This window comes from Chenopodium quinoa, unplaced genomic scaffold, assembly GCF_001683475.1.
Source record: "Chenopodium quinoa cultivar QQ74 unplaced genomic scaffold, ASM168347v1, whole genome shotgun sequence".
Taxonomy (NCBI): Eukaryota; Viridiplantae; Streptophyta; class Magnoliopsida; order Caryophyllales; family Amaranthaceae; genus Chenopodium; species Chenopodium quinoa.
Window position 1 is genome coordinate 1267421 of NW_018742441.1, and position 72089 is coordinate 1339509.

General features: G+C 35.3%; 5 protein-coding genes across 6 annotated transcripts; 4 read left to right on the forward strand and 1 right to left on the reverse strand.

Annotated features, from left to right (window-relative positions):
- The first annotated feature begins 12113 nt into the window (after positions 1 to 12113).
- Positions 12114 to 17975, forward strand: LOC110716469 (protein trichome birefringence-like 38). 2 transcript variants are annotated; one of them, XM_021895110.1, is made up of 5 exons: positions 12114 to 14213; positions 14879 to 15053; positions 16334 to 16507; positions 16752 to 16910; positions 17566 to 17975. In XM_021895110.1, exons 2-5 carry the CDS (start codon positions 14983 to 14985, stop codon positions 17855 to 17857), a joined length of 696 nt encoding a protein of 231 aa, XP_021750802.1. In that variant the 5' UTR covers positions 12114 to 14213; positions 14879 to 14982; the 3' UTR covers positions 17858 to 17975. The 2 variants fall into 2 exon arrangements, with proteins under 2 accessions (XP_021750802.1, XP_021750794.1); XM_021895102.1 differs by lacking the exon at positions 12114 to 14213 and having other exon boundaries at positions 14228 to 15053.
- Positions 17976 to 19513: 1538 nt separating this feature from the next.
- Positions 19514 to 21658, forward strand: LOC110716840 (dirigent protein 22-like). Its single transcript, XM_021895490.1, has 2 exons — positions 19514 to 19661; positions 20967 to 21658. Exons 1-2 carry the CDS (start codon positions 19514 to 19516, stop codon positions 21434 to 21436), a joined length of 618 nt encoding a protein of 205 aa, XP_021751182.1. The 3' UTR covers positions 21437 to 21658.
- Positions 21659 to 25710: 4052 nt separating this feature from the next.
- LOC110716114 (dirigent protein 21-like) lies at positions 25711 to 26524 on the forward strand. Its single transcript, XM_021894748.1, has one exon. It carries the CDS (start codon positions 25783 to 25785, stop codon positions 26350 to 26352), a length of 570 nt encoding a protein of 189 aa, XP_021750440.1. The 5' UTR covers positions 25711 to 25782; the 3' UTR covers positions 26353 to 26524.
- Positions 26525 to 30321: 3797 nt separating this feature from the next.
- LOC110716486 (dirigent protein 21-like) lies at positions 30322 to 31255 on the forward strand. The gene has a single exon (XM_021895121.1). The coding sequence runs from the start codon at positions 30587 to 30589 to the stop codon at positions 31160 to 31162; it is 576 nt and encodes a 191-aa protein (XP_021750813.1). The 5' UTR covers positions 30322 to 30586; the 3' UTR covers positions 31163 to 31255.
- A 5333-nt stretch (positions 31256 to 36588) lies between these two features.
- On the reverse strand, positions 36589 to 37611 carry LOC110716851. Its single transcript, XM_021895501.1, has 2 exons — positions 37162 to 37611; positions 36589 to 36900 (listed from the first exon to the last, which is right to left on the reverse strand). The coding sequence occupies exons 1-2, from the start codon at positions 37609 to 37611 to the stop codon at positions 36589 to 36591; spliced, it is 762 nt and encodes a 253-aa protein (XP_021751193.1).
- Between the last annotated feature and the right edge of the window lie 34478 nt (positions 37612 to 72089).

Genomic DNA, 72089 nt, shown 5'->3' on the forward strand with positions numbered 1-72089 from the left:
CAATCGAAGTCCGAGCCTCAAAGTGAAGCAAGGGCCCGATCAGGCAAGTGTTAGCACGATCGGGCGTGGCATGCTTAGTGCTGGGCGTGGCTTATAGCGCGCCCGATCGTGCGAGCGTCTAGCACGATCGGGCGATGCTGCTGAGAAGGAGCACCAGGAAAAAGGCAGGCCCGATCGGGCGGCCCTTCGCCCGATCGGGTGCGTGTTTTTAAGGGATCTGATTAGTTTAGTTTTAATTTTGTTTTAGGGAACGTTTAAGTACGAGATTTGTACGGAATTTTGATTACCTTCTTTTTTAGACTTTCTCTCTCTACTTAGAATATTTTCTCTCTCTTAAATTTTCTCTCAAACTTTTGTTCTTAATTACTTCCATTAATCTAGTTTTTTTTTGGTAACAATTTCTTCCCTTTTAATTTCAGCTATTTTACCTACTTCTTTGATTATGCTTTCATTTATTTATTTGATTAGTTTAGTTATGATGATGTGTGAGTAGTTTCATTCTAGGGTTTATGGGGACCCATAATTAATATGAAGGGATAATTCGTTATTATTGATTATTGGTATTGCATGATAATTTCTTATTGAATTGTTTTAATTCTTTGCAATTAGATTATGAATCGAGCAGATGTAGTTTGATTGTAAATGTTTAGCAGTATTGAATTGATGAATTGAACAGATGTTAATTTAATATTAAAGGATATTTTCAATAGGAACTTAGATCTAGTAAATTGCGAGAGCCTGTTAGATCTATGTTGATTAATAAATTGCGAGAGCCTGTTAATCATGTTATTTGTGCATTGTTAATTATTAATTACTTCGTTTTATCCCGGAATATTAATTATTGGTGAACCTGTGACCCTAGGCTTCCTTAATATTGTTCCATTTCTCCCTAAACTTATTCTTCGTAGTATAGAATTTATTCCTAAAAATATTGGTTACTTAGATAATTTAGATTATAATAAATAATTAGGAGTAAAAAGACTTGTTTCCCTGTGGAGTTCGACCCTACTTCCCTATCTACATTAGTTAGAAGATTTAGCTATTACTTTTGATTAGGGGATATGACCCTACCGTGTCACTCACATCTCCCACTCCCTTACCTAACTCCCACCCACCGCAAAAACCCACGAAATCCCCTCCCTCTATACGTAAACCCACGAAACCCCCAATTGTCCATTTGCCCACCCGTGAAATCCTACCGGCTAGGGTTTTCAAGGGTGGGAGAAAGAGCAATTGTGGGGCTTTATGGGTTTTTGCAGGTATGAAGGGGGTTTCGTGGGTTTTCATCGGAAAGAAAAGGGATTTCAAGAAGGGGGGTTAGGTGATGGTGGTTTGGGGAGGGCGAGGGAGACGATAAGGCGGGCTGCCTAGGATGGCGACGACAGGGCTCGGTAGCGCCGGCGGCTGGCGCCGCTTAGGTTGGAAGTAGGGGAGGGAAGCTGCTAGTGGTGGGGAGGAGGAGTTGATGTTGGTGGGGAGGTTGAGTGGCTTTTTTTTTCCTAATTATCAATTAACTATGGTTTTAATGTTAGTTAATTTTTCATCAAATTTAATTGTTAAATGAATTTATTTAAAAAAAATTACCGGTCATTTAGGTTGTAGGTAAAATGACCCGTTTAAAGCAGATTCCCCTAAAGTTTGTATTATTTAGAAATAATCAAAAGTTTGACTTATTTTTGGCGGATCACTCACAATTTGTATTATTTTTGTCAATTTTTCCTTTATTAAATACTTTATTAATAGCAAAACTGTAAATAATATTAAAACTTCTTTTTTCCATTCTTCGCTTTCTTCACTGTGTTATACAAATATACTTCCTCTTTTGCCTTCATGCTCAACATTCTTCCCCATTTTATTCCCTTGAGAATTCATAATTAATTTCAATAATGTAAGAATTTTATTTTACCCATTTCTCTTTCTCCTTTGCATTCCTTTCCTTCCTCCTATTTCCCACCCTTCGTTCAACATTTCAAAAGAATTTCCGATAAAATATAATACTTGTATCATGGATACAGCGAGAGTTCACGAGATTGAAGCTAAGATTAAAAGTTAGATATGTAAATTTTTTAAATTGAATGTGTAGTATTTTTCTGGAAAATGCGCATATTTTAATAATTATATGTGCGTTATTATTAATGGAAATGTGCAAATCAGTTGTACTAATGATGCATATTTTAAGAATTAAATGTGCATAATATTGAATATTATCTAAATGAGCAAGGTATGTCTTCTATTTATGATTTAAACTAAAGTCTGATTTTTAGGAAAAAATTTTAATTACTACCTCAAAAAAGGGGGTCTTTGTGAATTATTACCCCTAAAAAAAGTTGTTAATTACTACCCTAAAACTGATGAATTCTATAGATTGCTACCCTTTTTCCTAATCAGCCCCTAATTAGGTGATTTAATCTATTAATGATATCATTATCCGGCTAATTTGTAATTAGTTACTTTTAAGGCATGATTAATTAAATAAACCCTAACACCACCTCTAAACCACCACTACACCACCTGCTGCAGCCCCCTTACCCCATCCCCACCATCTCCGACAGCCTACCCTCTCCCCGACATCCACCCCACCTCTACACCACCCATTGCACCACCTCTAACCCCCCCCCCAACAATCCCTTCAACCCTCGAAAAAATCCCTCCTCCCCACCCACCGGCGACCTAGCCGCCTCCCCCTTGCCAGAGAACCCTAATAGGCCCTCCCTAAGCCTCCTCCACCCCCTTCCCCACTTTAATCACCACCCTAATGTTCCAAAATTAAAACCCTAAAGCCCTAAAATTGAAACCCTATGGTGGTGATTAGGGGGGAAGGGGATAAAGGAAGATTGGGGATGGTCGAGCAAGGTTTTCCGGCGAGGGGTAGGGGGTCAGGGCCGCCGCAGGTAGGGGATGGGGGTATCGTGAAAGGAAGGTGGTTTTAGGATGGGCAGATGGTGGTTTTGAGGTGGGGAGTTGAAGGATGTAGGTTCGGTAGTGGGTGGAGGGTGGCCGGAGGTGGTTTGAGGGTTTAATTAATTATTTAAGGTTTAAAAGCAACTAATTATAAATTAGCAGGATAATGATATCATTTATAGATTAAATCACCTAATTAGGGGCTAATTAGGGAAAAGGGTAGCAATCTATAGAATTCATCAGTTTTAGGGTAGCAATTAACAACTTTTTTTTTAGGGGTAGTAATTCATAAAGACCCCTTTTTTGAGGTAGTAATTAACAAATTTCCCTGATTTTTATACTCCTTCGTTGCTAGGTTATATAATATATCACTTCAGGGTTAATGCATTTACGTTGTAAATAGTATTTATAGAGTTTTCAACGCCACGAGTTCGAGATTTTGATTCAGCATAAGTTTTCACCTGGGCATTGAGGCGTATAAATACTTATTTTCGAGTTTGCAAGTTACTCATATCAAATTATCAATAATTATTTTCTCACCTCTAAATATAAATGAAAAGTTAGAACATTGAATAAAATTTAACGGAAAAGAGAGATATACAGAGACAATACAGAGGCAAAATGAAACTAGCTAAAAATGAATATGCATAACTTTTCTACTAAATATGCACAATTTTTGGGCTAAATGTGCATTTGTTACAACATCAAATGTGAATTGTCGGATGCAATTGTATGGTCAAGATTCCTTCTCATTCTTCTCATTATAAGATCCTTCTCATTGGATCCTAACCCCTATATAATATAATATAATATAATATAATATAATATAATATAATATAAAGCAGATTAAGATAACTACTAATTATTTGAGAAATATAATTATTATTAATAAATCCTCAACATGATTATTGGATCTAGATATAAATGGACTCTGTCTCACCTATTCTATATGAACCACTAATAAAACTCACTATCGATCTTCGTAATAATACACAACTTCACTTTCTTTTCATCATCCCGCCATTTTAGCGGCTTTTTTTTTTGTTTATATTTTGTTTCCTTCTTTACTCCACTTTTCATTTTTAACCTGATTCTTTTATTTCTTTCTCTATTACAATCCTTTTTAACAAATTCTTATTTTCTCTCTCCTCTGTTCTTTGAATTTTTTTTCCATTAATTTTTTCCATTACTTTGCTGCAATTAACGTGATGAAAATCGCCGAAATTTCCAAAAAGATTAATCTAGGTTAGCTATTTTGAATTCATTGTGATCAATATTGATTTATTTTTTGAAATGAATTTGTGGTTTTAATCCTTTGTTTTCATTAATTTGATCAATTTCTTTGATCATTTTCATTAATTTGATTTATTATTTGTATATTTGAATGTTATTTTTAATTTATACTTGCTTATAATAAATCAATTCATAATTAATTATGAATTTTATGCTCATTATTTCATTGAAATGTGGTAATTTGGTAATTTGTAATGTGAATTCGATATTATGTTTAATTGTGTGAACGATTTATTCTGCATATTTGAACACTTTGTATATTATGAACATTCTTCATGTTTTTATGAACATATTTTTTATATTCATAATAATTGATATTTTGACGATTTATGCTACATATTTGAATACTTTGTATATTATGAACGTTCTTCATGTTTTTTATGAACATATTTTTAATAATAATGAGTATTTTATATTTCAGTTAGTAAATATGTGGTTTATTATGTATTTTTAATATTATGGCATTTAATATGAACATATTCCTTATAATTATGAACATAGTTAACATTTGTCGTCGTTTTTATTATATTTCAGTTTGTACAGATTCAATTGCTTTTATTGAAGCCAAACAGTCTGAGTTATACTTGAAGCAAGTTACATGTGATGCTGAAGCGTATGATTGTACAATGATTCATATGCTTTTAAATTTGGCTTTAGTATAAGGAAGGCGAAAGTAAGAAAAGTTGGTAGAACTTCTACTTGGCGGAGTTTTGTTCAAATGCTAGTTTGAAAGACCATTCTAACTAAGTGGGATGTCAGAAGATTTGAGAAATTGGATATTCGTACAAATTGTCTAGCTTATGTTGAGTGTATTATTTATGATAAGGGGATGTGGATTGCTACAAAATATTTTATAGAGCATAATCATGCCATGATTCCATTAGATAAGCTACATCTTCTTAGGTGTAGACACCCAAATGTGTCTCCCCAACCAAACCCACTGATGAATACCTTTCATGTCATTTAATTATCGAACAAAGCGAAAGTGTGAAAAGTCGAGTGATGAAGATGTTTTTATTAAAATATCTCTTCTTTCTATTTTTGAAAATATTTCTTTTCTTACCTTATATTTGAAAAACGTGCATTATAGTTTAGTTTGGTCCATGATAAGGGTCCAATAATGATGTAATTGGATGGGGTTTGAAAAGACCTTTCCAACGATATATTATAAGCCCAATTCCGATTAATATTGAGGAAGTTATGGCCAAATTACTGAACTGGGCCCGGTTTGAGCCTTATATGCGGATTAATGATTTAGAGGAGGGCCTAATATGGATTTATCATTCCTAATGCAATTAGGAATGGTTTTAGTCTTCTAGATTCTTCTAGAGGGTTCTTTTCATTCCTAATTCAATTAGCATTGATAAATTGACTTTTGTTGACTTTTTAGAGTTTTAATCAGAATAAAAGAACGTTTTTGAGGAAAATACGATTTTATCCTCCTGTACGGGAATTTCTATCTGATTTTAAGGAAACGCATCAAAAACTTAGTCAGCGCCAAACGCCAGCATTAGCGTCTGACGCTAAGCTTGGCGCCTGGCGCTAGCGTTAGCGTCTGGCGCTAATGTCAGCGCTGGCGCTAACCTCGTTTTACGCGTCAAAACTCTGTTACGATTTTTTATCTTTCCGACTGATTTTCTCTATAAATAGCTTCCTAAAAAATCCGTTTTCATTCACCAATTCTCACCAACTCTCATCAAGATTCTCTTGATTAGCGTCTGACGCTAAACTAGCCTTCTCTCAAATACAAAATTCCGCATTCACAAGGCTTAGATACACCTAGCCATATTCGAAGTTGCCTTCGCCCTAGACGTGAAAGGTTTTAATTTCTGAGGGTTTGGTTCCAAATCTTTATTTCAATTATTTGATTTAATTGTTTGAATTATTATTTTCCTTGAAGTTACTAATGCGTGTATTTTGTTATTAGAAAGAGATACGAGGCATCCAAGTAAGTGCTTTAATTGTTTTATTGATTTTATGATATAGAAATCATGTTTAGATTGTTTTATTGATTCCTAGTATCATGTTTAGGACGATCATATTATCATGTTAGGATGCTTTCTTTAGTATGATATTTAGGGTGATTTGCTTATATCAATCATGATTCCTGCGATGCCTTTTATTTTCTTTCCTAATATTATGTTAGTATCATGTTAGGGCTAAATATTTGATTTTTAATGTTTAGTGACATGCTAGGGTTTGATATTAATCTTGTTAGTAACATGCCTAGGATCTTGCTATTATTATGGTTTAACATGAATATTATGTTATTACGATTTTTATGATGATTATTTATTTTGTTGCTTTATATTTATTGCTATTGCTTGATCACGCCTTTTATACATGTTTAAAGGGAATTTGTACTTGTAATCACGCTTAATAAGATAATTAATAATCTTGTTTAGGGTTAATATGATTATAATTCAAGTGATCGCCAATAATAGATTTATTTGTGCATTAATATTCAACCAACATAGATTAAACAGGTTTAGGGTTAAACCTATTGATTGCATGTTAGTCAGAAAGGGCACATGAATATGATCAGAATAAAGTAGAGGCCTATTATTAGGGCAGGTTCAATCTCTTTTTGGTTGGATTTGTACCTTCATCCCTGAACTACCAGTCATGGTTCCAGACCTATTGGAGTTGACGATCTCTTGGATCGTTAAGGGGTGTAACCTTAACCTCGTGAACGGTTTACAAGTTCCTAAAAAAAACTTGTTGGCGACTCTTTTGCTCTATCTTCCTTCCCTTTGGACGCCACCGTACTTTAGTGTATGTACGATCACAGTGGGGTTCAAGCTAGGGGTTAACGCTTGAAATATTCCCTACATTAGGTCTCAAAGAAAAGTTAACAAACAACATTTGAAGTTCATTACTTTTTCTATAATTATTCTTTATAATTTATTTTATAATCCATTTACATTTAAATATGTATAAAACAATACTTTGTATTCATATATATAAAAATATATATATTTTATTATTTACGACTATGATGAACTGTATTTAACAATAAATGAATATAGTAGACAGGAAAGATGAATAAATACTAAATTATGAAAATCACATGTTTATAATCGAAAAAAATTTCATGTTCCAAATAACCACTTATATATAAAACTAAAGTACACTTGTATCGGTTCAGAATGCCAGCTTCTTAGTTCTCAATCCAAATTTCAACTTGCCTCTTCTTGCTTTCTCTTGGTAGTCATTCTCACTCTGTTCCCTTCCCTGTTGGGTTCACTAAGTTTAATTTCAGCACAATATCTTACTCTTAGCATCCTTATTTGATCAACCTGAAATCAATAATATGAACAAGTGACATAATAATATGAACAATTAATGTTTATATATGAACATATTAACCAAAAGAATGTTTTATTTTGAATTCTTACACCATTAGCCTTCAAATCACAAATCCACTTTTGTCCAAAGTCTGCTGTGTATGTGTCCATGTGCTTAAATGTGAACTAAAATATTTTTGAACAATTATCACGAATTATATGAGCTAAAACCACAAAATATTTTAAATTATAATTTATAAATGAACATATCACAATATTATTTTATAATCAACAAAAAAAAATAACAATATCAATTTTTGAATAGTAATCACGAATTATATGAACTAAAACTACAAAATATTTGAACTTATAATTTATAGATGAACATATCACAATATAATTTTATGATAAAAAAAATAACAATATCAATTTTTGAACAGTAATCACGAATTATATGAACTAAAATCACAAAATATTTGAACTTATAATTTATCAATGAACATATCACAATATCATTTTATAATAAAAGAAATAAAAATATCATTTTTTGAACAGTTATCACGAATTAAATGAACTAAAACCACAAAATATTTGAACTTATAATTTATAAATGAAATAAAACAGATCACAATATCATTTTATAATCAACAAAAAAATAACAATATCAATTTTTGAACAGTAATCACGAATAATATGAATTATAACCACAAAACATATGAACTTATAAATTATAAATGAACATATCAACATATCATTTTATAATATAAAAAAATAACATTATCAATTTTTGGACAATAATAACAAATTATATAAACTAAAACCACACAATATTTGAACTTATAATTTATAAATGAACATATATATCAAAATATCAATTTATAATCAACACAAAAAATAACAAATTCTCTTTGGTGAAATCCAACATTTTAATTTTCTAAGTGGTAAACGTTTTTAAATTTTATTATCAATGGTAAACCTAATTTTTTTATATTAAGTCCACTATAACATTAATTATTAATTTTAACTAGATATTTAATCATAGTTAGTTAGTTTTTTTAGAAACATTTTTTTAATAAAGAAATAACCCAACCTCCCTACTACCCTTTCCGCCAGCCACCCCTCCCTGTGCCGCCGGCTATCCTCCCCCTCCCTCCTCCTGGCGTCGGTGACACAATGGCGCCCGACAACCCCTATCTCCTGCCTCCACCCTCGACACCTCCACCCCCAAACCCTAAATCAAATTTTCAAAACCACCAAAGTGGGTTCAAGGGTTTCGTTTATGGTGGTGGTAGGGGTCGGATTTAAGGTTCGAGGGTGGAGATTTCTGGGAGGCGAAGAGGAGGGGGCTCGAATCGGGGTGGGGGTCAGGGGAGGGGGGGCAATTCCGACCAGGGAGAGGGTGGTGTTGGAGAAACGGGTTTGGGTTTTGCGATGGTGGGAGGTTATTTTCGAGGGAGAGTGGGTGGTTTTTGGGGTTGGAGTGTGCTAGTTAGGGGTAGTTTTTGGGGTTAAGAGTGGCTTGCCGACCGTTTTCGGGGGATAGAGGAGACGACCGGCCGTTTGCCAATGAGATGGGGATTGGTCATGAGGCTTTGCGGTGGCGAGAAGGGAAGGAGATCGATTCCAACAGGGAGAGTGGATGTAATCCCCCGTATTTTTAAATATTTTATAAATGAAAATTTATTTTATTTATAAGATTTATTTGAATTTTTCCGGAATTTAATTTCAAAAGTTTCAAATTATTAAATTGGATTGAAAATTATTTTGGTACAAATTATTTTATGAACCTTCATTATATAATCTATTTCAATACAACTAAAGCTTAGTCCATTTCATTCATTTGGCCCATTAATTTTATGAGGCTCAATCTTTCTACTTACCCTACAACATTCTCCTCTATAAATACCCCATTAATCCCTAAAATTTTGCCACACAAAAGGTTAGTTTTATTTTTCATTCTCCTTTATTTTATTTTATTCTCCTTTTCCTTTATTCTTCCTATCTTTTTTATTTTATTTTTTTTCTTTTTTCTCTTTTCTTTTTCTTCTTTCTTCCTCCTCTTCCTACGTGAGAATTAACTTACTGCTGTCCCCACCTGCTGCCGCCGTCGCCTGGTCGCTGGCGACCACCCAGCCGGCAACCACCTTTTCCCCCTTCTTCCTCTCCTTCTTTTCCCCTTATTTCTATTTCTATTTGCATAATTATATAAGTATTGTTTTGGGTTTTTGATTTAATTGTTTGAAATTGATATAATTAGTATCAAATCTATATTTTGATGGTCAAAGGTTATAATTTCAGATTATATACATGTTTTAATTTTTAGATTTCCGTTCGTTAATATTAATCCCGATCAGGTTATGAATTCATCCGATTTTGATAAAAAAAAAGTAGCGTTTTCCATGTGGAAACAACGTTTTAAGATAGAATCATTACCTTTGGTAGAATGCACCACCCTTCGTGGCCAAATTCAGCCTCTAAATATGATTTTCGGGCAGTTTTTGATTTTTAACAAAGTTTTTTTTTATGCTTTAAATTTTATCCTTGAGTTTAGAGGGTAAGAGATAATTTAATGTTTCTATGGATAATTTAAGTATAAAGATGTTTATAAGTTTTAAAGGATTTTGATTGGTTAAAAATGCTGGAATTTTATTTAAAGTAGTATAATTGTGATTTTAATAAAAGGGTGTGATTACCCATTAAAAAGGGAGATTATTAGGGGTTTTAAAATAATTTTCAGATTTTTTATTAGACTTTAAACTTGCTGTAATTTCATGTATAAGAGTGTATTATAAGGTTTTATGAAGAAAATTTAAAGAACTATATATAAGCCTTTAATTTTTACTAGGAAAAATGGAAATAAATAATCCCACCTTTGCCTGATCTGACAATAACAATCCCACCTTTTGATTATTACGAGGCAATCCCACCTTTGTATGTCATCTTCTTTTAATGGACCTTGACTGGTTAGTGACCGATTTTTATAGGTTATATGCCACGTGTTAGATTTTAATTGGCTCATTATATTTAAAAAAAACAACAAAAAAACTAAAATACAGAAGAAAAAAAAACGACCCACCACCTATCAACCCTCCACAAGCCACCGTAAAATCCTTACCCCAACCACCACCAAAGATCGGTCGACCTCCCTCCTTAACGTCCGAAAAGCGCCGGCCGACACCCACCTACCCACCAGGTGACGTGTTTTTAGGGGCTGAGATGGGGATTTTCGTGGCTAAGATGGGGATTTTCGGGGTATTTAGGGAGGTTGAGTGGGATTGTCGGTGGTTTTTTGGCAGTTGTAGGGGTTAATCGAGGATGGGATGGAGGTTTTCGGTGGTAATAAGGGTAAATCGGGGCTGGGATGGGGTGTTTTGTTGGTTTTTTTCGGCGGTTGTAGGGGTTTATCGGGGCAGGGCTGACGGTATTCGGTGGGCATAGGGCCGGGGTTTTCGGCGGCTGGGTATTGTTTTCAGGGTGGTGGTTCTGGTGTCGGAGTTAAATTTGGGTTAGGGGTGATTTTGGGGATGACTTTTGGTGGTTCTGGTCGGCGTTTTGGGGGGTTTAGGCTGGTATCCGGCCGTTTTTAGGTGGGCCTAGGGTACGGGGTAAGGGTTTCTCGGTGGCTGGGGGGTGGCCGGTGGGTTTTTACCTTTTTTTTTATTTTTATTTTTTTTACCTTTTTTTTTGTTAACTTTTATTATTTTGTCCAATCATCAAGCCAAGTGTGGCTTTGAAAATAATTAAAAAAAATGTTAACCTGTTTAATAGGTTGTAGGTAAAAAAGCCTATTAAAAGAAGATGACACCCAAAGGTGGGATTGCCTCGTAATAATCAAAAGGTGGGATTGTTATTGTTAGATCAGGCAAAGGTGAGATTATTTATTTCCATTTTTCCTTTTTACTAAAGGGAAGGTTTTAAAGTGTTGTTTGATTTGGATTATGAAGGTTTTAAAGTAAGTTAGTATTGTTGTAAATTTGATTGATTGGGTATTGATTATGTAATTGTTTGGTTTAGGAGAGGACTTTGTAGAAGGCAACTTCTAGTTTTAAAGTGGCCAACTGAATTGTTTACCCAAGGTACATACAAGCTACGAAACCTTGCTTGTAGGTGCATGTTTAAGGACGGATCGAGAACTTAGTATCATGTATAGGGATGACTGGGTTAAATTATTTGGTTATACATTGTGAATTTCATATGATGTGCACTATTTTATATTGCAAGTATTATTTGTGCTCTAATTATGCAAGGTGCGCTTAGAGGCAAAGGTATGTGATTGGTGTAAAGATTAATTTAATTATTACTCATTCATGATTATGCAAACAGGATGAGTAAAGGAAGAATTCAAGTCTTATAAGACGAGGTTAAGGTTTTGGGGTGCCTTATGCACTCAAGGTGTTTATACACCGAGGTAGTAAAGGAATAAATAATAAATGTTGTTTGTCACTAATAAATCAATAATTGAAATTGGAAACTTGCCTTGTTTGATTGAATTGTGTTTGGAATGTTTTTATTGTTATGCATATGAGTCATCATCAAGTTTAAACCTGTAAATCACGTAAAGTGCAAGATGGATGAGCAATAAAACTCTGGATTGGTGCACATCTGGAGTAATGACAATCAGGGGTTGGGGTACATGAGGTATTAGCCGTGTACTTTTCTAGAGGCCATCTGATCTACGAATCTCTTATTTCAAATTTTATTTTTAAAACTAGGAGTTAGGTGAGATCTCATACTAACTATGATCACGGAGTCGCGTCCGTAGTCGTTGGATGCTTATTGATGTTTCCGAAAGGAGGCATGGGATTTTTCTTTTATTGATGTTTCAAATGGAGCATGGGTTGGACAACCTTGTCTATTGCGTAATCCAATGAATAAAAATAAGGGAAATTCTCAATGGTAGCCTCCTACTATTGCTTATTCTCAATGGTAGCCAATTTTTTTTTGAATTCTCAATGGTAGCACTCTACTTTTTAAAACTTGCAACCGTAACCTTAATGATATTTTTCCGTTAAATTTCTGTTAAATCTAATTTTTTATTTTAAGAATCTAACTTAATTTAAACAAAAGTTAATTTTTTTTAATAAAAAGTAAATAAATAATAATACCCACCCCTTCCCCTTCACTGCCCAGCCACCCTCCCCCTCCCTCCAAACCACTTTCTCATTCCCCCTCCACGGTTCCACCAATAATCCACCAGTGTTTCTCCCTGTCGTTCGACACCCCACCCGGCCTTCCTCTTTCCCCTATCCCCTCTTTGCATGCTTCAATTTCATCTTCCTCTTCATCTCAATTGTCGTCGCCGTTAAATTTGAATTATATGCGTCAATGTGGCCGAAATAGGGGATTGGAGAGAGAAATACACAGGAACTTGATTTGAATCCAACGTTGAATCTGTGCGAGAAAAAATGAAGATGATTTTCATCAAATTCTAGGGTTTTAATTGGGGTTAATTTTTATGATTGTGATTAAAAGAAATTGAGGATTTATCGACCTCCATTTTTGTTGAATTTCAAGCAGTTGAGGTGCGGCGTTGGGGCTATGATAGTGGTGTTGGTGTGAAAGCCGCAATTTGTGTGGCCGTTGTTGTGGATTGGAGTCAAGAGAGGTGGCAAATGGTGGTTATTGTAGGCTGCTGTAGTTGTACATGGTGGTTGTTTATGTGTAAGTATTGATGTTGTTGTTTTGGGCTGATTTAGTTGACTTGAAGGGGTGGCATTGCGGTGGAAGTAGGACATAGAAGGGGTGGGTGTATGTGGACTGTGGAGGGTGTTGTGGTGGAGGGTTTGGGGTTTGAGATGGCTGCCATGGAATGAAGGGGAGGAGAGAGAAAATAGTTAAGGTTTAAGAGAGATAAAATGTTTGATAATAGTTAAAGTTAACGGATCTTTAACGGTTTAGAGGTAATAAGGTTACAGTTGCAACTTTTAAAAAGTAGAGTGCTACCATTGAGAATTCAAAAAAAAAATTGGCTACCATGGAGAATAAACAATAGTAGGAGGTTACCATTGAGAATTTCCCTAAAAATAATGATTTACCTATTATTAATTAATGGAGTCATAGTGATGTAAATAGTTGAGTCATGTGTCGAGTCTACAAACTAATGATGCGTGATGATTGATTATTAGTAGCATGCTAGGGATTTCTTATTATGTTTCGCAGCTTGTATGTAATCAGCTTTGCTTTAGGTATGTATTTCTTTAGTTAGGTAGGTATTATATAGATACAAGCTTCATACAATCATACTCATTTGTGCCACCACCATTACATGCGTGCTAATTCTACCACTTTTTTTTTTTTTTTTCTTTTTTTCACTCACTTTCTTTTTACTAGATATCTACTATTCACTTGCTTTAGGTATCTACTATTCTACTACCCTTTTTTTCTCTAAAAAATGGGAACTAAAAAACAGAGCAATACTCTGCATTTTGCGATTGTTACATTGTTAGCCATATCTTCATTCATTAGCCTAAATGCAACAACCAATGTCGTGTTACAAACGTCGATCCATCGACGTCAAGATCATATAGTTAACAAGTTGATAAAGCAAAAAAAACTAGAGCTAAAAAACTGCAATATTTTCCAAGGTAATTGGGTTTGGGATCCTTCTTATCCTATGTATGATTCCTTACAATGTCCGAGCATTCGAAAGGAGTTCGATTGCCTGAAATATGGCCGCCCCGATAAGTTTTATCTCAAGTTCCGGTGGCAGCCTGAACAGTGTGATCTTCCCAGGTTTGTCAATTTTTTCCAATGTATCTTAGATATATATGAATTATGTGATTTTTTTTTTTAGGTTGTATGGTTTCATAATTTATGTTACTATTTTATTATTAATGACCATTTATAAAAATGATATTGAGTGGTAATGAAAATTAGTAATAAATTATACGCGTATGAAAATGGAGTTTTATTTAATTACGAAAATTTTAATATCATTATGAGGTAACAATGAGTTGCTATGACAAAATGCCTATTACACTAGAAAATATAATTAAATGTAACATAATTATATTATAGGAATTTGTTTTTGTTTTTGTTTTTCTATTATAAAAATACAGTTTATTCTAATGATGATAGTAGTTTGATGTGTGGTAGATCTGTTGGCTTTGTTTTTGGATAATATATTAATATGATTGATGTAAGGTTTGTAACTTTACATCACATAAATCTATTGGAGTGACATTTTACAAGAATGGTAACAAAGTTTATATAATATACGCCGCACCAACATACATGCGTATTGTCCCTTGTTATTGTAAGAACAAGTGTACAACATTCCCTCGATTACTTTTTTATTTGTCTCATAGTTTTACGGTATCTTCGTAATTCAAATTTATTTATTTTATTTTTATTTTTTATTTTTTGAGTTGAATGATGGTTGATTATTATTGATGCAGGTTTGATGGAGTGGATTTCCTAAAGAGAATGAGTGGAAAGAAGATAATGTATGTTGGGGATTCACTTAGTCTTAACATTTGGCAATCACTAGTTTGCCTACTTCATGCTGCTACTCCTAACTCCAATATCAAACAACAACAAACTGTTGGTGGAATTAAATCTTGGATTTTTGAGGTAAACTTTTAACATGCACTATTTTTTTTTGACAAATAATCAAACTAAAACTAATACATTTAGTGTCATTTAAGTATTATGAAGAGGCAAAACGAGGATGTTGTCACCTGATCACATATTATGGTAGTGAACTTTCTCAAATTGATTTTACAAATAAAATTGATGACAAATAATTAGGATGTTACTTATTACAGTACAAGTATAAGAAATCAGATTCTACTTATTACAGTACAAGTATAAGAAATCAGATTCTACTCAAATTGAGAGCAACATTTAGGATATTGTGTGATCGTAACATGCCTCTACTATGTTAACATTTTTTTTTACAAAAAAAGAAAAAGAAAAAGAAATTAGGCGGATATAATTGTAAAGATATTTATAGTAATGTGGCCATTTTTTGTGTTGTCATGTATTATTGATAGATTATACAAACCGATCCTGAACTTCGACTATTAGCTTAAGTGTTTGGTTGATTTGATCCCCTAAGAATTATGAATAATTTCAGATATTCCCAACTAATTTAACTCTTAGTTAACCCTAAGGAAAAAAAGAAGATTAGAGAAGATTAGAGAACATTTATAGTCAAAGTCATTTTGTTCTCCCTTTAATAAGATTAGAGAAGAGTATTGCATGTGAATATTATCAGTTTATCACCGCCTAGTGGCAATAACAAGTTATCACGGGAAAAAATTAATAAGAAAGTGACAAATAAATCAATGTCAATTGCTTTAGACTTTGGTTGTTATGTGACTTCAATTTTGTCCAATATTGAAAGCCTTAGCCCTTAGGTGTCAAATCATGTGTTGAGCCTAGTAGGCAACCAACTTATGAAACACATACAGTATTATTGGCCTCTTTAGACATTTATTCTTCTAGATCTTGGCCAAAATTTTGGCTTCATAATGAGGTTGAACAAAAAGTTGTTCATGTCAACAAGCTGTTTATGTGCAATCCAATTATCCAAAGTACATGAACTCTACTCCAAATCTATAGTGAGTTTGAATTAACTTGAATTGTGACCCGATTCAACAACTATTGCCTAATATGAGTGTGATTAATGTATCATAATAAATATACTAGAAATAGAAGTAGACATGAACCAACCGAACTGGAGCTTAAATTTGACTCGTGTACAATTTTGAAGCCCGAACAATGACTTGATTTGAATTATTGGCTATGGATTCCAACCTAATTTGAACGACCTAATTGCTATTTCTCAATTTCTTCAACAATTAGAAAAGCCGCCTTGTCATTACTAACAATTTCTCTATTAATTGTAGGATAATAATGTCAGTAATGCTATATCCTTCTTCATACCTAGTCGACATTGAAAACGAGCAAAAAGGTAGAGTATTGAAGCTTAACTCAATTAAAGGTGGCGAAATGTGGAAGGATATGGATGTTTTGATTTTCAACACGTGGCTTTGGTGGAGTCGGAAGGGGCCTAAACAACCGTACGTTTGTACTTACAATAACCCTACATGATCAACTAGTTTTTTTCGTTTAAATCAGTGATCTTGTCAACAAAATATATATGTAGTTAAATTAGCGACATGACTATTAATTCTAAATGGAGATAATACATTATACATATAGGAAGTAGTTCATAACTTCACTATGAAATTTTTATAAATTATTGTTCGAAATTTTATCATTTATAATTAACTAATGGAATTTTGTGGTGCAAAAATTTTGTAGATGGGACTATATCCAGGATGGGACGGTGACATCAAAAGATATGGACCGCATGGATGCATATAGAAAAGCATTAATGACTTGGGCAAAATGGGTTGATTCAGAAATTGATCCTATGAAGACTAGAGTTTTCTTCCAAGGAACCAATCCTTCACATTACAAGTAAGTTTGGCCTTCAAAACGACCGCCACTTTATTCTATGCTTTATAATTAAAAGAATATAAGGCAATAAGTCACATTATTCATATGCATCATAAATAAAAGAATATGACAATTATAATAACACATCCTTTATCATAGTTTGCGTGTTGCAACACTCTACTTGATCATTTATAGGAATAGGAATAGGATGATAAATATGTAAAACTCTAAGTAGATTGTTGATCTGATATTAGATTCTATTTTAATAAACTTATTTTTACCTATTTCAGGAAAAATAGTTGGTTCCAATTTATGTGACTTAGTTAAATCAAAATAAAACTAATTCTAGAAAAAAAATAAAAAATAAAGAGATATTCATGCTTAATTTACAACTTAAATAAGTCTATTAAATTTAGATAAGTTTAACTACTTACGGAGTAAAAAAATCAATTAGGCAACAAACCTAGAGAGTAGGGAAATCCACATTAAAATAGAATTACTCGTATTAATTGATTTAAGGATGAAGCCTTGTTGGACTTACAAATAGTTTAACAATTCTTCTTATTGATGAATTTGGCCCAAACTCAATCATTGTAGTAACAAATGATGATAATATGAAAATCAAGTCAATTTCTATGTTCTTGATGATTTGATTATGCAATTTTCTTGAAATCAGTGGACAAGAATGGAATGCAACAGGGGTGATGGATTGTTCAAAGGAAACAATGCCTATGAAAGGATCAACATACCCAGGTGCATTACCACCAGCATTAGAGGTGGCTAAACAAGTTATAAGTACGATATCAAAACCCGTTTATCTACTTGATATCACAACCCTCTCACAACTAAGGAAAGACGGGCACCCGAGTTCTTATAATGGTTTTAAGGGTATGGATTGTACTCATTGGTGTGTAGCTGGTCTTCCTGATACTTGGAATCAACTTTTGTATACAACTCTTATCATGTAAATTTTAGCAATTGGTTAATTGTTGTATGTATGATGTTGTAATAAAAAATTTATGGGAGTATGTCATTGCAATTCCCGTTTTAGTTAATGTAAGTTCTTATTAGATTTGTAAAAACTATTCAATGATACAGTTATTTATTGGATTCTTAGTCGAATATCATGAAAATATAAGATAATCCAATTTAAAACACTAGAATGTTAGAGTACACATGGCTTTATCCCCAAACAACATACATGAGTGTGATTTGACAAGACTGTCCTCTTAATGGCTTGGCCAATTATACTGATTTGGTCTGATTTGAAAAAATTATGGTTTAAATCGGTTTAGATACACATTATTTTTAGTGAAAAACCCAAATCCAGCCTAGAAAAATTCAAAATGCTTGCTTCGGCCTGACAACCCACACTTTTTGTGGATGGGTATGAATTTCATGATAAGGCTTAGCCTGACCAGAATTTTTATCAGACTATTAACTAAACATATATTAATCATCCATATATTAACAATAATTGATTTACAATGAGTATTTAGCATAATGGGCTTTCGCCTAGCATATCTATTAACTATTACTAAAACAAAACATACTGACATCATTAGAGGACACTTGCCCATTTCTTATGAAAATTTTACCCGCCAAAGCTATTTTTGACATCATAATTTTTTTCTCTATTTTTTTTTCTCCTAAGATCTTAAACTAAACAATTATAATATTTTTAATTCAAATTACAAAGAAATCATCAAATTTGTCCAGTCATCATAACATTTTCGTAATTTCACCGACACTTGTGGGACCCATTTTTTAATTCAAATTCATTAATTTATTTACAGTGGCCCTAAGAATATAATTTTTAAGGTAAGATAAAGAATTTTTAGAGAACTCTCATCACAAGGAGAATTTCTAACATATCATAATCGAGAATACTCTGTAGTAAACAGAATAAAACTATTATTAATGTAAGTGTAAAATTAGTGAAGTAATATTCTTGCAAATAAATTTTGTGTTGCCAACAGTCTAATCTTCGAAGCAAAGACATAATTTATTGGAAAAATTGACATTTACTACCAGCCAAAGCACCATGTATCAGATTTACTACCCATTTAAAAAAATATTTTATATTACTACCACCCAAAATCACATAATTAAAATTTCACTACCACTTAACGGAATCCGTTAAGGTTCCGTTAGTTTATTCAAAAAAAAAAAAAGATTTTTTTTTTAAAAAAATTAACCCAGCCACCGCTCCCCCTCAACTGCCACCCCTTCCCCCCCTGCCGTCGACCGGCAGCCGGTGCGAACCCACTCCCCTCCCTCTCCCCCACCCCTACGCAGCCAACGAACCCCTCCTTCCCTTTCCCCGTTCTCGCTGCCCAACCCCCACCCCAAATTGAATTACTTCCATTAATTCCGGCGTTTTCGACTTCGGTTCCTAGCATTAAAGCGTCGAAAATGGATCGAAAAGCCATTGAAGTGATTTGATAGAAGATTTTAATTGAAATTAAATCACAATTGAAGCAATTAGGGTTTTGAAAAGGGGGGAAATTTTTGTGCGGCGATGGTGGTTTACGGTTGACGGAAATGGAGTCCAAGCATTATCTTGCATCAATGGGGGCATTCATCTTGTATCAATAGCAGCGACGTGTATTCAGCTTCAATTGATGATCGTGCGGGGCTGCTGGTGGAGCGAAGCTTCTTGCGGTGGTGCTCGCTGCAGTGTTGCGGTGGGGGTTGAAGTGTTGGCTGAGCTTGGTAATGTTGGAGAGAGCAGGGGATCGGAGTTGTGGTGTTTCGGCGTTGTGGGTGACGGTGTGAATGGAGGGGTCGGGGCAGCAAGTACGGGAAAAGGGAGGGGGTTGGTTGTGCAGGTGGGGGAAGGGAGGGGGTGGGGTCGCGCCGGCTGGGGGAAGGGGGTGGGGTTGCGCCGGCGTCGGTAGGGGGAGGGGGTGGCAGTGAAGTGGAGGGGTGGCCGCAAGGTGGTTGAACGGTGGCTAAACCCAAGTAACGGAAACAGTAACGGTCTTAGTCTTTGGTAGTGAAATATATATTTTAGGGATTTGTGTGGTAGCAAAATAAAATATTTTTTTAAATGGGTAGTAAATCTAATACGAGGTGCTTTTGGTGGTAGTAAATGTCAATTTTTCTTAATTTATTTCGAGTATGTCATTGCATTTCTCCATACGCTATTTCATATGTGTGTATTACAAAAAATGAAAAGCAATGAAAGGAATTAAGGGTGCCTTTCTTATAGAATATGTACTCGACTACTCGGAACAAAAGAAAAGAAAAACATTTGATTGACTTTCTAACATGCATTAAGTATGTGAGCTATCTGATTGAGTAACGAAACTGATAGATTATTAAACATATTCGACCTTAACCATTAGGTTAAACTTTTAGTTTAGTTGGTTCTTTAACATAAGCTACTAAACCTCAAGGACACTTTTATTTCTTATGTGAATTAAACGACCATTTATAGTGTTGAGTGTTTAATTATTTATTCTTGTGATTAATTGAACCCATAATCAATCAATCAAAGCATTGTACCTTGTCATTGGAGATGCTCTTATAGTCTAGCAGTAATCATAATTTTATCTCTTATTTAACTTGTCTATATTCAACAATTGTATAAGCATCACATTGGCTAATCACATTGGCTAATGAGAAAGTATGCATGAGTTTGGGCTCGCTCACAATAAGACTAATACGTAGTATAAGTTATTAAACGTTTTATATTTTTTTTTAAATTAAAAAAGTATTAACTAGCTTTAAAATTTAGATGGAAGACATTTCATGTGTGTTTTGAAATAAAATTCATACGTATAGATTATTAAACTATTAGTTTTTAAAATTTGATGTTGGGTGAGTGGACTCATAGTGAACCTGAGTCACCTAAGCTAATACTTTGTGTTGGTGAATATATAATTCTATTTTGTTCCAACAATTATTAATAAATCATTGATAAGCCCTTAAATTATTCGACAAACCCTGTATCCTCTCCACTAGCTCACTTTTACAACATGCTTGATGAAGAGTAAAGTTATTGAAACAAACCCATAATTGGACCCAACTACAATGGTACACTACATCATGGTTCACACCATTACAATTGAGCCACCTACACTATATCCCGAACCGGAGTCGAAAAAATGAGCCACCTACATTTCTTCTTCCAAGATATAGTAAGTGGCAAACGCCCAACCGCGGTCCAAATAGCTAGCCCAAACCACCGTTATGGTTCAAATTTTGGGGATATGTTCATGGCAGATGATCCATTAACCGTTAGGGCGGATCGAAGGTCAAAGATCATAGGGCGAGCCCAAGGGGTGTATGGGTTTGCATCTCAAGAAAATGTTGCATTGCTAATGGCTATAAATTATGTGTTTACTAAGGGAAAATACAATGGGAGTAGTATAACTATAATTGGTAGAAATCCTCCAATGCAAAAAGTTAGGGAGATGCCTATTGTTGGTGGAACTGGGCTTTTTCGGTTTGCTCGTGGATATGCTTTGGCCCATACTGTTTGGTCCAACCCACAAGGAGATGCTAGTGTAGAGTACCATGTTTATGTGCATCACTATTAGATAATCCATTAGTGTAATATAGTATTTCCTTCGTTTTTTAAGTGCATCATCAAAGTAATATTTTTTTTATTTTTTAAATTTTAATTTTTTTTTATTGATTTCGCAATTCTTTTAATCAATATTTATGCAAAGCATTAATAATGCAACATTAAGATAATACAACTTTGTTTAATAATACGTAGTGGCTTGTTTGTACCCTTTGTGGTAATGTAATCTATTACTCCCTCCGTCCCCGATTGATAGTAACTTTTGAAGAAAAATCACGGGAATTAAGGAGAATTAAAGAAAGCACATTGAAAAAGTAAATTTACATTGGATATGCAAAAATGTAGAGAGAGAAAGTAATTAAAGTACATGGGAAAGTAAAATTATATTGGAAAGTTAAATTTGCACAAATATTTTTGCAAATGTTAGAGAATTTTGGTAAAAAAATAATATTAATGGTACTTGAAAAAAGCAAATGTGACTAACATTTTGGGTGCCCAAAAATGACATAAGTGACTATCAATCGGGGACGGATGGAGTAACTATTACTAAATAAATGTTGCTGATATCATGACTGTTCACATTGCATTCGCTCTCAAAAAGATTTTCCACTTAAATGCAAGTATGACTACAACCAATCAATTTATCCTTAAAAAAAATGAAATACTTTCAAGTAGCACACTAATAAAAAGACTCCTACATTGAAATATGTATTAGGCGATGCAGGTATTATATCATAATTTTGATGAAAATCTAAAATTTGAAAAGTAAGGATATTTTTGTACAAGGCGCATAATTCTTATTTATATTTATCTATTTTTTTAAAAGAAATTTAAAAAATGATAAAAATAGATTTTATATAAGTCGTGCATCACACAAGTTCTAACCTAGTATTTACTTTTTTATCTTTTGTTTTTTATAATTTAAATGAATTACCAATTAATATAGATAATTTATGTTAATGAAGAAGATTAGTGTAAGATAAATTTTACTTCTTCCTCCGTTTCATAATATATAACTGCAACACTTTGATCGGCACATATGCCAATGCACAACTTTGACCATTAATAATTGTAATTATATATTATTGAGATGTATAGAAGCTTGATCTAATGAAAATGTAGATAAAGACTAATACAAAAATATTTTACATGACTACATATGATTTTGATATATTGATCAAAATTATAGTCAAAGTAAGTATATGAGTAGTGCAAAAGTCAAAGTGTTACGATATTACAAAATAAGAGAGAGTATTAAATGACGAAAAAGTGTAAAAACGTGTGAGAGAGAGAGAGAGAGAGAGAGAGAGAATGTGTTAAAAAAGATGGGAGAGTATAACACAATCGTTTTCGACCTGGTACTAACCGAGCATAGCCCGAGTTCGATCCAGCCCATTTTGATTCGTTTGATTCAGCTCAACCAGCATAACCCATTTTGACCCACCCAACTTGACCCAGCTCGCACAACTTAGCCCACCCTGCATGCCCAACACGCGCGGCTCACGACACAACCCACCCTAAACGCCTGACCCACCCAACCTACACAACCTAGTGAACCCACGTACAGCTAGGGCTGGCAAATAGATCAGTTCAGGTCACTTTCGTGTTCGGGTCATTTCGGTTTCGGGTCAAAAATTCCCAACCCTAACCTAATCCATTTAGTTTTTCGGATTGAAAAGTATGACCCGACCTGATCTGATTAGTTTATTTTCGGGTCAACTTGAAATGACCCATTTAACTTTTTTTTAAATGATTTGTGTAACCCAATTTATTTTGTTGCTTTGGGTGTAAAGTGGGTCAACCTAAACATATTAATTAGAGTATGAAGTTAGCGATGTTTATATATAATCATTGATTCAAGAATCATTGGCAAATAACAACACACAACCAATTAATAAAAGAAAAAAAATAAAAGAATTAATATTGTGTTAGGGTTTGTTCTCATACGATTATTTTCAGTTCAGTTAAGTTCAGTTCAACTCTAATAAGTTTAGTTTAGTTTAGTTCAGCTCCCAATTTCATTCTCTTATAAAATATTCATTTCAGTTCAGTTTAGTTCTGCTCAGCTCTAATAAGTTCAGTTCAGTTCAGCTTTAATAAGTTCAGTTTAGTTCAATTCAATTCAGCTCATTTCAGTCAATGGGAACAGACCCTTAGATTGATAGACGACGACCAGGTTGAGACTTGGAATTGATTGACTTTTCACCAAGTAGACAGAAGTGGAGGTAAGTTTGTGATGGTCGGTGTTTTTTGTGGAGTAAGGAGCAAACAGTAAAGAGATGAAATATAAAAAAGAGATGGGATTTGAGGCAGCCACAACATTTGAAGTTTGAGAAAGTGAGAACACCGGAAAAAGGAAAGGTTATATATAATTAGGGTTCGTTGAGAGTTTATTTTGGGTTGAATTTGTTGCCAAGTTGGATTAGTTTTACACTTGATTTTGACCTATGATTTTTTTTGGGTTACATGGGTCATTTTTGGGTTGAAATTTTAAACCTTAATCTAACCCATATAATTATCAGGTCGGGTTCGTGTCAACCCATTTAAGTTTTCGGGTTAAAAACCTCAATCTAAACCCGTTATTTTCAGGTCAGGTTCGAGTCGGGTTTTTGGATCGTGTCATCTTTTGCCAGACCTATGCACGACCTACTCTATCTAATAGTTACATTCATAGCTCTAGTTTCACTTCACATGCATGCATGCAGTGCTAAACGAGTAAACGACTAGTTTTTTTTAAAAAAAAAAAAAAAGAAAAAAAAGACTGATGACATAAATTTTTCGTATGAAATTAATATGAAAAATTTAAACCAATTTATCAATGAATATGGGGATCGATCAGATAGATTACGACTTAGGGAGATGGGCAAAATATTAAAATGTCTTCGGACTCCAGCTCCACCATAACCTTCTTCAACCAATCATCGAATTCAGCTATGCCACCTCCATCACAGCCAACATTTCAACTTTCGTCCGTTCTTGATAGCATGAAACGTAAGTGACTCACTTATTTTTAGTGGATTTCCAATAATTTATGAAATCGCTACTATTCAGTATCAAAGCTGAAGGTTTGGAAAATCTTATAGAATTTTAATATTATTGTTTAAGTATCGATTTTGATGTTAGTCAATATATTAGTTAATCCAAATCTGTTTTGGAGGTCTTTATGATCATTATGCATCTATTTATAGCTCTAATTCAGCTACACCATCTAGTAGTTATGATTCTAGATTTGGTGCTCTTCTTGACAAAGTTATGAAAATAAACACAAAGCATCTACATCATTTTCATCAACATCTTCTTCAACAATAACTATTAATGATTATTTGTCATACCTACACGAGGCCAACAGAAGCTTCCAAATTATATGATTATTTTCCACTTTCCTTGATTCCACTCTTCCTCCAATTCTCTCATACTTTTTTCCCATCAACTAGACAACCACCACGCTTATTATGACCTATGAGAGGATTGCATAGTTACGTGTATGTGATAGAGTATAAAAAACATATTTCTGGGCCTCAACCATCAGCTTAAGCTTTTGGTTAAGTTGGTCCTTTAACATGGTATCAGAGTCGGGCCCACGATATGGGACCTTAAATGGCTAAAGTTCACTAGGCCAAGAGTTGGTCCTTGTGAGGGGGAGTGAAGAAACACTCTAGCCCAAAAAATCACATGAGACAAAGATAAAAAGGGACCTTACATGTGAGGGAGAGTGTTTGAAGAATAGACCTCCCAAGTATCATTACATATAAGTGTCTCACATTGGTTGAAGAAGAGAGAGTTAATTACTTTATAAGGCTAAGGGGCTACTCCTCCTATTGCCATATAGTTTTGGGATGAAACCTCCTTTGAACTTGTAAAATGGACTCGCACTCTTGAATTGTGGGTACAGCCCAGACCCGTATTTAACAACGTGGCATATATAACTGTTGTATAAGAAATTTTCAGGATGGAAGTGGTAGCTATCAAAATGATACGAAGTAATAATAACACCACTATTGAATCTACTTTGGTCCAACAATTCATAATAATAATAACGAACATTGATAAGCAAATCGACACTCCTTGTCTACTCTCCGCTGGCTCACTTGTATAACTTGCTTGATGAAGAGTAAAGTTATTGGTACAAATCCATAATTGATCTCAACCACAATAGTACACAACATCATGCAATGGTTCCACTAACAAATTATATGACTTTTCACTTTAAAAATAGAACTAGTAGTTAGTTCCATGTGTAAAAGCATAACTTATATCTCATTATTAATTATCAACCTAAATCATCTACTATTTATACTCTTGGAGAGTTACATGTATATGATCACAACCAACATTGGCAAAGTCACACAATAAAAGAATATGGCATCATATTTTCCAAAAACTAACACTTTCTTGCTCTTACTAGTCTTATTTTATTACACCAAATTAACTAATGGGCAAAATTTCTCGGATCAACACCACCCAATATCCATATCCCAAACCCGAGCCGAAAAAATGACTCACCTACACTTCTTTTTTCAAGACATTGAAAGTGGCAAACGCCCAACCGCGGTCCAAATAGCTAGCCCAAACCGCCGTTATGGTACAAATTTTGGGAATGTGTTCATGGCAGATGATCCATTAACCGTTAGGGCGGATCGTAGATCGGAGATCATAGGGCGAGCCCAAGGGGTGTATGGGTTTGCATCTCAAGAAAATGTTGCATTGTTAATGGCTATAAATTATGTGTTTACTAAGGGAAAATACAATGGGAGTAGTATAAGTATAATTGGAAGAAATCCTCCAATGCAAAAAGTTAGGGAGATGCCTATTGTTGGTGGAACTGGGCTTTTTCGGTTTGCTCGTGGATATGCTTTGGCCCATACTGTTTGGTCCAACACACAAGGAGATGCTATTGTGGAGTATCATGTTTATGTCTACCACTATTAGATAATAATCCTCTTGAATTTACTACAAGTATAACATTTAATAATTTATTAAATGACTCGGTTAATAATGTAATTTCTTTATTTTATAGAATTTCTTTATAAATTTTTTTATATACAATGATAAGAAAAATGAAAACATTAGGAAGCCCTCCTCACAAGGAGAATTCCCACAATTCCTAATGCGTCTAAAAAAAGGATGAGAATTTTTCTTACTGTTTATTTCCTGTTATTTACGCATGGATTAATAATACTTGTATACAATTTTGTTTGATTTTATGTGTTGTTTTAATATTTATTTAATAATTGTTCCAATCACTTACTAAGTATGTATAATAGATTACTATTATCTCTGTTTCAAAATAAATGACACTTTCACACTATTCAAATGCATCACTTTGACCACCGTTATTTCTTTATACATATGATTAAATATAGTCATATTGGTATTTGATACAATCGTCTCAACGTATGATTTCTAAATTCTAACTTTTTTTTTTAAATTATACATAATTTTAATTAAAAAACAATTCTTTAAAATTATGCCAAAAATATAACAATCAAAGTGTGACCTTCATTCTAAAAGAGAGGGATGTGGGAGTATGTATTAGACGAATGACTATAAGAAAAAGTTAAACAAAGGTAAATGTGGGTGATTGTAATCGTGTAAGGTTGCATAAGAGGCCAGGGAGTAATTGCTAGAAGAATAGAAGATGGTTAAATGTAAAGAAAAGTTGAATAAAATATACTCCATAGTCCGTACAATAAAGTGTTTAGAAAAGGCCATATCGAGTAAGACTGTATGTTAAGGGAGTTTAAAATAAAGTTATTAGAAAAACAAAAAGTATAGAACTAGTAATTAATCATTAAAGAACAACTCTCATTGACATCATTTGTCCTAAATTTGTGATTCTATCTACAACAAATTAAAACACAATATTTATCATTTTCATATTGGTCACACACTCGCTTGACCCAATAACGACTTCCAAGTTCCACATTGTGATCAACGAGCCTCTAATAGGAACAAATAGAATTTGATAAACTTCTGGGTAGAACGGACTCACGGTGAGTCCATCATCTTCATTCTTTAGTTCTCCTTATTTCCCTTTCTCTCTTCTCAATTTTCCACTCCTCTCCTCTCCACTCTCTCTCTCCTCCCTTTTCTCTGGTGACCTCTCCCTCGATATTCACACTCTTCCCAGGCCAATTCCCATCTCCATCATCAACCCTAATACGAAAGCCCCGAAATTTCCGAAATTGACCCCATTAAAGGTGCTCTTCTCGTTTTTCAAATTATTTGGCCTTTCTTAGTTGGATGCTAATAATAAGTCAGAATCCTAAGCTACGCTGTGATATCATGATAATTCTTAATTATATTGGATCATACACAAGTGACAAGTCTATGCTAGCTAGAAGATTCGAAAAAGTTTCTTTCAATATTTAAGAAGATAAAAAAATTAAGGAAATATTACAAAAACTCACCTTTTTTTTATTTTATTTTATTTTTTTTATTTTTTAATCACCTTTTAAAAAAAAGTTGTAAAGACTATCAATTTTAAAAATTTTATTGCAACTTACCACTAGTTCAATGTAAAACAATTGGTAAATTTGGCTAAAAAAATGATAATTTGTAACAATATTTTCAAAATTGGTGGTATTTTACAATATTTTTTTTAATAAATTAGTTATATGCATAAAAAAAAAAAATAAAAAAAAAAAAATAAAAAAAAATTTAAAAGGTGGTTGTTTGTAAAATTTTCAAAAACTAATAATTCACACAAATTTTAACCATAACCAAAGCTTACACACTTGAGTACTTAGATAGTGCTCTAAAATTTTGTTTCTTTTTGACAGAATGTGTAATGTAATCCATATACATGCCTTCACTTATAATGCACACAATACGTATTAATTATTGGATCACAAATCTTCAACTATTATTACGGTGATGCTTTTCAAAATGTCAATTGGTAGACATGGTAGTAGGTGAAGTGTATATTATTTAATTATATATTGCTCTTTGAGTCTTTGGTGATTTATCCACTAATAGTTGTTTGGCTAATAAAATGGAATCAATTCATTTTAGCAAAAGTCTATATACTCCCTCCGTAACTTTTTACTCGCAACAATTACTATTTTTAGCCGTAACACATTACTTGCAATAAATTTATTTTTTTTCTTTTATGGTAAATTTTTTTTATATGATTTTACAATATTACCCTTACTTTTTTTCCTAAGTACCCTAATTAAACTACTGATTATAACTTAATAATTTAAACCCTTACATTAACTAACTTAATTATTTCCCCAAAATCATTACTCTCCCATCTAAATTCATTCTCATCTTTTGTATAAAAAAAGTTCTTTCTCATCTTGATTGGGAACCACCACTAGTCCACCACCAATCTCCATTCTTTGTTCATCATCCAAAAATTCACCTCAGTACACCACCGTCGCTGGAAGTTGCTGCTGATGTCCCTTTTGTTGCGGTCGCCTCCGTTTTCTCTCTCTTCCTCTTCTTGTTGTTTTGTGAATGAGGTGAAACACGTATTTGAAGGTTTTATGGTTAAATTTAACCATGAATACTCTAGATCTGGAGTTTTGATGGTTAAATTTGACCAATTAAAGCTTTAATTGATGATAGAGAGTTGTGGGTTTCGGATTTTGGGGTTATGGGTTTGGGTTCGAGTTCGTGGGTTGTGGATTTTGGGATTGGGGGTTGTGGGTTGTGGGTTTCAAGGTTGTGGACTTGTGGGTGGTGGATTTGGGTTCGTGGGTTGTGGGTTTCGGGGTTGTGGGTGGTGGTTCTGGGTTCTTTGGTTGTTTGGTTGGTGGTTCAAATTTTCTGGGTTAGCGGGTTGGTGGTTTGAATTTTCTTGCTTCGTGGGTTGATTTGGTTGGTGGTTTGAATTTTCTAGGTTCGTGGGTTGGTGGTTTGAATTTTCGGGGTTGTAGGTGGTGGTTTTGGGGTTGTGGATGGTGGTTCTGGGTTCGTGGGTTACATTTTGGGTTTCGGGGTTGTAGGTGGGCGAAATCGGGGGTGGTGCTAGGTGGTGGTGGTGGCATGGTGCTAGGTGGTGGTGGTATGGTGCAAGGCGGTGGTGGTGTTGGTGATAGGTGGTTGTAATTGTTTTTTTTTTTTATTTTTTTTTAATTTGGGTTGGATTAATATTAAACACATGCCCTTATTTTTTGTTAATTACACTTACCATCTTTTGCTAGGAGTCCGCAAACTACTAGTTTGTTGCGAGTAAAACGTTACGGAGGGAGTAAATTAGTCTGATGACCTTTAATTTTTTTTGTTTTCTTATTATATACTACCTCCATTTTTTATTTAGTTGACACGTTTTGACTTTTGTACTATTCACACACCTCCCTTTGACCGTGTTTTGTGCTTTAGACGTAATGAAAAATATAGTCATGTGGGATTTTGTTAGATTCGTCACGTAATATACTTTCAAAATATCAACTTTTCATAATTTTTGTTTATCGATAATTAAAGATATTAATGATTGAATAAGTGCATTGACAAACGTAATTAAAGAAATGTATCAACTAAAGAAACGGAGGAAGTATATGGTATTTTAATTTGACTTAGAGGAAAATTATTGTAACCAAATAAAAAACAAAAATAAAACAAAGAATAAGAATTTGAAGATCTAATCTTATTATTGGATCTTTGAGTCTTTCTCATTAATAAAAAATTGTAACTATTGACATAATCTTTTAATTCTTGCTAGAGTTACTGAGGTGTGCAGGAATTCATTATTTTCCTTATTTTCAAAGGCTTAACCCGATCACTATCTTAAACCAGATTGATGCATACTCTTTTTTAAAGCAAATACTTTTATTTTAGTGTTCTACGATAGTATGTAGAGTAACTAATGATTTATAGTTTAATCATCCTCCCTCTAATTCTTTTTACTACCTCCGTAATATATTAGTTGTAACTTTAGGGTATTATTTATGAGACACAAAATATTCTAAAATTACAACTAATATGTAAGGGAGGTAGTATGATTTATAGTTTAATCATTCTCGCTCGAGTTCTTTTTGGTGGGACAATATTCCCAATTCATGCGTGGTCGAGTGGGTTAGTATAAATTGACTTTTCAACAACCAATAAAAGCATCCAATAAACAACACTAGCAAAAGGAGCAAGAAAAGAGAGCAACACATAAATACAAGTTGAACTCATAAAATTAGTTATCTAATTACACAAAAATTTCAACTTTATGGCTTGTAAACTCTCCATACTTCTACTAATTTTCTCCCTTACATTCTTCATTATTACACAAGCTCATTTATCTGAAAAATCCTTCAACATTAACTTAGCCAAAAATACACAAAAATTAACCAAACTTCACTTTTACTTCCATGACATACCAAATGGAAACAACCCTACAGCAGTTATAATAGCAAGACCAGCAAACCAAACAACTATTGGCTTCGGCACCCTAGTCATGATCGATGATCCTTTAACCGAAGGGCCCGAGTTAAGCTCGAAACTCGTTGGTAGAGCTCAAGGGTTGTATGGTGAGTCCTCTCAGGGTAAGTCAGGCTCATTGTTGATGACCATAACTTTGTCTTTCACTCAAGGGAAGTATAATGGGAGTAGTATTAGTATCTTGGGCCGGTATCGTGTGGTTGAAACCGTAAGAGAAATGCCTATTGTTGGAGGCACCGGTGTTTTCCGGCTTGCTCGAGGTTATGCTTTGGCTAAGACATACCAGTATGATGTTAAAACCGGAGCTGCTATATCTGAGTACAATTTGTTTGTGTTACATTATGATATTCCCTTAGTTGAATAAGCTTATTTTGTTCCATTTATAATGTTTGCAACTTTATAAATTTTGAACTTGGAAAGCTTCTAATGTATGTTATGTACTTGGAACTTTAGAAGCAATTTCATTACAACTTTTTTCTTATACATTTATATTTTAAAATTTTTATATAAAACTACTCTAAAGATGGACTATTTTGTAAACAACTATCCGTTATTTATTTATTTAAAATATGTTTTTTATTTTATTTTATTTATATAGAACTATCCATAAGATGACAAACATTTTCTAGTACTACCCATAAACGGTTTTTGTCCAATTGAGTCGTTTGTGGGCTCACTCCTACGGGTTTTCGTCCAATTAGCTCCCCTCTTCAACTACCTCTCTCTGCCTTCATTTACTTTCCCTCCATTTTCACTCCTCATCTTTGAACTCCACCTTTCACCATCTTAATTTGACCTAAGCAAATCTCTAAATCCATCCTTCTTTTAAGAAAAATTATGAAATTTGTGGCCTTTAAATTATAAATTGTTGAACATAATAAAGTTAATGAAGGAAGAGACAAATGAGTGAAAAACCATAGGAGTGGGCCCCACAAACGGCTCAATTGGACGAAAATAGTCTATGGATAATGTGCTAGACAAATTTTTGTCATCTTATATGTAGTTCAAAATATTTTTTTTTTTTAAAAAAACGGATAATTATTCACAAAACAACTAATCTTTAAGTTAGTTCTATATAAAATTTCCTTTTCATTACACAAGTATACATATCTAGTCTTAAGGAAAATGTATGTTAAATGTAATTCTAGTTGCAATACGTGCAACATGATATGGCTCACCAATTTACACGAATGTAACTAGCCATTTTTAAAACCACAAATATGTTTTCTTAACTTGGTTAAATTCCGTGACATACACGGTGATCTATAGTTATAATACCTCCTTTTCATATTATTTACACAATATGAACTTTATACATGTTCATATATATTATTGTTAGTTGAAACGAACACTACAAGAGGGGGGGGGGGAATTGTAGTTAAGTTCCTAATGACTACTTTTGCAAATTTAAAACAGAATATAAAAGGAACTTGATAGTGCACACACAGTTTTACGAGGAAACCTTCCAGGGCCCAACTGGAAGTAAAACCTCGACCCTTCTAAGGGATTTCAACACACAAACAATCCACTATAATAGGGCAATGAAGAAATTACAAACCTATTATAATCCAGACCTTTAAACACAAGTTCCAACTAGAACTTGTAACACAGTAGGACTCAATCCTACCCAATCCAAGTCCCCTGACTTGAATTCACCAGTACTCTCATAGTACCAATGCACTCTTTATTACAAAATAATTTCTACTGTATGTGATTAAAAATCTCATGCAAACTCACCCAATTACTTAATCAATTACAGTAAATAAAATGTCTAGAATATGTTAGGCAAGGTATGAATAAAACCCGAAACTAATATGACAAGATAAAGCTTGACAAACTTACACTTTGATAAAGCTCACAAGATTTTCTTCACGCATAAACTTACAAAAATCGAAAGCAGTTTTACCTCTACTATTTATACAAGTATAACTTGTATAGAAAGTAGGTTTTCAAAAGATAAAAATGTTAACTTTCCTTATCTCAAAATATGATTTTTGGTAAATCATTTTATTGAAGAAAAATCCTTTCCGAAAAATACAAGAAGATATATATAAGAGAATAATATCGTTATGCAACTGATTTTAGGAAAATAAATTAAAACAAAATATTTTTTCCTAAATCTATCTTTTTATATTTTTCCAATTTTATCTTTTTTCCAAATTATCTTGTCACGTCTCTAATAGATTTCATGCATATCTTATTAATATATTTAACAATAAATCTAGAAGATAAAATCTTAACTAAATTAATATCTCAATGCCGCGCTTCTGTAATTCTGAATATCTTGGGCTTCACGCAGGCCGGGAACAAGTTCCTGCTGTCACTTGGTCTCAAGTTCACAACTGGAACTTCGCAGCCTAAGTTCCTTGTGGAACTTACTGTCTTCAGCTTACAACCTTCAAGTTCCTGTTAGGGAACATTCCTGTTAAGGAATTTAGTTCTTGTTAGAGAACTCTTCTTCTATTGATAAACTATTTAAAGATTCTTCAAGTCTTCATAATACAAGATGTTCTTCCTTTTCCAAGGTCCATTTCTCCTATACTTAAACACTTGTAAACCTTTAGTTGAGTTTGCTTTAGTTTAAGTTCATCATCATCAAAACTTATAAGCTTCAATAATTTCCCCCTTTTTGATGATGACAAACTTAAGGAAACTCTTAACAAAAGTTAAAACACATAGAAGGACGTATTTTTGTATTTTTGATTTTTTGACAGAAAGTAGACACACAAAAAAAAGAAACAAAAATAAAAAAAATAAAACAAAGAAAACAAAGAAAAACAGAACATGAAATAACTAAGCTACCAAAACAAAGAAGTTTTGATACTTTCTCAACTGGAACCTAGAACGACTGAAACCTTAAAGTTTGCTTCCTCTTTTCCCCCTTTTGGCATCATCAAAAAGGCCTGCTTTTTCAAGAATATTAAGCTTCTGACAACAGCCCCACAAGTAATTTATCGAGTGTGGGAAACTGAAGGCAGCGCTGCTAACTTACTTCCAATAAGTTCAACTTTTCTACATAAGCTTTCACAATATAACACACACATGGTTGCACCAAGTTCCAAAATGTTTCATTAAAGTCAAAAGAAACTTCCTGCTTAGTTTTCCAAAATATTACAATATTAAAAGATTACATTTCTAAAACAAAAATTGAAATGTAACAAGTTCACGACTGAATTAATAAAACATAGAGAAGCAAAAGTGAGGCTAGAGATAGGCTAGACAAAATAGGATGGATGAGGCTGGTCTTGTTTAAGTTTCAAGGAGTTTAAGGATCTTCTTGTTGTCTTCAACGTTCTGCTGCATATACTTCTCTTGCTTATCTTGAAGACTCTTAAGGTCCTTCTAGAACTCCAACTTTTGTAGTTTGAGACTACTCTCAAGACCTTGAACCTTCTTCTCAAGATCTTGTATTTGCTCTGTGGCTGTCTTCAACTGCTTTTCTGCAATGTCAGCTCTGTCCACCAGTTCAACCACTTGTCCTGCAATGAATTTGTCCTCATACTCATCTATCTCAAGTGGTTTCTCCAAGCTAGTTTTAGGAGCCTTACCAGCTGAGATCCTCCTACTCTTCCTCACAGCCTTTTCTGGAACTTCCTTCCCTTTTTTTTTTCCTCCCACTGTTTTCTTTACTCCACTTTTTCTGACCTTTCCATTTACTACTTCAAGGTTTATACCTTGAAGTGTTTCCCCATTAATCACATCCTCTGATTTTTCCTCCAATCCCTCATAAACTCCTTTGAGCTTCACACCTAGAAACTCAAACACAGTAGACAACAATGCACCATATCCCACTTTGTTCTTTCGTGGAATATAGTGTGCTAGGTGTTGATACATTAGGGATGGAAAGTTGATTTTGATTTCCTTGGAGAGATAGAAGATGACAACCAAATCCATCAAGCATGCTTGGCTTCTCTTCTGAGTTCTGGGCAATATGGTTTTTCTCACCAAATTGAACAACAACTTATTAAGAGGGCTAAGATCATTATGACTCATAACATTGTTCCCCCTTTTTCCTCCCAAAAATTCAACTATATCTCCACTTAGATAGTTTCCTACCTTCACAGTATTCTTCCCCTTCACATACAATTCAAATCCAGCAGTAGGTACTTTCAAAATTTTACCTAGTTTCTCAACATCAAACTCAATTTTCTTTTAATTTACTAAGCTAGAAATCTTCCCTTGTTTAACTTGAAATTTTGCTCAAAATTTATCCATAGCCACAGGATATAGCACATTATTAGAAGCAATAGATAACATATACTCCCACCCTTGAAATTTGATTAAATCGAAGAATTCTAAAAACCTAGCCTTCTTACACCATGTACTATCAAGTCTGTGACCAGTAACATACCTTCCCGCTCTTGCAAGAAGTTCCACTTGGTCATCATCTTCATCAACCTCTTCTTCCTCTTCCTCTACAGAGGCATCCGCTTCACTTTCTCCCTGATTCTCTTCTTCTTCCTGATTTTCCTCTTCGCCTTGATTTTCCCCCTTTTCGAACTCATCAACTTCCTCAATTTCCTTTTCATGTGACTTTTCTTTCTCCCTCTTCTGTTTCCATTGACGCAATTTATCGAGTACACTTGAAGTACTGTACTCTTCTTCAACATTCTTGCTCTCAACTTCCTTAGGGTTTGAGGGTAAAGGTTTCGGGTTTTCAGAGGGTTTGGGAGAATTAGAGGTACTTTTGATTGATTTTGGAGAAGGTTTATAATTGACCATTGCTAAAGGTGAAGTTTCTTCTAGAATGGTGTGTTCGGTGTTTTGGGAATTTTCAGAAGAAACGATTTCTGTGATGATAACCATGGTATTCGATTGTGATTTTGATCTTGAGATTTTTACTGAAGAGGGTGAATGTGATTTGACAGTGGAGTGAAAAGGTGGGTGAAAGATGCTTTTTATATTTATTGAAGCGGTGCAAGGGAATTGAATGGTTTTACTGTTCATTCATTTAATTGAAACACATTCAATTAATTTGTAAAATCATTTGGCAGGATGTATTTTCAAAATTCACTTTCTTTCCAAATTCATTTAATTTCACAAATCATAATTTCTTTCTAAATATACACATATTGGAACACGGTTTAAACACATATGCACAGTATATTATTAATTGCTTACATAAATAAGTGTTTTAGTGAACTTACCTTTAGTAATTAACAACGGTGACACTTCAGCTATGTTTGTCACACTAAAGTTGCGCCAAAAGCTCTTTAAACTTTATTTACACTATTTTTGAATCAACCATATCTTGGAACTTCAGAAGCAATCAAGTAAGATTTTGATCATCCCAAGTTCCAATCTCAATTTCTCAAATCTTTCTCTGTTCAAGGGTTTGGTTAGTGTAGGTCTATGTGCTAGGTTTCAAGCAAATCCAAAGGAATCTCACCTCGTAGCAGTAAAGAGAATTATTCGTTACTTAAAAGGAACTGATGACTTGAGTCTCTTCTATCCTAGAAGTGACTCATTTGAATTAAATAGCTTTACTGATGCTGATTATGCAGGTGACTTGGTTAACAGAAAAAGTACTTCAGGTATGGTTCAGTTCTTAGGACCTTGTCTGGTTTCTTGGGGATCCAAGAAGCAAAATACTGTTGCATTGTCCACAGCTGAAGCTGAATATGTGGCAGCAACAGCATGTTGCTCACAAGTTCTATGGATAAAACAACAGGTTAGAGATTTTGGTATTATTTTTTAATTTGTCCCTATTTACTGTGACAATACCAGTGCTATTTGTATTTCTAAAGATCAAGTTCAACACTCAAAGGTAAAGCATATCCACATTAGGCATCACTTTTTAAAAGACAATGTGGAACAAGGGAATATTAAGTTAGAATAGAGTAAAGAGCCAATCATATCTCTATACATAGTTTGATCTATGCAAGTTCCAGTTGGATCTTCATCCAATCTAGTTCCAATACCCATAGGAGTCTTATTGGTTTTTGCATTTTCCATCTTGTATTTCTTGATCAGTTCCTTAATATATTTTTGTTGATGGATCATGATTCCTTCTTCAGTTTTCTTGATTTGCAATCCGAGAAAGAAGTTTAACTCTCCCATCATACTCATTTCGAATTCTCCACTCATTAGGTTAGCAAAATACTTACATAGAGATTCATTAGTTGCACCGAATAAAATATCATCAACATAAATTTATACAACTAATATGTCAGTTCCATTTGATTTTAAAAACAATGTTTTATCAATTTTTCCATGTTTAAAACCATTTTTCAATAGGAACTTTGACAGTCTTTCATACCATGCTCTAGGAGCTTGCTTCAGCCCATAAAGAGCTTTGTCAAGCTTGTAGACATGGTTTGGGAATTCTGGATTTTCAAATCCAGGAGGCTGTTCCACATAGACTTCTTCATCAAGATATCCATTCAAAAATGCACATTTAACATCCATTTGGTACAACCTAAATCCCATATAAGCAGCAAATGAAATAAGTTGGCGTATAGCTTCTAACCTGGCTACAGGAGCAAATGTTTCTTCATAGTCAATACCTTCTTGTTGATTGAAACCTTGTACTACAAGACTAGTTTTGTTCCTGACAATAATACCATGCTCATCTAGCTTGTTCCTAAACACCCATTTTAATCCAATTGTCTTCTTTTTCTTAGGTCTAGGTTCTAGATGCCATACTTTGTTTCTTTCAAACTCGTTAATTTCGGCTTGCATAACATTAATCCAGTCTGCATCAGTCAAAGCTTCAACATGGTTCTTAGGTTCCATTGAAGATAGGAACGCATAAAATGCACAGAAGTTCCTAAGCTGAGATATGGTTTGAGTTCCTTTTGTGATATCACTCATGATTGCATCAACTGGATGAGATTAATGATGTGTTCAAGGCTTTGGAGTAAAGTCTTTAATTGGATACAATCTTTCTTCATTGTTGGTGACTGGTTCAACTGTTGGACTTCATCTTGATTTTCAGTTTGAACTTCTTCTGGAACTTCTTGATCAACTTCGTTCTGTTCTGGAACTTGAGGAGTTCCTGTTGCATTTTCTAATGTAGGATCTTCATTTGCTTCTGTATTTGCCTCATTTTCTTCCAACTGCTTTTGTAATGATGTTGGCTCTTCATCTTGATCCATCTTGCGAACAAGTCCTATTTCAAAGTCATCATCACTTTCATGTACATCAATCAATTGTTCAGTTTCATCAAATATAATATGTACAGATTCCTCAACACACATTGTTCTCTTATTATAAACCCTATAAGCTTTACTATTTGAGGCATATCTTAAGAAAACAGCTTCATCACTTCTTTCATCAAACTTTCCTAAGTTTCTTTTACCATTATTATGAACAAAGCATTTACAGCCAAAAGATCTGAGGTGAGAGATGTTAGGTTTTCTCCCTTTGATTAGCTCCTAGGGAGTTTTGTTGGTGATGGCTCTAACAGATACTCTGTTGAGAATATAACATGTTGTATTAACTGCTTCTGCCCAGAAGTTTCTTGGCAGACCACTTGAGATTAGCATTATTCTAGCCATGTCTTCAAGACTTCTATTCTTGTGTTCCACCACTCCATTTTGTTGTGGAGTTCTTGGTGCCGAGAAGTTGTGATCCATACCATGCTCAGTACAGAATTCATCAAATTTAGAATTTTCAAATTCTGTGCTATGATCTAACCTGAGGTGAATCAGTGGGTTACCTGTTCTTCTCTGTTCTTTCTTTACAAAGGCTACAAATTCATCAAATGTTTCATCTTTGCTAACAAGAAAGAAAACCCAAGTAAATCTTGAAAAATCATCAACAATTACCATTACATATCTCTTACCACTTCTGCTTTGGATTCTCATAGGACCACATAGATCCATATGAACAAGTTCCAAAGGTCTTTTGGTGCTTACCATTTTCTTGGATTTGAAGGAACTTCGAGTCTGTTTTCCTCTAACACAAGCATCACACACTTTGTCATATAGGAACTTGATGCAAGGGAGACCTTCCACAAGTTCCTTAGCTCTAAGTTTATCGAGTAGTGTAAAGCTTGCATGACCAAATCTTTTATGCCATAATAAAGGATCATTCTCAATAACACTGAAACATGTTAGACTGCTTTTAGGAACTTCGTTAAGTCCACAACATATGTGTTCCCTTTACGAGTTCCTTCTAAAATAATGTTCCTAGTGTTATAATGAATGATTCTACATTTATTTGAAGTAAAACTTACTGAGTTTCCTTTGTCACAAAATTGTGAAATGCTCAACAAGTTGTGTTTGAGACCCTTGACCAAAAATACATTATCAATAGCATGGGAACTTGACCTTCCTACTTTGCCAATGGAAATTATATCTCCTTTCATATTGTCACCAAACGTCACAGTTCCTCCATAGTAGGCATCCAGTGAGAGAAATCTAGATGTGTTTCCAGTCATGTGCTTCGAACAACCACTGTCGAGGTACCAAGTGTTGTTCCCCCTCACTAGAACCTGCATGAAGAATTAAGCATTAGTATCAGGAACCCAGGTTTCCTTGGGTTCCTGTGTAATAGGAGTGGGATTATTTTTCATAATCCAAATTTGCTCAACATAATTTTAATTTTTCTGTGTACTATTTTTTCTCTTTAAACAATTCATCTGCTTATGTCCAGTTTTTCCACAGAAATGACAAACAATACTACTAGGCAAATTAACATACTTCTTTTCCTTTTGGAACTTCTTCTTGAAACCTAGTCGTTCTGTTCTTTTGGTCTGAGCATTAGTAATCCAGTTAGGAACTATGTACTCAACAGGTTTCTTACCTTTCTTAGCCTTCTCAAGTTCCCCCTCAAGTCTGGCTTTCTCCATTTTGATTTCCTCTAAATTCGATTTCAATTTTTCAAAATTGGTGATTTGAGTTAGAGATGGAACTTCAGAATTAGGTGAGTCTATTCCTGATCTTAACAAAGAAAGTTCAACATTTAAGAGTATGTTATCATGCTTTAAGTTTTCTAAAGTTTCTTTTAGCACACGATTGTCGTCAAAAAGACTAAAGAATCTATATTGAATGTCAAATTTCATGTTGTCAGCCCACTCACTATTTTCTTAGCAAGTGATAAAAGCTTTATCACTTTGTTGTTTGGCTCTATGCAATTCTTTAAGCTCTTCTTGAATATCCAAGACAACATATATTAGATTCTTTTAAGAGAAATGTTTTAGATCTCTTTCAGAAAACCATACCTCAGCTTCAAGTTCCTTCAGCTTAGCCTTTTCATCTGTTTTTGCTATTAGGCACAGATAGGTTGTTTCTTCAGGAGGTTGATCTTCTTCTTCTTCTTCTTCTTCTTCTTCTTCTGTATCAGTATCTCCCTAGGCGGCTAGCATTGCTTTCTTCACATTGTTTTTGGTGAAGTAAGGCTTATACACTCTAGATTCCTTGGATTGCTCCTTAGGATTGTTCTTACCGTCCTTGAGTGGACAATCCTTAATGAAGTGATCTTTTTCTCCACATTTGAAACAAGTAGTGTCTCTGGAACCAGTGGGCTTCTTGCTTCTGTCAAACCTTCTATTATTCATCATCTTTTTGAATCGTTTGACTAGCATAGCCATCTCCTCTTCATCAACTTCAGATTCCTCTGAGTCTAGAGCCTTTAGAGCAAGACTCTTGTTTTTGGAACTTTCGTTATTGGAACTCAGATGCAATTCATGAGTCATAAGTGATCCAGCTACTTGTTCCATATTGAACTTAGTGAAGTCCTTAGCTTCCTGCATGGAAGTAACTTTGGATCTCCAACGTTCATACTGTGGAAGACTTCTCAAAATCTTTCTAGCCTGTTCATCAATAGGAATGTTCCTACCAAGGGATTTTAGTTCATTAATTATGTCGTTAAATCTAGTAAACATTTCTTCTATAGTTTCTTTAGACTGCATTTCAAACCTTTCATATCTAGACATCAGTAAATCAATTTTAGAATGTTTTACCTCGTTTGTTCCTTCATGAGTGACCTTGAGTAGATCCCAAATCTGTTTAGCAGTCTTGCACCCTATGATACAATTATGTTCATGAGGTCCAAGACCACAATGTAAATACTTTATTGCTAAAGCATTCATTTCGAGTTTCTGATAGTCTTCTTTGTCATAATCACAAATAAGTTTAGGAACTACCTCATTTTTATCATTTGTTGCGTTTACCTCATAGTCACCAGCTTCAATAACATGCCAAACTTGGTAATTTTCAGCCTTAATGAAAATCTCCATTCTGTTCTTCCAGTAGGTATAAAACTTACCGTTAAACATAGGAGGACGTTGGGTTGAGTATCCTTCTTCAAGTTTTTCCTTGTAGTTCATTTCTCCTCAAGATCTTACTCAGCAAAATTTTCTGCTTACACGTGAGAACCTTGCTCTGATACCAATTGCTATTTGAAACTAACACTACAAGAGGGGGGTGAATTGTAGTTAAGTTCCTAATGACTACTTTTGCAATATAAAAACAGAATATAAAAGGAACTTGATAGTGCATACACAGTTTTACGAGGAAACCTTCCAGGGCCCAACTGGAAGTAAAACCTCGACCCTTCTAAGGGACTTCAACACACAAACAATCCACTATAATAGGGTAATGAAGAAATTACAAACCTATTATAATCCAGACCTTTAAACACAAGTTCCAACTAGAACTTGTAACACGGTAAGACTCAATCCTACCCAATCCAAGTCCCCTGACTTGAATTCACCTGTACTCTCACAGTACCAATGCACTCTTTATTACAAAATATTTTCTACTGTATGTGATTAAAAATCTCATACAATCTCACCCAATTACCCAGTCAATTACAGTAATAAAAATGTCTAGAATATGTTAGGCAAGCTATGCATAAAACCCGAAACTAATATGACAAGATAAGACTTGGCAAACTTACACTTTGATGAAGCTCACAAGATTTTCTTCATGCATAAACTTACAAAAATCGAAAGCAGTTTTACCTCTACTATTTATACAAGTATAACTTGTATAGAAAGTAGGTTTTCAAAAGATAAAGATGTTAACTTTCCTTATCTCAAAGTACGATTTTTGGTAAATCATTTTATTGAAGAAAAATCCTTTCCAAAAAATACAAGAAGATATATATAAGAGAATAATATCGTTTTGCAACTGATTTTAGGAAAATAAATTAAAACAAAATCTTTTTTTCCAAAATCTATCTTTTTATATTTTTCTAATTTTATCTTTTTTCCAAATTATCTTGTCACGTTTCTAATAGATTTCATGCATATCTTATTAACATATTTAACAATAAATCTAGAAGATAAAATCTTAACTAAATTAATGTCTCACTGTCGCGCTTCTGTAATTTTGAATATCTTGGGCTTCACGCAACTGGAACTTCGCAGCCTAAGTTCCTTGTGGAACTTACTGTCTTCAACTTACAACCTTCAAGTTCCTGTTAGGGAACATTCATGTTAAGGAATTTAGTTCTTGTTAGAGAACTCTTCTTCTATTGATTAACTCTTTAAAAATTCTTCAAGTCTTCATAATACAAGATGTTCTTCCTTCACCAAGGTCCATTTCTCCTGTACTTAAACACTTGTAAACCTTTAGTTGAGTTTGATTTAGTTTAAGTTCATCATCATCAAAACTTATAAGCTTCAACATGTTCATATATATTATTTTAATTAACATGTGTCTTTGTACGACTAAAAAATTGTTGTAAGATAAACAACCCTTTCTATTTATTATAATTACATTATACATTTAGACGAACCATTAAGGAAGAGAATCACCTCCATCTAAAATTGACTTAAGATAATTCAACGTCCCTATGTGGCCAAAGTTACAATTATGTGGTCAAACACCTCCTTGAACTTTGAAATTTCTCTAATTAAGTATTAAGGTCATCTGTTCGTTCACTTCAAACTCAAGTGAATTGAATGATATAGTTTGCAGAACGGCAACCCTCATTTCATGAATATGAAAATTTTGAGGAATACCCGGTCAATCAGGCTGATTGAGAGCAAGTTTAGCACCAAGTCTTAAGACTTGGATGTGACATCATTTTTGGTGGTCCCTATTGAAAAATGATGTCATCAAATTCTTGTTAAGACTCACTAAGACTTATACAAATTTATCACTTTAGCCTTGAGACTTAAATATTTAACATATTATATGTAGAAAAGTCTAAAAATAAAAAAAAAGGATAATAAAAATAAAAGTGAGGTGGGTGAAGTGGGTCCCAATCTCAAGTCTCAAGTTGAGTCTTGGAATTTCAAGACTCAACTTGAGATTTGCTTGAGATTTTGGAAGAAAAATGAGAAAAGTCTTAAGCATATGTCTTAAAATTCAAATTGATGATGTCACCCCAACTTGCTCTGACGAAATATGTAAATCAGTCCCATTTGTGGGCCACTATCTGTCAGAAGAAATAATTAAATAATGTCTTGTGCGGACGTTAATTGTAAGAAAGCAACGAAACCAATTTGTAGGTTAGGAACGGACGTTAATAACGTCGTTTTTTTTTTTTCCTTTTCTTCTTTTATGAAACACCCAAAATTTAATCCTAGCTAATTTACTCCATAGAAAAAATTATTGTTGCTCCTTGATCCTCACCTCGGTCTTCGTTGGAACACTGGTGTACTCCTTCCCATTTCGTGGGATGCCAGAGTAAAAGTTGTCAAAGTAATTAGGGCTCAAAGCTTCATAAGATAACATCACAAGATATTCTGAGTATTATCTTGAGTGAATTAAGGCTAGAAATAAGGAAACTAATTTATATGATAACAATAAATAATATTCTCCTAATCTTTCCTAACACCTCCCTCAAGTTGGAGCGGGTGGAGTGAAGACGCCCAACTTGGGAAGGAGATGTTCAAATTGCGATTTGCCCAATGCTTTGGTGAAGATATCGGCTAATTGGACATGAGTAGAAACATAGGAGGGATCAATGAGACCGTCTATGATAGCATCTCGAACAAAGTGACAGTCAACTTCAATATGCTTTGTTCGTTCGTGAAACACGGGGTTTTTTGCAATGTGCAATGCAGACTGACTATCGCAGAACAATTTAATAGCTTTGGGATGCTTTACACCTAAGCTCGAAAGAAGACCCTTCAACCAATTTAGTTCACAAGTAATGGCATACATGGAACGGTACTCTGCATCTTCTGAACTAGTAGCAACGGTCGGTTGCTTTTTAGTCTTCCAAGAAATAGGCGACCAGCCATCCTGTCACAGATCTGCGTGTTAAGGGGCAAGCGGCCCAGTCTGAATCACACCAACCCTGCAGGGTGAGTGATGTGTCTATTTTATATAGTATTTTACCCCCGTCCCTTGGTCATAATTAGTATTGTTTTTGGCTCTTTAGAGCCACTTTTATTACTAATTGGTGTTTTCTAGTGTTTTCGTAGATTTGGTTTACTTTTGCAGGGATTTATGCTTTTGGAGTATTTTCCCGAGATATTTTGGAGCAATCACGAGCATTGGAGAAACACGACCAGATTTTATAGCCCAGGGCCGGTTAGAGCCATCAACCGGTGATTAAGGGCTCGATATAGGTGATACCGGGGCATTTGGACCGAGTATTCAAGACCCAAAGAGGAAACCCAGATTGGCCCGAAGAATTGGAGCCCATTCGTAGTCCAAATAGTGGCGCAAGAGAGCCGCCCGGCCAAAAAGGCTAGCGCCCGGAGGTGCGCCCGGCCGGGCGGGAGAAGGAAAGGTCGGCGCCCGGCCAAAGAGGCTGGCACTCGGAGGCGCGCCCGGCCGGGCGAGAGAAGCAAAGGCTGGTGCCCAAAGGCGCGCCCGATCGGGCGCGTGTATTTATTAGTTGACGATTAGCGTCGTTTTAGTTTGTTTTAGTTTAGGATTCTTACGGATTATAAATACTTCTCCGTAAAACGAATTTAGTAATGTAGGGAGTAATTCAAGCCTTTAAAATCCCACTAGCTTGAACCCTACTGTGATCATACACTAAAGTACGGTGGCGTCCAAAAGGGAAGAAGATAGAGCAAAAGAGTCGCCAACAAGTTTTTTAAGGAACTTGTAAACCGTTCATAGGATGAAGGTTACACCCCTTAACGATCCAAGAGATCGTCAACTCAAGAAGGTCATGAACCAAATAAGGGTCCGGGGATGATGGTACAAATCCAACCTAAAAGAGATTGAACCTGCCCTAATAATAGGCCTCTACTTTATTATGATCATATTCATGTGCGCTTTCTGATTAACATGCAATCAATAGGATTAACCCTAAACCTGTTTAATCTATGTTGGTTGAATTTAATGCACAAATAAACTATCATTGGCGATCACTTGAATTATAATCACAATTAACCCTAAACAAGATTATTAAATATCTTATTAAGCGTGATTACAAGTACCAAATTCCCTTTAAACATGCAATAAAAGGTGTGATCAAGCAATAAATAAATATCAAGCAACAATAATAAACAACCAATATCATGAATAATAATTATAATCATAATAATAATAATCATCATCAAAATAATAATAATAATATTCATAATCATCATAAATTATAACAATTATAATAATTATCATGTTCATGTTAACATTAAAGCATAATAATTGCAAGATCCTAGGCATGATACTAACAAGATTAATAACAAACCCTAGCATGTCACTAAGCAATAAAAATCAAGTCTTTAGCCCTAACATGATACTAACAATCATAAATATTAGGAAGAGAACAAAAGGCATCATAGCAATCATATTTAATATTAAAATACCCTAGACATGATACTAGGAATATCATAATAACAATATAAACATGATATCTACATCATAATATCAATCAAATCAATTAAAGTACTTACTTTGATGCCTCGTACCTCTTTCTAATAACAAAATACACACGTTAGTAACTTCAAGGAAAATAATAATCAAAACAATTAAATTAAATAATTGAAAGAGAGATTTGGGACCAAACCCTCAGAAATTAAAACCTTTCACGCCTAGGGAGAAGGCAACTTCGAATATGGCTAGGTGTTTCTAGATCTTGTTAATGCGGAATTTTGTATGAAAAAGCAAGAAAGAATTGAATGCTAAAGAATACTTGAGAATGAGAGAATTGGTGAATATAGATGTAGATGATCCATGAAAACGGAGTTTTTGATACGATATTTATAGAGAAAATCATCCAAAAAAGATAATTTAACAAAACAGAGTCTGAAGATCACAAAAAAGGATTGGCGCCAACCCTGGCTAGCTGGCGCCAGGCACCAGTGGCTAGCGCCTGGCGCCAAGCCTGGTTCCAGGTGCCAAGGCCTGGAGTTGGACGCCAAACTGGATTTCAACGCGTTTTCGAAAATCTGATAAATTTCCCGTACTGGAAGATAAAATAATATAATTCCTTCGAAAATGCTATTTGATCTTGATTAAAACTCTGAAAAGTCAACAAAGTCAACTTTTTAATGCTAATTGAATTAGGAATGAAAAGAACCTTCTAGAAGATTCTAGAAGACTAAAACCATTCCTAATTGCATTAGGAATGATAAATCATATTAGGCCCTCCCCTAAATCATTAGGCCGTACATAAAGCTCAAACCGGGCCCAGAGTAGTAAATTGGCCATAACTTCCTCAATATTCATCGGAATTGGGCTTATAATATATCGCTGGAAAGGTCTTTGCAAGCCCCATCCAACTAAAACACTATTGGACCCATATCATGGACCAACCAAACTGGATTGGCTGTTGTTTTAAAATAAAGTTTTCCAAAACAGGGAGAAGAGAAAAGACATAAAACTTTCCGCAACACTAGACCTTTCCACACTTTCGTTTCATTCGATTATGATTCGACGTGAAAGGCACTCATCACTGGGTTTGGTTTTGGGGAGACACAAATGGGTGTCTACAAGTACTTCTTTTCCTTCTTTTTACTCTTTCTTAATTTTTCTGAAACTTTCTCTCTCTAACTCTTTTCTCTCTCCTCTTAAACTCTTAGTATTATTTTCTCTCTATATAACTCTCGGTTTAATTTCAGTAATTTATTCTCTTTCTTTGATCATGTCTCCTCTAATTGTCTTGATTAGTTTAGTTTTAATTATGTGTGAGTAGTTTTAATCTAGGGTTTATGGGGATCCATAAATAATATGAAGGGGTAATTTATTGTTGTTAATTATCAATGCTAGATTAATTTCCTATTGATTGATTTAATGCTTTGTGACTAGATTAGGCCTGATCTTTTATGCATGAGTTTGACAATATTGATTCGAGATTCGACAGATGAGAACTGATGTTTAGGTCTTGTTTCAATAGGCAAGTTAATTTATAAATGGTTAAGTCGAGATTCGAGAGATGAGATTTAATACCGGTAAATTAATTATGTGATTGTAATACGTAGCGAAAGCCCTTTACAATCTGGTTAATTGATGATTGACTATTATTGATTATTGGTATTGCATGATAATTTCTTATTGAATTGTTTTAACGTTTTACAATTACGGCTTGTAAAAGTATATCAATATTGAATTGATGAATCGAGCAGATGTTAATTTGATATTAAAGGCTATTTTCAATAAGAACTTAGATCTAGTAAATTGCGAGAGCCTGTTAGATCTATGTTGATTAATAAATTGCGAGAGCCTGTTAATCATGTTATTTATGCAATGTCAATGATTGATTACTATGTTTTACCCTGGAATATTATTTATTGGTGAACCTATGCCCTAGATCCTTTTATATCTTGTTTTCTCCCTAATCTCAATCTTAGTAGTTTAGTTCCTTATTCAAATATAAACTTTGGTTACTTCATAATCTAGATTATTTTAGTTAATTAGGAATAGAAAGACTTGTTTCCCTGTGGAGATCGACCCTACTTCCCTATCTGCTTTAGTTAGAGGACTTAGGAATTATTTTTTATTAGGGGATACGACTTTACCATGTCAGTGAGTTCACTATCAGATCGTAACAAAATCCCTTGACCTGGAGTACCTTTTAGATACCTAACAACTCGCAGAGCTGCTACCCAGTGTTCTTTTCTCGGTTCCTGCATGAACTGAGATAAAATATGGACCGAATAGGCTAAATCCGGCCTAGTGACTGCAAGATAAATCGTACCTACCGACAAGTCTGCGATACGATTCAGGATCAGAAAGTACGGGACCACTTGCTAGACCCAACTTGTGGTTTTGTACCATAGGAAAATCGGCGGGCTTGGAACCTAACAATCCTGCCTCTGAAATAATGTCAAGAGTATATTTTCTCTTGCACAAAAACAAACCCGAAGAACTACGGGCAACTTCTATGCCCAAAAATTATTTCAGAGTGCCAAGATCCTTCATATGAAAACAGTCACTGAGATATGCCTTGAATGCCCTTAGAGTAGCGGAATCATTCCCAGATATAATTAAATCATCAACATACACAAGCACATTAATTTGTGTGCCACAATTAGTGTAAGTAAACAAAGAATAATCTGAGTATGACTGGAAGAAACCATATGCCTTCAAAGCAGAAGTAAGTTTAGCAAACCAGCATCGAGGAGCTTGTTTTAGGCCATATAGGGATTTTCTAAGGCGATATACCTTATTAGGGTGCGAGGACTCAAATCCCGGAGGGAGTTTCATGTAGACTTCCTCTTCAAGATCACCATGGAGAAAAGCATTGTGAATGTCCATCTGATGAAGCTCCCAATTTTTAGAAGCGGCAATAGCTAGAAAAGCACGGATAATGACCATTTTAACTACAGGAGCAAATGTTTCGGTGTAGTCAATGCCCTCCTTTTGATGATTGCCAAAGACAACCAATCTAGATTTCAAACGTTCAATACTCCCATCCGAATTATATTTGATCTTGTACACCCATTGACTCCCTAATGGACGCTTGCCAGGTGGAAGATCTTCCATTGTCCATGTGCCATTTTTTTCAAGAGCCTGAATTTCGCTTTGCATAGTTTTTCTCCAATCTGCATCCTTCATATCCTCCTTAAAAGACCTTGGCTCTTTGCCAGAAGTAATAGCTGCAATAAAATTTCGGTAATATGGAGAAAAACTGTCACAATTAATATAATGCGCTATAGGATAGGGAGTACCTTAGGGATGCTTTGGAGATGGAGTGTTAGGATGTGGAGATGAAGGATTGTTAATAAGGTCCTTATGAGTCACATAATCCCTTAAGAGAACACTTGGATATTTGTCGCGCATACCACGACCCAACTGGCCCTCATTGGTTGTTGTTTCGGGCAGATTTAACGTGTCGGAGCTGCTTGTTTGCTGGTCGAGAGCAGCCGAGTGACTCGGTGCTGCTTGCTTCCCCCTGATCGCCTCCCCTTGAGGGCGTTGGAAACCCATCGGGTGAGGCAGAAGTAGCAACCTCCTCGGCCATTGGGCATCCAGTAGGCGTTGATGAGTGTGGCGAGGAGGGCTGATTCGGGGTGGGCTGATTCGAGGCTTGCTACTGGAAGTTTTGGCGTGCCACATTACCATAATCAACCCCAATATTCTCCAAATTCATATCAACAAAATCAAAATCAACGTCATTGCACATGGGCACTATATTGTCAGGAACAATATTTGATGAAATTGGATCATTAAAGGGAAAGGCATCTTCGAAGAATTTTACATCTCGTGGCACAAAAAATTCTTTTGATTCAAGATCAAATAAATTCCAACCTTTTGGTAACCCACAAACACACATTTATGACTCCTACTAGCAAATTTATCTCCCTTAGTTTTCTGATTATGTGCAAAACAAAGACACCCAAAGGTACGAACAGTAGTGTAGGAAGGAGAATTACCAAACAAAATTCCGTATGGGGTTTTATTTTGCAAAAGAGAAGAAGGAGTACGATTAATTAAATGGGAGGCAGCTAAAACACTCTCCCCCAAAAAATAAATTGGTAAATTAGCCTGAAATCGCAAAGCCCTCCCTACATTGAGAATGCGTTTATGTTTCCTCTCAACCGTACCATTTTGTTGCGGGGTTCCCACACACGAGGTTTGGAATAATATGCCAGTGGAATTGAAAAAATCAGGCAAACAATTAAATTATGTGCCATTATAACTTTGAACAATTTTAATTGTTTGAGAAAATTGTCTATCAACCATTGCCACAAAAGACATAAACATACGAAACACCTCAGTTTTATCAATGACCAAATATATCCAAACAGCACCAGAAAAATCATTCACTATTGTCAAAAAATAACGTGCACCACAAGACGATGCATGCCTATATGAACCCCACAAATCACAATGTATTTTTTCAAAGATTCGAGTAGTTTTATTCTCACTAATAGGAAAACTATCTCTAGGGTGTTTAGCACGAAAACAAACTTCACATTCTTTATTTAAACGACCCTTACAGTTTCGAACGGGAGAGAGAAGCTTAACAACTTTTTCCGACGGATGACCCAATCGCTTGTGTCACAGTTCTAACAAATCAGACGACTCAGATGTAGCCACATGTTGTACGGAGGCCCTTCCTTCGAAATAAAACAGTCCATCTCGCCTAACACTCGTTCCAATCAGCTCCCTCGATTGATCCTGTATAGGACACATATTTGAGTAAAATTGGACAGTATAATTTGTATCATCAATTAATTGCGATACCGAAATTAAATTGCAACGTAAATCAGGAACAAATAGCACATGAGTAAGAGTAATTTTTGAAGATAGTCGAACCAAGCCTTCCTTTGTGGCATAAACAGTTTTGCCATTCGGAAGACCCACCGGGCAATTAGAGATGGGTTGAGTATCAAAAAGCCACTTGTCACAACAAGTAACATGTCTAGAAGCACCGGTATCCACGATCCACAAAGCACTATCAAACTCACCATCAAACGGTCATTGGGAATTTTTGTGTTACCAATAAACCCTGCAATCGCCTTCCATTGATCCGCGGTGAACATTTGCGAAGAACTGGCAGCAATGTCCGTATTAGGTGGCTGAGATGTAGACCCGACAGCAGCAACGTCTGCTCGAGCCTGCCCACGACCCTTGGTCCCTGCCTTTCCTCGCTTCGACGGGTTTGGCCACCACTCCGGAAACCCCTTCAATTTAAAGCAACCCGAGAATAGATGTCCTGTTTTCTTGCAGTGAGAACAGAGCATAGCTGCCCTGTCCGGTTTGTCATCGGAGGCGGCCTGTTTCGGCTTCCCTTGACTTGTTCGGAGAGCAAACCTGTAGACACCTAAAAATGTCTCCCCAAAACCAAACCCGATGATAAATAACCTTTCACCGCCACTTTTGGCCGGGTTTAGTATTTAATCCCAAGAGTGCTTAAAAAATCGTATTTTATTAAATTCTTATTTTTGAAAGGTCTATGGATTAGTCTTGATGTTTGGAAAAAGCATAGTTTTAATTTTAGCTCAAACTTGTTAATTATTTTTAAGCCCGACCCAAACCTTTTTATTTTATTATTTTATTATTTATTTTTGGCCCAAACATTTTATTTCATTTTATTTTATTATTAAAGTCCGAAAAATAAAAGTCAGAAAAAAAACCCGAAATTATCAATCGGCACTTAAAAAGCCGAAAGAAAGTAGGGTTAAAAATGAATTTAGACGGAAAAATGGACTGGAACTGACCGTGTCACGGTACAGCTTGACCGTGTCACGGTACAGCTTGACCGTGTCACGGGAACTCTTCCCGTCTGACGGTGGGACTTCCCGTGACACGGGAGGTCTGCCGTGACACGGGAAGTTCCGTGTCCTTTCCGCGAAAACCCTTAACGCGTTTTCCGTTCCGTTTTCTGAAAATTTCCCGCGTCACTCCAAAACTGACCGTGTCACGGGAACTTATACCGTCTGACGGTACAGTCTGACCGTGTCACGGTACAGTCTGACCATGTCACGGGATACCTTTTTAGGGTTTTTATCATTTTAGGGTTCCGTGTGCTCCCTCAGCACATTTTCCCTATAAATACCCCCTCATTATTGATGTACGGGGCAACCAGAATTTTATTATTTTTATTTTCTCTCTTCTATGCTATTAACCTAAACACTAGCCTACCCTTTTCACTTCAAAATTCCTTCTTCAAGCACTCAAAGGAGTCCATATTTTACTCGAGGTTCTGTCCTTAAGCCAAGGCGTGAAAGGTAGAATCGTTTGAGGGTTTGGCCCCAAAATCAACATTATTTAATTTAATTTAATTTAGTTATTGTTTTATTTATTTCCTTGAAGTTACTAACTCGTTTATTATTTTGTAGTTACAAACAAACAGATTCAAAGTAAGGATCATGATTTTATTATTAATATTATTTTTTTAACAATTTTATGTTGTTGGAATTGTGATTAAATTGGTTTTAATATAAATGTTGTTTTATTATTTTTATTATGATCACCATATTTCATGCCTAAAGAGAATATGTAATATAAAATCACGCCTAATAAGATAATTTGGACAACCGGTTTAGGATCCTTTTTAATCTTATTATTAATTAAAGTGATCACCAAATTTTTAGAATTATATGTGCATTAATTTTGAACCAATTTAGTTAAATAATAGTTTGGAGCAAATTGAATTATTGTTTGTATGTCTTTGAGATCACATGAATGCTTTTCAATATAAGAATCGAGTAGAGGCCAATACGGGCGAATGTGACTCATGACTCACTTCGTACCATCATCCCCGATCCTTCTTTCGTGGTTCCGAACCATATGGAGTTAGTAATCTCATGGATTATGAATGGGGTGTAACCTTCACGGGTCAATCGTTGTCGCCTTCGTTATCCCTTTATCGTAGTTGCCTTTTATGATCCGTGAACGGTTTACAAGTTCCTTAAAAACTTGTTGGCGGCTCCCTACTTTATTTGTCCCTAATCATAATGTCAATTCCCACTTCCTATTAGTGCCAAGCATATTCACAACATGCTTTTTACGTAGGCGCACTTCGAGCGACGCCTACAGAACCCCACCACATTAGGTGGATGTTCCTCCGGAACCTGGGTGGAAAGACAGACGTGTTCGTCTTGCGTGACCAGTTGGTATGCCCTGTCTAGCGTAGGCAAGGGGTCTTGAGACAAAATGTTGGTGCGAGTTGAGGCATAAAAATCGGTGCACAACCCCATCAGAAACTCATGAAGACGAGCAGTATCCCGACGCTTCTCATGCTCTATGCCTGCCGTACACCTATCACAACATGTCCAAGTGATAAGTGGTTCATGATTGTTCAATTTTTCCCACAAAGCTGTCAATTTACCAAAATACGAGGCCACGGACATAACTTTTGATTGCTCACATCGTGCAATGGAGGACTTCAATTGTTGAATCCTTGGTCCATTAATAATCGCAAAACGCATCTTGAGGGTATCCCATAGCCGTTTTGCATCCTTCTACTTCGAAAGAGTGGTCTTCACTCAGGATCTATTGTGTTCATAAGCCATGAAATTAACATGGCATGGATTGTGTTCCAATCCGTTTGAGTACACGGAGAGGAAGGTGTGGTGATAGTCCCATCAAGAAAAACAAATTTTCGACGTGCCTCCAACGCGGTTTGTATATCACCGGCCCATTCATCATAATTTTCGCCATGAAGTCGGGTCGGAGTAATGAAGTCACCGGTCTGTCATGGGGACCGAGATAATACGGGGAAGTAATGTCTATTCGCGGTGGTGGAGGCAGTGGTGTATCATCACCAGCCATGGTGTCGAGTGTTTATGGTTCTCTGTTTGTTTTTATTTTTTTGATTAAATTACCTCAGCGACTGATACCATGTCAAAGTAATTAGGGCTCAAAGCTTGAGTTGTTCTCATTGATCTTCAATCATATATAAAGAGTACATAGCTTCCTAAGATAACATCACAAGATATTCTAAGTATTATCTTGAGTGAATTAAGGCTAGAAATAAGGAAACTAATTTATATGATAACAATAAATAATATTCTCCTAATCTTTCCTAACAAAAGTTCAATCTCCCATTGTCTTGGTCGTTTACCCAGGTAGATTAATTCATTTTTGAAGATTTAAATTGATAATTTGTTGTGAGCAGATCTGGTCAGTGACTGGATTAAATTCTTCTAATGAGAGTTTGATAACACACACAGTGGGCTAAAAACTTTATGGGGGTCATTAAATTTACTTATTAACTTTCTCAAAAAAAAAAAAAGTTCATTTTTAATAGTGGATTGAGAAGTTCGATCATGTTCAACAATAAATAAAAAATTTCAAGTAACAAATAATTAATGGGGAACCATATACTCGAGCAATTTGACCACGTACCACAGATATCAATGAAGTTGGTGAGTTAATTTGACTGCCGCAACACCTTGACTCAAATTCAAGCAACGTAATTGGCTCCAAATTCATTAAAACCACAACCACTACAATTTAAACTCAAATCGCAGAGTTTACGAATTATCTTGGGATCGAATTAGTTGTATTCAACTGGAATTTCTCGAGGAAGTTGAATTTCATTGGAGTTCGAATTAGAGTTTCGAAAGGAAAAGTGAAGGAAATTTTGTTTTCTGTTCATCAAGAACAAACAACAGGGTTACGACCTTGACTAACCCAACGTTAGTCAATATTTTCCATGTCAATCTTCCATCCCAATTACATCTGGGTACACTTACATATTTACTCCTCACTAAATCATTGAAAAGACGAAATTATCCCTTGATTGACAAAGTTTGTAACTCAGCCTGATTAACTTGATTTTCTCTGAAAATTTTACAGTAGTCTTTTAAAATATACGAAGTAATTATTACACAACATGGTTTTCCAAGCAAATAAAAATGAAATAAGGAAAAAGAAAAAAAAAGAGAGAGATTTTTCACCACATTAAAATTACTCTCCCCATTCCTTAATTAGATGGCTAGATGCCCTCTTCTTTATATTATGTAAGTAATAAATGTTAGAAATAAGCATCTAAAATCTGATAAAGGGATGGAGTGAATACAACACAATTAAAACACGCTAGAGTGGATCTTATACACTTACATTAATTGAACACATGATCCAACTTTTATGTAAAACATGGATAGCTTAGGCTAAGACTTTTGAAAGAATAGTCGGTTGCAAATGCACTTAAATTTGTTGGATACACTTGTTGCTACTTTGCTCGAAAAAACAAATTCAAAGGTAACCATAATTGCCACATAACCAGTGAGGAAAACACATTGAATTGGATTCATAACCACCCATTTTTGGAGAAGAACCATCACCGCAGAGCACACAACAACAGTGGTTATGGACAAGAAACTCGCGATATGATGAGTTGAGGCAAACACTCCCATCATAAACGCTATGATTGTTGTCATAAAAGCCATATTAAGTAGCAATAGACAAAGGTCTGTTATTATAAACTTCTCCTTGTCATTGCCGGTTAAGATCCATTGAAGGCAAAACAAGACCATCATCGACAGACACATAGTTAATAGGTCCGCCAACATGAATACCCAAAATGCAGCTATCCTAAGGAATTGTAATGAAGCATCGTGTTTATTGAGATGATTGGATTTTTCCAACAGATTTGGATGTCCTTTATCTGAATAACTTCCTGGCACCGCGAAAGCTCCTTGGAATGCAATTGTGGCTAGAAGAGCAGCTATCACACCAATTGTATTGGTATAGCCGCTTATTTCTGATTTTGGCACTCCAAATATGCTCTTAACACCTACATTCTTCATTTTCTTCCAGAGTTTCTTCTCTAACTATTTCACACATACACATACGGATTTTGTTGAAATTGTAAATATATTGCTTCACTTGAGCTAGAATTACAAAGTTTTAGGAGAGTAATATAATATTGTAAGTGGCTGAACAATTATTGTAGTAAAAGTAAGATGGGGACCATGAAAGAGAAAGTGGTCATGTTTGGTAATTGGCTTTTTAATGGTTTTTTTTTTGTTGGCTTTTGGCTTTTGTAAGTGGTCAAACAGCCAAAAAATGTGTTTGGTAATTGGCTTTTTAGTCAGCAAAAAAGCTAGTTTTTAAGCCAAAATGAAAAAGCTGTTTTGAGTAGCTTTTTTGTTGGCTTTTGGCTTGTTGGCCCACAAATTATCTAATAAACAGCCAACAACTAATAATTAATTTCCCAAACACTTTTATAAACAACTAGCTTAAACAGTCAATTTCAAAAGCCATTATAAACAGTCAAACGTTTCAGCTAGTCAAACAAGCCAAGTGAACCAGACAACAGCCAACCGCCAACAGACATTTGCCAAACAAGGCCAGTATGTGTGAGAGGATATATATTTTATTTATTTTAGTGGTGACCATGAAAGAAAGAGAAATAATAAAATAATTTGAGTGGGGTTTAAAGTAAGAGAGAGAAATAACAAAATAAATATACTGTACTATAAAGTTACCAAATATAGAAGTAAATGCATTTAAAAAATTGCATAAAAGGAAAGTGATGCAAATATAAAAAACAGAGTATTTTATAACATGTATGACTGATTGATTAATTCTTAAATTAAATCAAACACAATTATTAATATTGTTATCATCAATTTATCACCTTGTACTATGTAAATTTCTTTATCAAGATTTTTTTTTTATAATAATGGGTGCATGATGTACATTATGCTTATAGCTGATATTCAAATTATACTTGCTTGATAGTTTATTATACTTATAAATTACATGTTCTTATGAATAATAATGTAAATCAAACTTTCAATTAGGTATGTAGAATAATAATTTAGTATTCCATTCAAATGAATCAATATAAATGAAGAAACATATAACAGAATTGAATGTATACACACACACGTACCTTTTCAGGAAGATAGCTTACAATAATACTTAGTATAAAGAGAATGTATCGCATTGAAATAGGCTTCTCGTTTAGCACCTTCTTGACACATTTCTCTGTAATTTGGCTAAGAACTTGAGCGAGGTTATAGTTGTGATCAATAATAGCTTGAACAAATGGTGGGTTTCCAACATTATCTGTTTCACTTGATAATCTTGCTATCATTTCTATTTCTTTCGCCTTTCTTATTAATTTTTCCTCTTCTTCTTTAGTTGCTTCAGCCATATCCATCATATGCCAAAATGTTCGACCCTCAGAATCACGTAGTTGTGCTGATTCCGGAGAAATTTCCCAAAACTGCTGAACTACTTCAATTTGTCCAATTTTTGCTGCTGTAAGCAATGGGGTTAAACCAGTTGCATCGCGATATGTTGCAGCCCATGTATTTGCTTCAATAATGTCCTTGATCATTTTTACATCATCACATTTTTCTATTTCAATAAAGGGAAAAGAGCACCATATATAGTTAATAAGTCGAACAAAATGTTATAAAACATCATAGATTAAAGAGAGTAATAATATAATGTGACTTGAAAGTTACCTTGACTTCTACAAAAAACATGAAGTGGTGTCTCTCTTTGATTGTTCAAGTACACACTAATAATATCGCAATCACATTCTTGTTCATCATGTCTTTGAAAAACATGTGGCTCACATTCCATCAAGAATTTGATAACTCCTTCATTCTTATACTTTGGAGAAATATGCAAAAGTGCTTCGTGAATTGGTGTGTTTCCTTCCATATTCTTCACCGTCCAAGGTGGACAATAAACATCTAGTTCATCTGCTTTTTCATATGAATTCTTGATTTGATTTAAGAGTGATTCACTTATTTGAAGCTCTTGAACGCGCACCAATATATGAAGTGGAGTTTCCCCTCTAGAGTTTGTTTCATATATGTACAAAGGGTTCTTTTCGAAAAGCTCCATCATGAGGCCTTCAATTTTATGGTAGCAACAGGTGCTCTTAGTCCTTGGACTCTCAGGTCTTTCTGTATGATTACAATTGAAGCAACTTGCACACTTCATTGTTTCATGAGTGTAATCACTATGTTTGATCTCACAAGCTTTTAATAGTTTGTAGAGGAGATCTGTTATGCTCAAAAAACCTTGCTTTATACATGATTCCGTTTCTTGGCTTAGACTATTCACATTTGCTACTTCCAAATCTTTGCTTATAGTTTTCTCATCCATCCATCCATGTTTGTTTTCTGCTAACAACCCATCTATCTCCCTATCGAGCTACAAGATGAAACAATATGGTTCAATTAGGGTGTGTATGTTCTGTTCACCTGATGAATTTGACTTAATAAATGACCTTTTACAGAATTTATCATGCATGGACATGCTTTAACGTTTTAGCTTAAAAATTATTTTAGTTTTAAATTGAAGTTTAGGTACGGTAGCTCAAGATCACCCATATCTAATTTATTTTTCTTGAACACTTAATTATCTCTCTTAAACTTCTTCAAAAGTCTTCTATATATCAACCTTATCTAAACTTTCTTTTCCTAAGCTTTTAATCATCTAATTCAAAGTTTCAACTTTATTTTCCAAATATAGATGAAAATGAGAAGCACTTCCACTTAAAATTAAAAGACCTATCTTAAAGGGCTTGAACTAAATCAACTAAATTAAAGAGAGAAATAAAAACATGTAGCTAGCTAAGCCAAACATCTTACCCTTGGTAGTAATCCAGTACATGAGAAATGCGATTTAACTTGTTGAAAAAGAGCAGTAGCTGATAGTCCTTCTTTGTTTTTAAGGCTGAAGTTTGTTGATGATTCCAACAAAGCTCTAATCACCCCAATAATATCATCGTCTCTCTTGATGACCATTTGTTCATCGAGAATGTTTTTCTTGCAATTCATTACAATGGGTGGTGTTAGAGTATTTTCTTCATTATTGCCTTGTTCATCATTTTTCAAGCTAATGAGTTGCGAAGTTTTCATCGTAGTAACCCTACCATCTTGCCCTCCTAGGACCTTATTACTTTGTTTCGAAATCCTTTCAATGCAATTCATTACAGCAATATGTGCCGGAGTGTTTCCCATATGGTCTTGTTGATCCTTCAAGTTAAGAATTCGTGGATTCTTTCGAAAAAACTTCTTTGCCTCATCATAGCTTTGAAACTTCAAGAGATGCAAAACGGTCTTTCCCTTTGGATCACACGTCTCCAAACACTCTGGATGTTCATCAAGCATAATTTCGATTGCACGAAAATGTGATTGAAGGGAAGCTCTAGTAAAGGGGTTAGACCATCGTTGTCCCATTCATTGACAATAACTTTATTTTTTTGTAATAGTAGTTTTATTATGGACATCGAACCTTCTTCCAACCTTGATCCTTTGTAAGATAGGCTTGCTTGTTTCTTGTTCATTAGCTCAATGGTGTCTATTGCTAGCTTTTTATCCCCTGCACAAGTTTCTCGAATTAATTTATCATAATTGAATACATTATTGATAATGTATCAGCTAAGATCGAGGCCCATCGAGCTAGTCTTTAATTCTTAAAATTGATAGGGTAGTTAGTTAAACATACTATCTGATATTGTAGTTAAAAAAAGGACGAGTAGAGTAATACAAAGTAGGTCTTGATAAAGGATATGAAATTAAAATATATAGACCTGCTAATTTTGACCTGACCCGAATGACCTGATCAGTAATCCGAACTTGACTAAAAAACAATAACCTAAAACTTGAAAACTACGTACTCGGCCCAACCTATGCTGACCCGAAATCGGAGATTACCCGATGTTGACCCGATGCCCGAAATAACCTGACCCAATTGTACCAAATATGAAGTTGACTCAATACCCAAAATTACCTAACCCGAAGTTGGCTCGATCTGATTTTAACCCGAATTGCTTGATCTGAACAAAATCTATACGGAGATGACTTGAACTAAAATTATCTTATACCCAAACTAAAAATAACTGGTGCCAAAAATGGCTCAAAGTAACTGGTATAATAAAACTAATAAAATTTTCGATTTGAGCTTGATCCACTGGTCTATATTGACTAGGGGTGAACGTGGTTTGGTTTGGTGCGATTTGAGTCCAAACCAAACCAAACCGCAAAATACAGTTTGGTAAAATTTTCAAACCAAACCAAACCATATTAGTATTGAAACCAAACCGTAATAATACGGTTTGGTACGGTTTGGTTTGCGGTTTATGATGAGATGATATTTTTTTTTCCAAAAATTGTCAAATAATACTTCACTAATTTATAATAATGTTTAAATAAGTAGCCCTAACGGATTAAATTGTACTACAAAGTTGCAATAAAAATATCAAGTGCTAACACATAATAAAAATAATATATAACAATAAAAGATATTCATATGAGTACTACATTATAGTCATTAATTATAGAGTATTGACGGTATAGTTTTTATCTATTTTTCATGGTTTTTTTAATTTATTCTTTAATTTTTTTAATATAATATAAAAAAAAATTTATTGAAAAATTATATAAATATTAAAATACGGTTTATTGGTTTACGGTTTGGTTTGGTTTATAATTTTTGCAAAACCAAACCAAACCATAAACCATATTTACAAAAAAAATCGAGAGCAAACCGTAATTTTATAAACCGTAAACCAAACCAAAACGCTAAAATACGGTTTGGTCTGGTTTGGTTACGGTCCAGACCAAACTGTGTACAGCCCTTATTGACACAAAATTAGACCCAAACATAATCCGGTCCAATTTTGACCTAACCTGAATATACTCAATTCGAAAAAGACCCCAACCAAAATAGACTCGACCCCAAACATGCCCAAATAAAAATTGAATTAACCCCACCTGAATGTTAGCTGACCCGACCTGATTGACTCATACCCAATCCGAATGACCTATTTGCCAAGTCTAGATATACTCATAAATGATATTTTATTTGTTTCATATTAGTTGTCACATTTCATTAGGCACGTTTTTCTATGCGTACATTCAAATACAAATACTCTTGATTACATATAAGCAAATTATAAAAATTTAAATATTGTAAAATAGATGTTGAGACGAACAAGGCCTCACATGACTATAGTATCTTACATAAAAATTACAATATGAAATACTTCCTTCGTTAACTATTATTTGCGCAAAATTTGTTTGTGAGAGTAAAATGGAGAGAGAAAAAGTTTGGTGCTTGTGATGAGGAGAGAGATAGAGAGAAATGATTACCTAAAAAGAAAAAAAAAAAAACATTTGTTGCACATAATAATTAGCATCCATTTATAGTATATGTTGCAAATAACCGTTAACAGAGGTAGTATTATATATTGAATATATCAGATGATTCAATATTTACTATAAATGGATTGAGGTACATAATACTCGACAATGCTTAGTATTCCCTCCAATTCTAAATGTTCTTTCAATTAAACTACAAGAATACTAGTTTAGAAGAATCGAATTAGATCTAAGTATGCTATGTTTTATACATTGACAGTAATTTTAAAAAGGTTTTTTTTTTTTTTTTTTTTTTTTTTTTTTTTTTTTTGTGTGAAACTACCTATTAAAAACTTCTTTTTGTGAGAAACTACCTATTACAAAATATGTTGTAAGAAACTACCTATTAAATGTAAAATGTTGTAAGTGACTACCATAGACCGGAATCTCATCATTAACTTTTTTCTCCAACATTGACCAGACCACGTGAAGGTCACGTGCCCTATATTAACCACCCTGCCACCCCTTTCCCTTTTTTGGTTTTTGACCACCCCCACTCCCTCCCTTACATTGTTCAGTTTCCGACCACCCTCATCTCTATTGCATGCACTTGATGTTGCCCCTCCGCCCCCCTTTTCCAATTTCCGACCATCCCCCCCTCCTTTTCCCTAGCCATCCCTACCCTCCTCCTTCCCCGCAACCACCCCCAAAACCCACCTCAATGTCCCTAAACCTAGAATTCAAAACCTCTGAAACACCCAAAACCCAAAATACAGAAATTAAAAAGGGGTTCTTGTTTTGTTTTCGAGGGGGGTCAAGGTTTCTTGGGTACGTGTCGAGGGAGGGTGCGTGGGGTTTCGAGGGCAGGGGATTTGTGTGGGTGGGTGTCACATTTAGTCGGAAAAAGTTATTATGGGGTGGTCGTAAATCGAGAAGCGAGGATAGGGGAAGGGTTTTGAGGTGTTCGGAGAAGGGATAAGGAAGGGGTGCGGTGAAGGGAGGTTAGCAAGGGAAAGGTGGCCGGAAATGGAAGTGGGGATAAGGAGTGGCCGGAAAAGCTTATGGGGAACATGGGGCGACAAGGGGGAGGGGGGTTAGGAAAGGTCACGTGACATGGTCAACGCTGCAAATATAAGTTAATGACGAGATTCCGGCCTATGGTAGTTGCTTATAACATTTTGCATTTTTAGTAGGTAGTGTCTTATAACATATTTTGTAAAAGATAGTTTCTCACAAAAAAAGCTAAGTGGTTTTTAATAGGTAGTTTCTCACAAAAAATCCTTTAAAAAATCCTCACAAGATATTGTTTACATTACATCTTTCCTTTCCATGAAATCTCCCACTCCGTGTTTATTTAGTTGACACCGTTTGACCTTTACACTATTCATACACTACACTTTGAGTCATTTTTGTGACGTTTTTAATAGGTAGTTTCTCACAAAAAATCCTTTAAAAAAATCCTCACAACATATTGTTTACATTACATCTTTCCTTTAAATGAAATCTCCCACTCCGTCTTTATTTAGTTGACACCGTTTGACCTTTACACTATTCATACACTACACTTTGACTCGCTTATGTGATTTATAGATATGATAAAATATAGACATGTGAGATTTTGTTTAAATCGTCTCAATATATATTATATTAATATCTTTTTTTTCAATGTTAATAACTAAAGATATTAATTGTTAAAAACATGTACTAAAGATATTAATTATTGTTAAAACATGTGTTAGCGCAGCAAGCGTGATAATATAATGGTGTCGACTAATAAAAAAAAAAAGGAATTATATCATAGTAATTAAGAAAGTAAAATAAAATACCATCCACATTGTATTTGATGGCAAGATGGAGAGGAGTTTCTCCATTGTTGTTCACAAAGCTAGCAAGTAGAGGATCAACCTCTACCAAGTATGTCGCAACTTCAATCTTGCCATTGATGAGTGCTTCATGAAGGGGTGTGTTCCCCTCCATATTCTTAACCCTCCATGGCCTTTTCTCCTCCCCTTCGGCCGCCTCGCTACTCACTCCCCCTAACTCATTAAATATCTCTACCTCTCCAAACACCAACTCATTAAAGGCTTCTACTAGTAGCCTCACAATCTTTTTGTTTCCCTTCCTAGAAGCCACATGAAGAGGTGTATCACCATTAGTATTTGTGCTGGCGATCATGAGAGGAGAGAAATTAAATAAACCGAAACCCTTCTTTAAGAAATCATATTGGTCATAAAGGGATGCAATGTGTATTATGTTGTTTTTTTGGGATGTTAGGGAACCAAGAAAGTGTTTGTTCCAGCAGCCAGTTTCAATTTCTCGGTCGCGGACTACCCGAAGGAAGTCCACGTTTCCTTCCATGGCTGCTCGGTACATTGTCTTCTCCATTTTTGGTTTTGGTTGTTATTTCTAAATTTTTGGATGGTTGTCACACATTTTTTTTTCCTTGAATTTTTCTAGTGATAAAAGGTTTTTACTACGTAGTGATGCATATATATACTAGCATGAACAACTATAGCGTAAAGCATGTAATGCATGCATATTAAATTCTTTTTCTAGTGCTTTCAAGTGTACAAAATTCAGAAATTATTTATTCTTTGCTTATCATTCCATTTAAGAATTATTTATTCTTTGCTTATCACTCCATTTAAGAATTCACCAAGGCTGATGATCGATCAGCCTTAACTTTCAATTTGCTTTGTCTTTAATTTATTACTTTATTCTTATTCCTCCGTTTACACGTTTGGGTCATCATTAGATTATTAATTGTTTACTGATCTTACTATAAAGGTATTGAGTAATTATGATTTGCTACTTGCGTCTTACTAATCCAATTGCATTGTGCCCTTGTATTTCTAATAGAAATCCCTCCTAGTTTGCCTCATTTATATACATTAACTTCCACCTTTATAACTAGCCCTTGTACAACGAAATATTATAGACAAAAAACTTCTCTATCTTTAAAAAGCCAAACATTTACAAAAACAAGACAATTCGCTATAAAGTTATCTTAAAATGTTCAAAAGTTACCCAGTATATATTAGTTATCATGACATAAATAAAAATTATTTATGATTTGTTGATAAAAGTTACCCAAAAAATTCTAAAATTTACCCTAAGTTCAAAAATTTTTTTGTCGATGTACAATATTATTATTGTACATCAAATGCATATAAAAGTGTGAATTGAAGGGTACGAAACAATTTTAAAAATTTAAATTAAGGGGCTTTTGTGAGGTCATACTCGTAAAGGGTAGGAGACTAGGAGATTAAACAAACACAAAACCTACAAGAGTTTGTGAGGTGAGTGATTTGATATTTGATATACCAAACACAAACCCACGAGATTTCGTGAGGTGTGATTGTGTGAAAGTAGTGAACCTTAAATTTATATCTCACAGGAGTTTGTGAGGTGAGAGAGAATTTGTTACCAAATACAAACTCCTATTAGAGTTCGTGACGGAAATTTATGATTTTTATTTTTTTGGGATTCAAATATAAGTTATTTCATATTGCGTATAATATGAGGTTGTGTGAAATTGTGAAAAATTTATTTTATTTTATACGTTATTTTCATAATTAACATATAATATTGTGATTGTGTGAGAATTATCGTGAGAGTTCACAAATAATATATTTTTTATTGAGAGATTTGATAATTTCGATGGCGAGGAATATCGTAACGTGATGAAGTTCAAAAGGATTAGGAGGCGGATGATTACATACTGCGGCTTGATGATGATATGATGCACATTTTATTTTATTGTCCAAGTCGAACGTTCGAGATCTACACCTCCGACTTGAGGGAGGGTATTGACTTGAGGGAGGGTATTGAGATAGGAATGTATATTGTGATATGATATTATGAGAATAATATCATATAAACTATTATTGTGAAAAGATATACGTAAGATATTGTGATAGAGTTTAGGAAGTTAAGATAATAGGAATATTAGGGTTAGGTATTCCTACTGTCTATATATATTGTAATGTGACCAACTATTATAAATGGAAATATAGAGAGAACTATTTTCCCCAATATTTAACAGAACTGGTTAGAGCTAATCAAATATCATATAAAGTATTATTGTGAAAAGATATACGTAAGATATTGTGATAGAGTTTAGGAAGTTAAGATAATAAGAAATATTAGGGTTAGGTATTCATACTGTCTATATATATTGTAATGTGACCAACTATTATAAATGGAAATATAGAGAGAACTATTTTCCCCAATATTTAACAGAACTGGTTAGAGCCAATCTCAAAATCGAAGGTTACATACTCCCACTGTTTTATTAGTTTAACGCTTTAGCTGGCATTACGACACAGAGTTTTAAATTAGATTGTTGGACAATTGGGTTGGATTTATTAAAATATTTTGTAAATAAGGTTTGTTATGTATATATATGGATTTAGGGTAAAAAAGAATGAATTTCCTTAAAATGAGAAGGATTGAGAAGGATTTTATGTACATATATTTTGTTCTTAATGTGCATATTTTTCGAAGTGAATGTGCAAATATTTTTCCACTCAAATTTGATGTGCATAATTTTTGAACAAAATGTGCAATAATTTTACTTCTAAATATGCATATTGTTCACTCTTCCTACTTCTCTGTCTCCGTCATCCTTATTTACATTAAGATGAGTCTGCATGTTGACTTATATGTTGAGTTTACAGACATTTGGAAGCTGCATATTGTTTACTTTCTTACTCCTCTATTTCCCTCATCTTCTATTACGGAATACACAACAGCAATCGACATCAAGGGTGATAGCAACGTTGACCAATGAGGGGTCACAAGCCTTAAAATGATTTGTGGAACGACATTCATCGGCGTTGCGAATGGCGGCATGCTTCATAAAAAATTGATGATCCACGAATAATAATGAAGATGATTGAATTGCTTCTGTTGGAGGAAAGTCATGGAGTTGTTTCCTTGGAAGAGAGATAATTACAGAGTTGCAATTTTGCCCATTGTTTTAATTTGGAAATTTTGTGAAAAAGTACCTATTATAGTCCAGAATTTGCGAGAAACTACCTATTAAAAAAAATGTTGTAATTGACTACCTAATTTTTTAAAAATGTTGTAATTAACTACCTTTATGCCGGATTATGAAGGAGTTTGACCAAAATTTTCCGGCGTTGACTTGGTCACGTGACACTTGGTGAAAGAAAAGGGTCATTAAGTGTCACGTAATGGTCACGTGACCAAGTCAACACCGGAGAACTTTGGTCAAACTCATTCATAATCCGGCGTAAGGTAGTAAATTACAACATTTTTCAAAAATTAGGTAGTCAATTACAACATTTTTTTTAATAGGTAGTTTCTCGCAAATTCTGGACTATAATAGGTACTTTTTCACAAAATTTCCTTTTAATTTTGTTATTTCGCCTGTTGGATTTAATGATTTGGATGGTTGAGATTGCTTCTCATCCTTCTCATTTTAAAGTCCATCTCATCAATTAACCTATACTAAAAGCGAACCTAAAGTGACACTTGTCCAGATGTCATTATAAAATTTCCCGCTTTATTTTTTTTTCTTTCTTTATTTTTATTTTGCGAAATTTGAATGACTTCCAATAACTTATTTTCATTTTGCCAACACATTTAATCAAATCATACTCAACTAATTTTTTATTATTATTTTTTAACATATATTTTATATACTTGGAATCTTTTAGTTACAAATATAGTAGCATAGATTAAAATTAAGGCATTGAAATACTTCGTATATCATTATCCAAGTTTATTAAAATATTATCAATTTTTTCCTCTAACTTAAAATATATTTTAATTAAAAATAGAAAAAAAAAAATATTTTGGTAGCATACTTTGTATAGATCTTAAAAATTATGCATAACATTTATAAGAACAACCAAACAAAATTATTTTATTATATAATACTCTTCCTTTTTTTATATGTTATAGTTGAATTTGCACATTTTTCGAGACACAACTTTAACCATCAATATCCTTAATTAAAGACTATTATTTTGTTACAAATATTTTTTTTTTGGTAAATTATTTTTAATTTAACATCATTGTTTATAATTTTTGTTATAAAGTTTAATTATTATCGTGCATGGCACGGGACTTAACCTATATATATATATATATATATATATATATATATATATATATATATATATATATATATATATCATCAATCAATAATCATCAATAATATCACTGATTTATAGAGTCAGTCACGCAGCCAGGCCATGAAATAGCGACACTTGACATTTAAGTTTTTTGCCAAGTATCGTACCACGTTAGCAACAAATACGATGCAAAATAATCGAATTTTGGATAGATTTTTGAAGACAAAAATGTTGTATAGAGTTTTATTATCGATACACTAATAATATTTCATATATACAAAATTAATCATAACTTTTAATAAAAATCTAATAATTCGGTTCTATTTCCGTCATAAAATTCGTTTTAAAAGGTTCCATGAAATAAGATCCATTTATAATATATTTATAATACTAGAGAATTAGTAAAAAAAAAGAAAAATTTAACCGGTAAAAATACTTTCAGTTTTATAAAAATAATTTAAGTATGACCGTATTTAACATTCAAGCCAATGAAAACACATAGGTACAGTTAAGAATCTTAACATTTACGCAGAGAATCATGTAATTTGGTACTGTGGTAATTTCTTAGAATAATATAGAATATAGTCTATAGACAAGCTAAGGAATGAACCCTTAGCGCCCTTCAAAGCCATTATTATTTAAATAAGCACAAATAGTTATTACATAACATGGTTTTCAAAGTAAGCAACATAACCAAAAAAATGAAGAAATTGTACATAATACTATTAGTTACAATGCTGAGACTCACCACGATTCAAACCAACGCACTAGAGAGGATCTTATTATACATTGATATCAATGGCGCATACAATCGCACAATCTGATTTGGCAAAAGCATAGTCGATGGCAACGGTCTTTTACACTTTGTTTGGATAGGAAGAAATTGAAGGAAAAGAAGAGAAGAGAAATGGAGGGAGACAAAATCTATTGTTTGGGTAAAAGATTGGGGGAAGGAAGGGGAAGGAGAGGGAGAGATCCATTTTCCCTCTCTCTTTAATAACTGTTTGGGTCCAATTTAGTCCAATTGGGCCTAAGCACTAAATGATCCAATTAAAAGCCCAAGATCAAGGTTCAACTCTCCAATTGTGCTAAAGTCAAAGGTCAGCCCACAAAGCAAGCCAATTGGGCTAAGGCCCAACCTCTCCATGTATGATGAGGTATAAAAGCCATCATATTGATACATTCAAGGGGAGATGCATTCTGATTCATTCAGAGATTCATTCTGATTCATTCAGGGATTCATCCTGATTCATTCATAGATTCATATGTTCATTCATATATTCTGATATATTCCATAAAAGCTTCAAGCAACAAACTCTCTTGCATAGTGTCTTCTTCTTACACATTGTACTGACTTTAGCATCGGAGGGGCCTTCCTCGGCAACACCCCCGAGGCTAGTTTACGTGTGTTTGCTGTGCAGGAAATCTTCGGCCCAACATAACTTGGACCGAATCCAGCCTTCTCCATTTCAGCGGACCTTCGGCAAGGTCCCATTGTTTTCACCCGAAACAATTTGGCGCCGTCTGTGGGGAAGACTTTCAAAAATCTTTAAGCCAAATTCCTAACCAAGATCATCTTGCAATTATCTTAGCAGCAATGGCTAAGAACCGCAAGAGCAAAAGCCTCCGTCAAGGAGCGGGCGAAAAGCCTAAAATCCCTACACCATCGCCCTCGCCGGACCGGAACTCTCCCAAGGGTGCCGGCTCGGGGGGAGGATCATACAAGGAGGATTCCCTATCTCCCGTAATTCATGACTCTCAATATAGGCCGGGCCACTCTCGGTCTAGCAGGGGTCAGTCCGATCATAGGACATATTCAGTGTCCCAAAGCCAACCATCGGCTGCGCGCCCTCATTCCCACACTCGGCCGAGGACCCCTTTGACGGGGCCTAGCTCGGAAGAGGTGGCAAGAGCGCTGGCAGTACTCATGGAGGCTATGAGGGCACAAAATATGCCACCACCTCGTGATCAAACTCCTCCGCATACCCGGCATCAGCGGAGGAAGTTAGACCATGATGGTGGGAAGCTTCCTTCCTTCCGGGAACTGGAAGAGTGGGAGGAGGATTCTTGGAAAAATGAAAAACAGAGGAAAAAGAACCCTCAATTTTTAAAAGGATCCTCATCCTCAAGACCAGAAGCGCATAAGAGCAGCAGCTCAGCTTCTCGGCCAGAATCTACTCACCGAGAACCTGAGACTGTTCGCAGAAGCGTCCTTGACCGACTCGGCGGCCAGGAACCGAGCGTGCGTAGTCGCCTCTCGTTCCCTGCAGCCGAGGCCCAGACTTCCCAGCCAGGGACGAAAACCACTCCTACCTCTCTAAGAGGGCGGAGCGCGGTCCCTTCGGCCAGGAACAAGGGCAAGGCCGTTATGCTACCCGCTAGTTCACCATTCGAGCAATGGATACTGGAAGAGCGCGTACCCACGGTTAAAATACCGTCGCACATCACATATGACGGGACCACGGATCCGAAGGACCACGTGGCCTCGTATGAGACTCATATGCATCTTTGCCCCAGATCCGAGGCGACTTGGTGCAAATATTTCCCAACCACTCTCAAGGGGGTCGCGCAAGCGTGGATCTCCAAGGGAGTAAGGCAAGGCTCCGTAAAAGGGTGGGATGATCTGTCCTCCAAGTTCAGGAGCAAGTTTTCCACGGCAAACCGCCGAGAGAAGACTACCGCAGAGCTCATGAGTCTGCAACAGGGGGAAACCGAAAGCCTCCGAGACTACCTGACCCGTTTCAATAACGAGTCATCAAGCGTCTCCCAGCTGGACCAGGGGCTAGCCGTTTTCGCAATGCAGAATGGCCTTCAGCTAGGAAAGTTCCTAGACTACATGGTCATGCATACCCCGCAGACCTTGGAGGAAGCTCTTAGTGCTTCGGATAAGTTCATCCGAGCCGAAGAATGGAACAAAGCGAAAACCCAACCTCAATCCGGGGGAGGGAAACAGAGGCAAATACCCTTGTCTGAAGGCCAAGGCCATAAGGCAAAAGGAAAGTCAAAGGCCCCGGAGCAATCTTTGGCCAGCGACCCAAAGAAGGAAAGATTTGCCTCATACACAGGCAGATACGAGTCCTACACTCCGCTCTCTCTTCCACGCGCCAAAATTTACAGTGTGACGAAGGAGGAGCAGAGTTACCGAAAGTCGAGACCACTCCCAGAGTGGTATCAGCGAAAAAATAAAAATCAGTGGTGTGAGTTCCACGAGTCTTCGGGCCACAACACTGAGGAGTGTATCCAACTGAAGGACCAGATAGAGGACATGGTCCGGAAGGGATACTTGAAAAAATACATCGCGGATCACCGCGAGAAAAAAGAATCCGAGAGGTCAGCAAAGGACCCTCGGCAGGACCTTGATTTCCCCCGGAAAAACAGTAAAAAGCCGGAGGGGAAATTCCCTCCGATCAATGTTATCTCGGGAGGAATATACTCTCGGAGGGAGCACAAGCGCCACCTTAGAGCTTTGACTCACCAGGTGAACAACGCTGACATTCAATCTCCCCAGTCGCCGGTGCCGAACATGACGTTCACAGCCGCCGACTGCCGGGGGATTATGTTCCCTCACGAGGATCCGTTGGTGATCATCGCCACGGTGGCCAACCACGACGTCAGTAAGGTCCTTGTTGACGGTGGCAGTGGAGCAAACATTCTGTTCCGAAAGGCCTACAATCAAATTAAGCTGAAGCCCAAGCACCTTACGCCGGTACCCTATCCGGTATCCGGGTTCAATGGGGCTTCAACTTATCCAGATGGGAAGGTGACACTTCCTGTCACCATCGGTTGCGATGAGGCAGCCCGGAACGTCATGATTGAATTTTTGGTCATCGACGCTCCTTCAGTGTACAACGTGATTTTGGGGAGACCCATAATTCACGAGATCCAAGGGGTCGTCTCAACTTATCATCAGCTGATGATTTACGTCTCAGACGCCGGCTTCCCCGAAAGGATACAGGGCAACCAAAAGGACGCCCGAAGGTGCAACTACCTCAAGCCATCCAGTAGTCGCCCAGATGACGACAAGGATGAGGAGGAGAAAGAAAAAGAAAGAGAGCCAAGCACAAAAAAGCCGAAAGGCCTAAGTGCTTCGGCCCAAGGGTCTGTACCCAGAGGTAAAGGGCCCGAAAGGGAAAAGGCTAGCTCCTCAGCTGAGCCGCAAGACTCAGAGAGCCAGCCGAAGAACAAAAAGACTGGGACACCTGCTGACATTGGCAGCAGGCCAGATTATGAAGAGTCCAATCCATCCGCAATGGACATGGACCAACAGACTGAAACAGTTGAGTTGGCCGAAGGAGACGCTGAGAAATGTGTAACAATCGGGATGGACCTTGATCCGAACACCCGTTGCGAACTTATTCAGCTCCTTCGGGATAACAGAGATGTGTTTGCTTTCTCGGCAGCTGATATGCCCGGGATAAGTTCAGACCTCATCTCCCATAAGCTTAATGTTGACCCGACGTGTCGACCAGTTAAGCAAAAGAAGAGGAATTACTCCGCCAATAAGAACCGAGACATCGCAGCCGAGGTCAAAAAATTATTGGAGGCAGGATTCATTGAACCTTGCCAATATCCAGAATGGCTGGCAAATGTGGTGATGGTTCAGAAGCCCAATGGTACCTGGAGGATGTGCGTTGACTTCACGGACCTAAATAAGGCTTGTCCAAAGGATTTCTATCCCTTGCCGAGAATCGATCAGCTAGTCGATTCGACAAGTGGCCATGCCTTGCTTAGCTTCATGGACGCATTCTCGGGGTATCATCAGATCTTTATGCACCCCGACGATCGAGCCAAGACAGCATTCGTCACGAACGCTGGGGTGTACAATTACAAAATGATGCCCTTCGGATTGAAAAATGCGGGGGCAACCTATCAAAGGCTGGTGGATCAAGTTTTCGCCGATCAAAAGGGCCGAAACATGGAAGTCTATGTTGACGATTCGATCGTCAAAAGCAAAAAACTAGAGGACCATGTAAAGGACCTGGCTGAAACTTTCGCCACCTTGAGAAAGCATCAAATGAAGCTGAATCCGAAGAAGTGTGTCTTCGGCGTGAAGTCAGGGAAATTCCTGGGGTTCATGGTCAGCAAAAGGGGGATTGATGCCAATCCCTCTAAAGTCAAAGCGGCGCTCGACCTTCCTGAGCCGAAAACGAAGCGGGATGTTCAGCGGCTCACCGGAAGAATGGCAGCCCTCTCGAGGTTCATTTCCAGAGCTTCGGATAAGGGGTTACCTTTCTTCAAAGCCCTGAAACTCCCGAAAACAAAAGAGCTCGTTTGGGAGGAAGAGCAAAAAGACGCCTTTAAACAGCTTCGGGAGCATCTGGCTCAACTCCCAACGCTGGCTAGCCCAGCTGAAGGAGAAACTTTGTACCTATAGCCGT

Bases quoted from the DNA above. Each gene is read 5' to 3' on its own strand.
- LOC110716840 (XM_021895490.1), top strand. From the start codon at position 19,514: ATGATCGTGCGGGGCTGCTGGTGGAGCGAAGCTTCTTGCGGTGGTGCT. The intron at 19,662-20,966 runs GTGTGAATGGAG...ATTACAATTGAG, and splicing joins TTTCGGCGTTGTGGGTGACG to CCACCTACACTATATCCCGA.
- LOC110716114 (XM_021894748.1), top strand. From the start codon at position 25,783: ATGGCATCATATTTTCCAAAAACTAACACTTTCTTGCTCTTACTAGTC.
- LOC110716851 (XM_021895501.1), bottom strand. From the start codon at position 37,611: ATGAGTGATATCACAAAAGGAACTCAAACCATATCTCAGCTTAGGAAC. The intron at 36,901-37,161 runs GTCTATGTGGAA...TCTCTATGTAAG, and splicing joins ATGGATATCTTGATGAAGAA to TATTTTGCTAACCTAATGAG.
- LOC110716469 (XM_021895110.1), top strand. From the start codon at position 14,983: ATGCTGCTACTCCTAACTCCAATATCAAACAACAACAAACTGTTGGTG. The intron at 15,054-16,333 runs GTAAACTTTTAA...TATTAATTGTAG, and splicing joins TTAAATCTTGGATTTTTGAG to GATAATAATGTCAGTAATGC. The intron at 16,911-17,565 runs GTAAGTTTGGCC...TCTTGAAATCAG, and splicing joins ACCAATCCTTCACATTACAA to TGGACAAGAATGGAATGCAA.
- LOC110716486 (XM_021895121.1), top strand. From the start codon at position 30,587: ATGGCTTGTAAACTCTCCATACTTCTACTAATTTTCTCCCTTACATTC.